The sequence below is a fragment of the Protomyctophum bolini genome (assembly GCF_963924005.1).
Source record: "Protomyctophum bolini genome assembly, chromosome: 12".
In the NCBI taxonomy this organism is placed as follows: Eukaryota; Metazoa; Chordata; class Actinopteri; order Myctophiformes; family Myctophidae; genus Protomyctophum; species Protomyctophum bolini.
Genome location: NC_137873.1, coordinates 611,385 through 683,473, shown reverse-complemented (window position 1 = coordinate 683,473; position 72,089 = coordinate 611,385). Strand labels below are relative to the sequence as shown.

Below are 72,089 nucleotides of genomic sequence, written 5' to 3'. Positions count from 1 at the left end.
CGAGGTGGTCCTGTCGGCGTCCAGGAGGTCCCTCATCATCTCCTCCTCTTCCTCCCGCAGAGCCTCCTCTTCCTCCGTGGGAGGGAAACCCTGGCGGTCCTCGGGGACACCCGCCTGGCGCCCGTCTGCCGGACCCCCGTCCTGGGTCTGGGGGGTGTGTGTGGGGGGGGGCAACAATGATTATTACAGCTGTAACTAGTACGGGTGATCACACTGATCATACAGTAACTAGTCAGATCTGGCCCAGAATAAGCTACCATATAAAATAATGTAGCATTTGTGTCAAACCACGTTGAAATAGAAAAAAAACAAATGAGATCCAAATGAAATACAAACTTAACATAAAAATGCTAAAGCTCTACTAACCATGGGATCTTGGTGGGACTGGGGTCCGTCTTGTTGTTTTTGCGAGGAGGAGGGGGGGGGAGGAGGTCCCGTGCCAGCGGGGGGAGTCTGATGGGGTCCACCTGGGGGGGGGGGAGCGCCCGTGACCGAGGAGGTGGGCCCCCCCGGTGGCGGTGCTGCTGGGCCCCCCCCCTGCTGCTGCAGCCCGGGGCCCCCAGGGAGGAGGGGCTGCTGCTGCTGCTGGCTCTGGGCCTGCAGGGGGGGGTGAGGAGCCTGGTTCTGGTTCTGGTTCTGGGGGGCGGTCGTCTGGGGGACCGAAGACAAGAAGCTGGAGGCCAGGCCCGTCACGGCCGCCGAGAAGGGCTTGGCCATGGAGAAGAAGGAGGTGGCGGAGGGGGCCGCGGCCTGGGGGGGTGGTTGTTGTTGTTGTTGTTGTTGGGGTCCGGGTTTTGGGGGCTGCATCTGAGCGGTGGTCGCTCCGGGGGGGCCCGATGGGGGCTGCTGCCCCCCCACTGTGCCTTGGGGGGGAGGGACCAGAGCCTGGTTGGGGAGGGGCTGCTGCTGGGGGCCACTGGCAGGGGGCTGCTGGTGGAGCGACGTTTGCTTCTCCAGGGGAGGTCTGGAGGAAGAGGAGGAGGACGACGACGAAGGTTACAATTTACAATTTAAGCATTTAGCAGACGCTCTTAATCCAGAGCGATTTACATTAACCCTAACACACGCATTCATTTCTACTTGCAAAAAATAGATTTCAACCTTACTACTACTTTCTACTACTAGGACTGACACTAAAAAATATGTTAAAAAAAATAAAAAAATAAAGTTTGATGACAATTTTATAATAATTATATAATAATGATATAGTAATATAATAAATTAATAATTTACATTTGGGGGATATCTTTCACAATAATGAATAAAACATGTTCTAGACATTCTAATGATCACAAAAAAACATATATTACAATTATTTTACCTACTTTTATTAGGGTAAAGGTCAAAAGTCTTAGGTTAAAAAATGTTCAAAATCGCACAGAGTCCAGACATTTTTTATTTGTGTGAATTTCAGCCTCTGTGGGGGGTGTTTATATGCAAATATCATGACCAATGGCATTGAAATGGCATTGCAATGAACATCACTGATGACGTTTAATTGAAAAAAGAACAGAAAAAAAAAAAAAAAAATAGTAATTAATTAAATTAAATTTGTTGCTAAAAAGCAACTCTGGGTGCTAGAGGGTAAAGCAATAACAAAAAGCATAGCAATACATCACATACATAAAAAGTAGTTATGATTAACATGCGTAAGCTAAGTGGAATATCTATAGATATAATGGAACTGTACTCGTCCGGTCTCTTGCGAGTGAACCCAGTAGATTGGTTGCTCGTCCGGGTCTTTATTTTTTTTATTAGTTGGCATCCCGCCTGGTCTTTGGCTTTTCAAAAGTAGGCCTATACCCATATTAATTATTATAATATAATAATAATGTAATTATTATTAAGTGTCTAGAGAAGGGTGTGACAGCCCTTGGCTGTTTTTGCGAACGCAGTGAGCACTAACTATGAGACCTAGCTAGCAGATCATGTCTGTGTGCCTGTGTGTCTGTGTGTCTGTCTGTCCCGCTGTTACACCACCTGCCCAACACCAGAGGGCGCAGCTGTATCACACAGAAGAAAAAAAAAAAAAACACACACACACACACACACACACAACTTAACTTAAAAAAACTTAACTTAAAAAAAAACTTAACTTAAAAAAAACTTAACTTAAAAAAATAACACACACACACACACACACACCTTAACTTAAAAAAAACTTAACTTAAAATAAAATCTTAAAAAAACCCAAATATGAAGCTGCGTTCACTTCCCGCGTTTGCGCGTCTTACTTGTTGTTATTATGTTTGATTAGTAGTGACTATATATATATATATATATATATATATATTAGTAGGCTTGCTTATAGCCATACAGGATATTGGAGGAGTGCCTATATTATGTTGCCTGGTACTGGTTGTTGCCTCTGTCCCCTGCAGGTTCTGAGCATTGTGTCCCATATGTGTTGCCGTCCTGAGGAGGGCCTGGCTTGGAGCCTGTATGGGGGGGGTTCCATACCGTAATGAGGAGGGGTCCTGCAGCAGCAGGGTGGTGGAGGTATAGGGGTGTAGAGGCCGAGGGGGGCTCATACCTTGAGGAGGGGTCCGTGGAGGGGGGGGTGGGGGTGTAGGGCGGCTCCAGGTCCTCGCTCTGCGTCCCGTCCAGGTTGTACATGTCTTCGTCGTCGTACATCATGTCTTCGTCCTCGTAGAGCACGTCCTCCTCGCCCTCGTACAGCCCTCCGTCTGTGGGGGGGGGGGTTATCGTACAGCCAATACAATGAACAATAAGCAAGCATATCATGGAAACAGTCTATAAGAACAATGATAGAGTGAATCTTGACTTGTGGTATGGCAATCTTAATGTAAAAAGAAGAAGCAAGCTGCAGCGAATACTGAACCTTATATAGCCTCAAAGATCATTGGGAGAATTAAGTTGCATCTACAAGGAAGTACTTTGGGAAAAAAAGCTGTCAATATAGCAAATGATCCACTCTGCAGGGAGTTCCAACGACTTCCCTCTGGTAGACGGTACAAAGTACCAAAAGCTAACCGTAACATCTTAAAAAAAATCCTTCATTCATTAAGGCACTAAATGAAACGATACCATGTCTCGCTAGATTCGTTTTTTTTACATGAAAATGTATGAGAATGACTGACATAGAAACATTGGCCCTTTCGCCAACCCCGCCTCGGGTATGGGCACTGTCTGACGCGGAGGAGAGAACACGCCACCAGCGCCCACAGCGTCCCCGAGTGGGAATCGAACCCAGGACCTTCTAGCTGTGAGGCGACAGCACAACTGACTGTGCTGGGTTAATGAACAGAAACCAAAGTAATAGAGCACCGAAGTCCTGACGTAACTCGCTCATCCCTTCGATTCCCCTGGTTCGCGGAAGTAATTTCTCTATGGAGAATAACATGGGGTGATCTTAATATCGTCTACTATAAGCGTTGTGGTCCAAAAATGAACAAGTTGTCTCAGTGTTATTGTCAGGGCGGTGTCTCTGTATCGTTTGCAACAGTCAGTCACTCATATATGACATAGTCTGCTTCTAGCGAAAATGTAACTAATTCAGCAGCAGTATAACAATAGCGTTTTCTCTCAGTCAGATGATTCTTCATATCCATATGAGTGAAGCGGCCGGGGTGACATGTTTATTTTTCAAACACAGTTCTTATATGAGGCGATCTAAAATCCCCCCTATATGGGGATTACAATGCAAATAAAAAGTACATGAACCTGTGGATTTGCGCCCTCTACCGATATTGAGGTCAGACTTGGGTGCTCTATGTGTGGTGTATTTCCGTAGTTCCCTAGACTTGGGCGCTCTATATGTGGTGTATTTCCGTGGTTCCCTATAGACTTGGGTGCTCTATATGTGGTGTATGTCCGTGGTTCCCTATAGACTTGGGTGCTCTATATGTGGTGTATGTCCGTGGTTCCCTAGACTTGGGCGCTCTACATGTGGTGTATTTCCGTGGTTCCCTATAGACTTGGGTGCTCTATATGTGGTGTATGTCCGTGGTTCCCTATAGACTTGGGTGCTCTATATGTGGTGTATTTCCGTGGTTCCCTATAGACTTGGGTGCTCTATATGTGGTGTATTTCCGTGGTTCCCTATAGACTTGGGTGCTCTATATGTGGTGTATTTCCGAGGTTCCCTATAGACTTGGGTGCTCTATATGTGGTGTATTTCCGTGGTTCCCTATAGACTTGGGTGCTCTATATGTGGTGTATGTCCGTGGTTCCCTATAGACTTGGGTGCTCTATATGTGGTGTATTTCCGTGGTTCCCTATAGACTTGGGTGCTCTATATGTGGTGTATTTCCGTGGTTCCCTATAGACTTGGGTGCTCTATATGTGGTGTATTTCCGAGGTTCCCTATAGACTTGGGTGCTCTATATGTGGTGTATTTCCGAGGTTCCCTATAGACTTGGGTGCTCTATATGTGGTGTATTTCCGTGGTTCCCTATAGACTTGGGTGCTCTATATGTGGTGTATTTCCGTGGTTCCCTATAGACTTGGGTGCTCTATATGTGGTGTATTTCCGTGGTTCCCTATAGACTTGGGTGCTCTATATGTGGTGTATTTCCGTGGTTCCCTATAGACTTGGGTGCTCTATATGTGGTGTATTTCCGTGGTTCCCTAGACTTGGGTGCTCTATATGTGGTGTATGTCCGTGGTTCCCTATAGACTTGGGTGCTCTATATGTGGTGTATGTCCGTGGTTCCCTAGACTTGGGTGCTCTATATGTGGTGTATTTCCGTGGTTCCCTATAGACTTGGGTGCTCTATATGTGGTGTATGTCCGTGGTTCCCTATAGACTTGGGTGCTCTATATGTGGTGTATTTCCGTGGTTCCCTATAGACTTGGGTGCTCTATATGTGGTGTATGTCCGTGGTTCCCTATAGACTTGGGTGCTCTATATGTGGTGTATTTCCGAGGTTCCCTATAGACTTGGGTGCTCTATATGTGGTGTATTTCCGAGGTTCCCTATAGACTTGGGTGCTCTATATGTGGTGTATTTCCGAGGTTCCCTATAGACTTGGGTGCTCTATATGTGGTGTATTTCCGAGGTTCCCTATAGACTTGGGTGCTCTATATGTGGTGTATTTCCGTGGTTCCCTATAGACTTGGGTGCTCTATATGTGGTGTATTTCCGAGGTTCCCTATAGACTTGGGTGCTCTATATGTGGTGTATTTCCGAGGTTCCCTATAGACTTGGGTGCTCTATATGTGGTGTATGTCCGTGGTTCCCTATAGACTTGGGTGCTCTATATGTGGTGTATTTCCGAGGTTCCCTATAGACTTGGGTGCTCTATATGTGGTGTATTTCCGTGGTTCCCTATAGACTTGGGTGCTCTATATGTGGTGTATTTCCGAGGTTCCCTATAGACTTGGGTGCTCTATATGTGGTGTATTTCCGTGGTTCCCTATAGACTTGGGTGCTCTATATGTGGTGTATTTCCGTGGTTCCCTATAGACTTGGGTGCTCTATATGTGGTGTATTTCCGTGGTTCCCTGCAACAACGTACCTTCCTCCTCCTCCTCGTACAGGGCCCCCTCCTCGCCCCCGTCCCGGCTGTAGCCCCCCTCGTCGCTGTAGTCCCGGGACCCCGGCGTGGCCTCGTCCCCGTCCCAGTCCGGCGAGCCCTCCTCCTTCCCGTAGCTGACCGACGAGTGGCACGAGTGGTACGAGTCGTTCTCGTCGTAGGGGTCCCGCTCCAGGCCGTAGCCCCCTCCTCCTCCTCCTCCTACTCCTCCTACTCCTCCTACTCCTCCCCCCTCCAGGCCGTAGCCCCCTCCTCCTCCTCCTCCTACTCCTCCTACTCCTCCTACTCCTCCTACTCCTCCCCCCTCCAGGCCGTAGCCCCCTCCCCCTCCTCCCCCTTCCCCCTCCAGGCCATAGCCCCCCCCTCCCTCTCCCCCCTCCAGCCCGTAGCCCCCCCCATCGCCATAGTCCTCCTCGCTGAGTTGGCTGGAGCAGCGGCTAAGCTCCGCAGAGGAACCGTAGCTCCCTGTCGGACTGCATGGGAGAGAGGAGAGGAGGGGAGGGGAGGGGAGGGGAGGGGAGGGGAGAGGAGAGGAGAGGAGAGGAGAGGAGAGGAGAGGAGAGGAGAGGAGAGGAGAGGAGAGGAGAGGAGAGGAGAGGAGAGGAGAGGAGAGGAGAGGAGAGGAGAGGAGAGGAGAGGAGAGGAGAGGAGAGGAGAGGAGAGGAGAGGAGAGGAGAGGAGAGGAGAGGAGAGGAGAGGAGAGGAGAGGAGAGGAGAGGAGAGCCACTCAGTTAACAGTTGTTGTATATGTTGAAATGTACTGAAATTCTGCAAACTGTTAATAAATAAATGCTGTCAGGGCGAGGCACGTTGTGATCGACGTAAAACCGATGGAGGACCATCGACCGCCAACACCGACGGTCAACCTAATCTGCCTAATAATCTGAGACGTGCTTAGAGACGCACACTGTCAACTGGACAGTCTGACCGAGCGACCGGGCCGCCTTGCACTTTACCAACTGTCGCACGCACACACACACGCACGACATGCGTGAGGGTAGGCCAGAAGAAGCACATACACATTGCTGCATTGCTGAGCTTTCTAATGGATGAGATGGAGCAGTAATGGTGATACGAGATACGAGACAGACAGTAGGAAACGGAAACATGAGAGGCTTCCCGGAAATGCTTTACAAATGAAACGATGCATGGGGGGAAGGGGGAGGGGGAGGACGACGAGACGAGCGTCCACAAAGGCATCAAACGCGAAAGTAGTATTAGTTACTGTTCTAGTCCTGGAGTTCTAGCCCCCAGTCTGGAGTGCACATGCGTGCAGTGGCGTGCACAGATAGACACTAGGGGGTGCTAGAGCACCATGGTGACATTGATCAATTCTTGATGAAGCTTAAAGGAGAATTCCATACTAAAAGGCTTTCTTACCTTTATTTGTAGTCGTTACGTCCCCACCAAAGAGGTCCAGGTGTTATTTTGTGCAAAAGCTCCTCATTGGCTATTTCCCCTACCATAAGCCCTAAATGAATTGCATTGAATGGGAATGGGAATTGAATGGGGCTATGGGGTGTTGCGCTAATTCGCTTATTTCCATCGCTCAAAATTATATATTTTTTGTATATATCGTCTCTTCATAATGTAAATAATATCCCAAGCGGCACACTTTACTACTTATTTCGATCGGAAATAAGCAAATTAGCACAACACCCCATAGCCCCACTCAATTCCCATTAAATTCATTGAGCGCTTATGGTATAGGGAAATAGCCAAAAAGGAGTTTTTGCACAAAAAAACACCTGGACCTCTTTGGTGGGGACGTAAAGACTACAAAGAAAGGTAATAAAGCCTTCTAGCATGGAATTCTCCTTTAAGTTTCTAATATATTATCTATGCCTCAAAATCTATAAATATCTCACTATTAAATCTATAAATCTCTCAGTATTAAGGCAACCGTCTGGTTCCACACGCTGCTCTGTTAACACATTGAGTACGCCAACGTGCATCAAAATAAAGGCCCTTATAGTGCCAGAGTAGTCTGATCGCTTTTACTCTGAAAGCCATGAACCGGAAATACTTTCTTAAAAAAATTGACTTGACAAAGTGAGCTCATAATCCCCGATCATCTTAATATATTTATATAAACTCCAAAAAGCGTTCATATTTTGCGGGAGAGACGGATGAGGAGCAGAAATGCAGCGCCAGCATATCGATCCATTCATCACCACGGAGAGCGCCCTGGATGAGGAGATACGAGTCATTCTTTCCGCCGCGCTAACATGGGAGTCAATGACAAGCTAATATTTGCACAGAGCGTTAGCATACGGCAAGCGAAAAGCGAAATGCCAAAAAAAAAAATAGGAATAATTCTGAATATTATTATCTCGCCCCGCGTCGTTTGGACGTCGCTAGGACGTCCACAGACGTCTAAGGTATTACTCGTTTCTGATCCTTATGACGTTTCCAGACGTGTTTTGTACAGAATGTGTTAAGGCAACTGGCCGGTTCCACACGCTGCTCTATTAAAACTGTTTGGTAGCCATTAACGTCTAATTGCCAATTAACTACCGGATGCCACGGACGACAAGACGTCTTCCCTTGGGAATTATTTTTTATTATTTTTTATTTTATTCTTTATTTAAAAAAAAATCATATTTTGAAAATTCCTCTAATCTGGTGTACAGGTGATGACATGCACATTACATGCATAATAGAATTACAAATTATTTCTTTCTTTATAATGGGATAATTGGCACTCTAAAGCCTAAACTGGCGCTGAAAGAGTTTTAAGGCCAGTTCCACACACACACACCGCACGCACGCACACACACACACACACACCCCTACCTGACTGTCCTCTGGTACTCCTGGTCTCTCTGGGTGGAGCGGGGGTACCCGGTGGAGCGGGGGTACTGGTGCACCGAGGCGTTGGGCTGGGAGGTGGTGTAGAAGGGTGGAGGCATGCTGGCGCTGGTCTCGCTGCGATAGTCGCTGTCCCGGTCGTCCACCGCGCTGTCGGGGTCCTCGTCTGCGAAACAAACGCACACAATGCAGCGTTCACAGCGGTTAAGAAGTATAGCAATGCTGCCCGGTAGAGATATACCTCTGGTTCGTGTGACAACCATGACTGGATTTCAAAATGTACCGAAAGTAGAAAGTACACAAGTTTTTCAAATGCACGGAAATATTTAGGAAATGGCAGAACTATACAAGCTCACAATGTGTCATTGTCACAGCTTGTAGATCGGCTATACTGTATATTTCAAACGGCCGTTTTGTTATAATAATCAAAATCTACAAAGTAAGTTTTCAAATAAATGTAGTGGAGTAAAAAGTATTTTTAATTTGGATCTGAGATGTAGTGGAGTAGATAAGTACAATTATTGGAAATACTCAAGCAAAGTAAAAAAATACCTCAACATTGCACGGTAACTGTAAAGCGATGATTCCCCATATTCATTTGTTTGTTACCATGTTCCATCAAAGTAACCTCAAAATAATACTTAAGTCTCCTTTTGGTATTTTTTTTTAAATCAAAGAACAACTGACATAGAAACATAGCTTTTTCAGAAAACTGTCAGGATGTAGAAGACATTTTTTAGAATCTGATCTCAGGTCAGAATGGGTTAAGACCAGAACTACCACTGCAATGTTTACAACAGTAAATGCACACTGCAGCCATTTCAAAGACTCCTTCCTTCCTTCCTTCCTTCCTTCCTTCCTTCCTTCCTTCCCTATGCTTATACCTAAAAGTACTTGCATGTTTTACTTAAGTAAAAGTATCAATACTGCAACAAAGTTGAAACCATGAAATGGGACATTCTGCATTAATTAGTAATTTATACTTTTGGTAGCCTACTTGAGGTAATACTGGAGCGAGTATATGTTCCACAATAACTTGGACCGTGTGTCATATTGGACAGTAAAATAAGCAATACGTATTAAGCAAGATTAATATCTCTCTCTCGCTCTCTCTCTCTCTCTCTGATGGATTAAAACACTGCAGTGATGTGGGCGAGTCAGAGGGAGCCTTATGTAAGACCATCAGCTAATCAGAGAGAGAGAGAGTAAGAGAGAGAGAGAGATATGAATGAATCATGTGTGTTTGCATGTGTGCTGTTAGTGTTATCCATAGTTCAGTTGTTCTCAGACAATTTAATGTAATTTGTGTTGTTAAAGTCTGTCTGTCTGTCTGTCTGTGATGATACTCACTCTGTTGGTCTCCCCACAAACTCCAGTTACCTGCAGTGAAACAGGAGGATACAAATACATTCATTGATAAATCAGTTGAACTGCAGTGGAGGAGAAAAAAAAGGGAAACAAATCAGGAGGCATTCATTCATTGATAAATCTCATGGTTGTATAACTTCACCAGGTGTTCATTAAAAACAGCAGGGCTGGGATACACATGGAAGAGTTTATGAATGGAGGGAGACACAGACACAGAGCCACTGGCTGCAGTCAGTCAGTCAGTCAGTCAGTCAGTCAGTCAGTCAGTCAGTCAGTCAGTCAGCCAGTCAGCCAGCCAGCCAGCCAGTCAGCCAGCCAGCCAGTCAGCCAGCCAGCCAGCCAGCCAGCCAGCCAGCCAGCCAGCCTTTGAGGGGCTGCATGTGGACAGTGTTTTGTTTAGCTGGCAGCGAGAGGCCTTTCTGTGGTAAAGACGCGCTAGAAAGAAGCGCTCGATCCTCCTGGCCTCATTGGACCGCTGGCCTATATAGATAGATAGCGGTCCAGTGCGTTCTGCGGGTTCGAATCCCGAATCCGATCCCGACGATATTTGCGGTGTGTCATCGGTCCCATCTCTCTCTCTCTCTTTCCCCATTTCCTGTATACATCCATCGCCATTTCAATGCATCTATTGTTATTTATGTTTTTACTATTTTTACGTTTACAGTTAGCGTATCGTCGTTTATGTTTAACAAATTAACTGCTCCCGACGGAAGGTTCCGCCAGCTGAATTCCTCGCCAGGAGGAGGAGTCAGGTGTTTCTATTGGTCAGGAGGAGGAGTCGGGTGTTTCTATTGGTCAGGAGGAGGAGTCGGGTGTTTCTATTGGTCAGGAGGAGCAGTCAGGTGTTTCTATTGGTCAGGAGGAGGAGTCGGGTGTTTCTATTGGTCAGGAGGAGTCGGGTGTTTCTATTGGCCAGGAGGAGTCGGGTGTTTCTATTGGCCAGGAGGAGTCGGGACAAGGTGAAATTCAAAAAGCAGTGATTGGACGATACTTACAGCACTGTGTTCCTGGTACAGGCAGGGGGCGCTCTTGTTCGTCCAGGTTTGAATACTGCACCAATAAGGAAGGAGAAGAGCACGTGTCTTAACAACAACGTCTTAAAGCTCGTCTGCTATTTCTTTTATATATATATGGAACAACATATTTTCCAGATGGGGGTCGGCGTCCAATGCATATAATTCTGGGTGTCCTTGACATTAAAAAGGTTGAGAACCACTGACACAGAAACCTAAATGGGTTAAAATGAAGCCTGGCTAACAGATTACATTTTGGTCTGGAATAAAGCCTGGCTGATGGATTACAGATTACATCTTGGTCTAGAGTTAAAGCCTGGTTAACAGATTGCATCTTGGTCTAGAGTAAAGCCTGGGTAACAGATTTCAGAGTATAGATTACATCTTGATCTCTCATGGCGTTGAGCTGTTCCAGTTTCTTGGCCCAGTAGCGCGCCTCATCCTCTGGGATATCTGCAACACACACACACACACACACACACACACACACACACACACACACACACACAGTCAGGGGGGGACGGTATAACAAAGTATCGTTTACTTGAGTTACTGTAATTAAGTACATATTTGGAGAATCTGTACTGCAGCCTAGTTGAGTATTTATTTATTTGTATTCTCCGATACTTTTTTCAGTCCACGACATTTCAAAGACAGAATATTTTATCACATAAGAGGAAGAAGGGGAGAAAGTGCATGAATTAATGAACCACTCAAGCCTAATATTTCAAACATACGTAGATCTCCCTGCTCTTCTCTTCTGTCCAGACATTTAGATCATGTCAAAGGTCATATCTCCTATCGACACACTATGTGTTAGGACAATGGCATTCGGCCATTTTGGTCGAATGCAAAACAGCCACGAGTCCAGGGTCCGAGTCTAGACTGTGCGTGCGTGCGTGTGTGGTTAGAGTCCGAGTGGAGACCGAGAGGATCACTAGGAGGTTTCTCCCCAGCAACAGTGATAAACGAGCTTGTTTATCTGCTACATTTGATGCTTTTTCTTAAATTAGAACGCTGAAATGTACAACCGTTTTCTGCACATGTGAGGCTTTCACCGGCCGCTATGGTTGATTTGAGGAGGGCAGGCAGCAGGAAATGAACGCTAATCCATAACAAAGTTGTAAAAAATAGTCTAGCTATTCGCTGACACAGGAAGAACGTAACACGACCGCGCACAAATACTGTAGACACGCACGCGCGCACACACACACACACACACACACATGAAATGTATATCCAATCAATCCAGATTTATTTAATGCATATGCCATGCCTGTGTGCGTGTGTGTGTGTGTGTGCACGTTTCCGGTGCACTCGACCTTTGACACCTGATCCAAACGTGAACATATTATAGATCTCAAATGGAAACCAGAGCAGCGTGGAGTGTCTCTCTCCCAGTAGGGGGAGCTGTTCAGCCCATAGACTGTAAACAAATATGGACAAAGTGTTCTCCGGGTCCGATATGGACGTAAGATGAAGCCAGTCAGTCCTTGAATGGTAAATCGTCATCTTTCTAGATCCGTTTGGGCCCAGCTGGCCATTGGCTGGCCCAGACAACGAGGCGGGACTTCCCCCCTTCTTCTTCGTTGGTTTTTATTTTAACTCGAACGGGGGGTGGCTCCCGATCATAGACTGTAACGGTCGTTTTGTTTGTTTGTTTTGGGCCCAATGACAGCGCCACAACAGGCCATTATATGAACTTTCAGGAAGCCCCGATTCCATTAGTGGCTTCACGAAATATCTGTCTCTCCCCCAGTAGGGGGAGCTGTTCAGCCACATACAGAACAGGTATTTCTCACCTGCAGGTGCATCTCATTCTCACCTAGAGGCACTTCAATGATCTAGAGATCTGCTATTTCTCACCCAGGGGGGGGTCTATAGTTCTGGTATTTCTCACCCAGGGGGGTCTATAGATCTGGTGTTTCTCACCTAGAGGCAGCTCAAAGCGGGTGTCCAGCAGCACCAGGTTCAGGGTGGGCTCCTTGGTTCCACACACCTCGTTGTCGGCCATGATGACCTGAGAGTCCAGCGTCAGCCACTCCCCCGGACCCTCCTGGTCGCCACGGAGACCCAGAGGACAACGGAGAGAATTATTCACTCAGAAAAAACACAATAATTATTCATAAAAAACACAATAATTATTCATAGAAATACTCAGAAAACACAATAATTATTCATAAAACACACAATAATTATTCATGGAAATACTATAGAAAACACAATAGTTATTCATTATTAATTTAAATCCACACTAATTATCCATAATAATGAATAAATGATGGATAAGGGGTCAGGACAACGAGGCCTTTACGTGGAGGGGTCATTTGGACTTAAACTGTTATTCGATAGTACTCAATTATTCATGGGTATATTCACAAAACACAATGATTACACAATGAATACTCGTGAAACACAATAAAACATGTGCGTGCGTGCTGTGTGTGCTGTGCGTGTGTGTGTGTGTGCGTGCGTGCGAGCGTGCGTGCTGTGTGTGTGTGTGCGTGCCTCACCTCGTTGGACTGGCGGATACTCCTCAGAGGGATCCAAACGGTTCCCACCATGGTGTCCCAGATTAACCCTTTGTTCCATACCTCCACCGTCAGACCCAGGTCCAAGCGGTTGATCTCACTGAGAGAGAGACATAGAGAGAGAGTGAGAGAGAGAGAGTTTTTAACGTCCGCTCACGCGATTCAGTAACACAGACCAGAACAGGCTTTCCTCAGAGGTGGAAAGCCTGGTGACGCCAGATTAGTTTCGCTCTGTATGTGTTAACTCTCGGCGCTGTATGGGTCAACTCCCACAGCGCCATTAACGCCTTTTTAAAACGCGTATAACGTTGGGCAAAGAAAAAAATAAAAATAAAATAAAAACATGTATAGAAACTGGCGGTCAGGGCCTTGTTTGCGCCCCCTAGTGGCGATGGAAGAGTTTTAATGTCATTGTGTTAGGGACAAGATGACGTACATTTTCCCTTCATTGTTTTTAACATTGAACAAAAAACAAATATTAAACCCTCTTTATTGTCAATGGAGTTTTTAAAACAAACATTGAACTAAAGACACACTTTAAACCTGTATATAGGAGGGGCTAGCACCCCTCAAAAGTGATAAATATAGATATTATTCGTATAAGAAACCCATTGCCCGCTAGCATTTATTGAAAAAATTAGGATCTAATTCACGCCAGCATTTTTTTAATTTGAGCTCTTATTTTGAAAAGCCGCCATTTCCGGTCAGCTAGCAGTAGACCTAAACTGGGAATCTACACAGAGCTGGGCTGGCCTTGTTGACAATGTGAATCCAGACAGGAGCTCTGGGGAGCTCCACATCGTCGGCTCTGTGCCATCAAAGAAACGTTGTTTTGACCAAAAATGTCATCTGGGACAAGGAATAGGAGATACTATAATATAATATTGTCCATGGCCGTGACCGTGCTCTGTGACGAGGCCTGGTCCGCACTGCAGTTGAACAGTCTTCTGTTCAAGCTCTACTGTACACAGCCTTCAACATCATACTGTACAAAGCCTTCTGCTGTCTCTCATTATGGAAAACAACCACATGCATTTACATAATTATGCAGACGACATGCACATTTACATGTGTGTATCACCAGGGGACTATTATCGTCCACATGCAAACACTTAGTGTTTCCATTCTTTGTCTACTCTGTCTCACAGGAGGGCTGTGGACAGTTCAGAAACCTGTCTAACTCACTGTGTCTCAGAGGAGGGCTGTGGACAGTTCAGAAACCTGTCTTACGGCCGATTCATACTCCTATTTTACAGCTGTTTCGGAGCTGTAGTGCCGAAATGATTTCGGCTCGTCAGAACTTTTCCGTAGCACCGACGAGCCGACTTTAGGACGGTACCCCCCCCCCGAACCTCAAATGACGTCAAATTGTAGAGAGCCGAACCGACTTTTATTCGGCTCTAAAATAGGAGTATAAATCGGCCCTAACTCACTCTGTGTCTCAGAGGAGGGCTGTGGACAGTTCAGAAACCTCTCTACTCACTCTGTGTCTCAGAGGAGGGCTGTGGACAGTTCAGAAACCTGTCTAACTCACTCTGTGTCTAAGAGGAGAGCTGGACAGTCCAGAAACCTGTCTACTCACTCTGTGTCTCAGAGGAGGGCTGTGGACAGTTCAGAAACCGGTCTACTCACTCCGTGTCTCAGATGAGGGCTGTGGACAGTTCAGAAACCTGTCTACTCGCTCTGTGTCTCAGAGTTGGGCTGTTGACAGTTCAGAAACCTGTCTAACTCACTGTGTCTCAGAGGAGGGCTGTGGACGGCTCAGAAACCTCTCTACTCACTCTGTGTCTCAGAGGAGGGCTGTGGACAGTTCAGAAACCTGTCTAACTCACTCTGTGTCTAAGAGGAGAGCTGGACAGTTCAGAAACCTGTCTACTCACTCTGTGTCTCAGAGGAGGGCTGTGGACCGTTCAGGAACCTCTCTACTCACTCTGCCTCAGAGGAGGGCTGTGGACAGTTCAGAAACCTCTCTAACTCACTCTGTGTCTCAGAGTAGGGCTGTGGACAGTTCAGAAACCTGTCTACTCGCTCCGTGTCTCAGAGGAGGGCTGTGGACAGTTCAGAAACCTGTCTACTCGCTCTGTGTCTCAGAGGAGGGCTGTGCACAGTTCAGAAACCTGTCTACCAATCCAAATAGCTACGTAATACAACGTGCAGCTGGCTTTCTTCCCCTGGAAAGTTAGCATGCATAGCATAGAAGCCATTGTTTCCGCGTTAAAACAAATGTAAATTAAACATTTAAATCACGTTTTGAGCTTGTAGATCAAAACAGTTGTTATTTTCATTTTTTAGATGGCCAATACATTGTCATCGTTGACCAAAATGTATCCAAATCCCCGTCCCTGAGAGCCTTGCCTCATGGTGTGACGCAGCGCCGCGCAGTGGTTCCCAAACCTTTTTCACGCCAAGGACCCCCAAATTGACTCCAATTAGCCCCGCGGACCCCCATGTGAAAAGATATGCCAACATGGGGAACCCCCATAATAGAAGATTTTTCACGGCTCTAGCAGTGATTCTCAACCCGTTCAATTGCAAGGACCCCCAGTTTAATGGCATTTATTATTCATGGGACCCCAATTTATGTTGTGAAATCAATGTCAATTTAACTTTAAATCCTGAAGACCCATTTCTACAAAGCTGCTTTTAATCCTTTATCGTTGTGATTTATTAGTACTTTCGGATGTATTTTTTCAACTTTTTATGTTTTTATGTTTTTCGATGTGCCATTATTCTGTGTTTTTGCTGTTGCCTTTGGATACATGATATGTTCTATTGTTCAGCACTTTGTGACCTTAGCTTGTGAACAGCTTGTGACCTTAGCTTGAGACCCAATGAACAGAAAAGCCCACTGGCTCTAGTGCTCCTGGGTTTTATTAACGGGATACGAAGACAGTCATTATATTATTCTACTTGCAGTTTGCGTAAGCTCTCCTTCTTGTACTTCACCCACAGTGCCAAGCCCCAAAGTTATTAGTGCAGCCGTGCTAATAAGATAGAGATAGAGATAGAGAGAACAGTGGACTCACAACATGAAGTCCTGCTCCCATAGCTGGGCAGGTTGGTGCGGGGAGAGAGAGAGCGAGAGCGAGAGAGACATAAGAGAACAGTGGACTCACAACATGAAGTCCTGCTCCCAGCTGGGCAGGTTGCCTCGCACGGCGATGGTCGTGCTCTTCACATTCTGCACTTTGAGGGTCACATAGGTGTTGAACTTCTCTGTGAGAGAGAGACATAGAGAGAGAGAGAGAGAGAGAGAGAGAGAGAGAGAGAGAGACAGAGACATAAGAGTTATTTCAAACCATATATTATAATTATTTTAAATGAATTTCAGAATTTACAATTGGTCAAATATAGCTAATAACAGATCCATAAGCTCACAGTCACAACGTGCCTCGATAAATGGTAAATGGTGCATTTATATAGCGCCTTTATCCAAGGCGCTTTACATAGATTGTGCATTACATTCACCCATTCATACACCGATGGCAGCGGAAACCATGCAAGGCACCAACTAGCACATCGGGAGCAATTAGGGGTTCAGTGTCTTGCTCAAGGACACTTCGACAGTAACTCTGGGGGAGCCCGGGTTCGAACTGGCAACCTTGCGGTTCCCATCCAGGCACTCTACCCCTGAGCCACCGCCGCCCCGATGTGACGCATTGTGCAGCATGTACGTAGAACGCTATGTTTTGCTATTTGTATAGAGCAGTGGTAACCAACCTTTTCAAGCCCAAGAGCCCATTTTATTCCCAATTGTAAGCCAAGATCTACCACTAAAACGTGTTAGAAAAAACACTTGTTTTTTTGCTATTTCTGACAGGCTCAATGCATGTGCACAGATCCACACAAAGACTAAAGCTTAAATTAGAATAAATACTTATAGTAAGTTATATTATCAATGTCAAATAATATTAAGACAAATTAGAAATAATTAGTATTAGAAATATTTTGTTTCTCATTTCAATGAATATTCACATTGGCAGATGTTCAAATGACATAGGCATAACTTGACCATATATATTTGCACAGATATGGTGACATACTCTCAGGGTCAGCCCACCTTTAATGAGACTGCTGTGACTGCACTTTATCTGCAAGCGTTTTGAAATCTGGTTCATATTTAGTGATTGCCAGTCTGAGGGTGTCATTAAGATGTGAGTCAGTCATACGAGTTCTAAACTTGGATTTTATTATTTTAATTTGTGAAAAGGCCATTTCAAAATTCCTTCTCTTTAGCTCTGACCTGCAGGTGACAGTCACTTACTAATCCAATAATCTCCATTTAAATATCTGAAGTTAATGCAAACACATCCTGCATTTTATCGGACAGCAGTTCAATGACAGTAGGCTCAGTAAAGAGGAAAGGGTTTGATACAAAAGCAGCTACTTGACTCATGCGTTGTACTTCAACAAGTTTTCATATTTCATATTTATCATATTTTTTGCTCTATGTGTGCATGTGTACAGAATTCAAACTGTAGCATTGATTATTGTCACGGACAGAAGTCATTCGTTCCCTTTGCATATGCCCTGGAGTGCACTCGCCTATTAGTTTGCATTGCAGACTGGTATATTCAGTATATTTTTCTCATTTTTATATTTTTGTTGTTGCTGCGCAGCAGTTGAGGAGAACGCAACTATGCATTCCTTTAAGCAACACAACTTCTGCAGCTGCATCCATATGTTTAGAATTTGCATCAATGATCAAATCCCAATAATAAAAAATATTATAACAACGAACAACGAAAACTGAAGGAGCAGCGGCGCTATCGGCTAGTAGTCCCAACTCAAGTGTCTACTCTGCAGCCTGTCACGAGCCCCGTAATGAACTGATACGCGGGACGCACGTTGTTCCGTATTTTAATGTCGGGTCGGAGAATAAATACAGTATGAATGACGGCGGGATTTATTTGACAACTCTGTCCTGCTTTCTTCACGAGAAGAGAAGAGCGCTCACAGCTGCTAATATGGTAGCAGCCCTGTGGCTGACCTGTCAGTTCTCTTTACGGCATGAGATGTGAACCTGGGTCTGGGAAGCTCAGAGCTGCAGCCATTGGCTCATGATACGAGCACACGACCAATGGGACAGATCATTCAGTGTTGCTAAGATACCACCCCCCCCCACCACACACGCACACACACCCTTGGACGATGGGGTCTATTCTCAAACTCAGAGCCACAGCGCTCTGCTCAAAATTAATTTGCATGTGACGAGCGGCACTGACATTATTCCAATGGACACTTCGCGATCGACTGGAAACGTTCCCGCGAGCTACCAGTAGCTCGCGAACCCCCGGTTGGTTACCCCTGGTATAGAGCTTATAGGCGAGTGGTGGTTTGAATCAGGCTTGTGACCTTTGACCTTTGACACGTACTATTTTCTCTGTACTGTTTTTCAACGCAGTAAAAGTAAATGAATCCACAAAACTATAACGTCATTTGTATTGTTGACCCATTTCTAAAATATTAGCACAACTTTCGTTCAACTTTGAACCCTCCATCACATTTTTTGCCGTAGTGATATGGACACAAAAAGCATAGTTCCATGTGATAGAGGGGTCAAAAAATGAACGGAAGTTGCACTAATATTTTAGAAATAGGTCAACGATACAGATGTTAGTGGTGTGGATTCATTTACTTTTACTGCGTGGTCCCCTGTGCCCCCCACAAAATGACCGGAACTACTTCATATTTCACCAAAACCAGAGCAGAACTCCCACCACGGGACTCGGGCAATCAATTAATACATTTTTCAAAAATAGCAGACCTACAAGCTCGTAGCGCGCCACTCGGTGGCGCGCTATGAGCTTGTAGATCTGCTATTTTTCAATAGCTAAAGTATAACATAATGCTTAGTTAAAACACCAAAAGGGGTTCCCGCAACATGCATTTTGATGGGAAAAATAAAAAGAATGGTGTGAGAATTCTGATCTCAATGCTTGTGTAGGAAAGTTTAGATTCACATTTGAGCAAGAATATAGCGAAGCACTATAAACTAATATAATTATCTGTGTGCATCCATGCAGGCTCCTCAGGGCTCACCTTGAGGTCCGTCCAGCTTGGCTTTCTTCACTGTGGGGAGAGAGAGAGAGAGAGAGAGAGAGAGAGAGGACAAAGTCACACACTGTTTCCACACCTAAGCGCAAAACGGTCGACAGCCGCGGACAGAAAAAGCTGCGCACAGCTTATTTTTCCGGGTTTTTTTAGACAGCTGGTGGATGGAAAAGAAGCTCCACCTCCGCGGACGACTGACGCGGAGGAGAGCGTTTTCCGGGAATCTTGCCGTCGCGCAAGTCGTCCGCGGAAGTGGAGCTTCTTTTCCATCCACCAGCCGCCTAAAAACGCGGAAAAAGAAGCTGTGCGCAGCCGAGAACGTACGCGGCTCTTTAGTAAGTCTGGCAGCACCTACAGAAGCACCATCTGTCTCGTGACATCCCGTCATGCCTTGTCCTGGCATTAGTACAGTACAAACAACCATTGTGTAGTAATTAAACTCATTTTCAGTGTCGTTGAGTAATACAATATCATATATAGAAAAACATCACGATACATCAGAAGACCAGGAGAAGGAAAACAAAAGGTATACTGCATGTGAATTACATCTAGCTTTACAAATAAAAAGCCAAGACAAAATTTCAAAACGATGTAAAAACAGTTATTGTTGGGGGTCTGTGTGCTCACCAGTGTTTTAAAATGACTCAGGGGTACCACTGGTCAGTTTTAATGTAGTTTTCCGGTCATTACATGTATTATTTGGGCCACAGAAGCTAAAAGCAGATCTACCAAGTTCAGAGTTAACTTTTGCTACCTTGAATTTGGGGAAATTACTTGAGTATGAAGGCATCATTACAGTACAGACTACAGTGTTGTAGAGCAGTGGTTCCCAAAGTGTGGTCTGGGGACCCCCAGGGGTCTCTGAGGGAGTTCCAGGAGGTCCCCATGCTAAATGAGAGTTTGTAACCATGTGGACCCTTATGGGTCTGTAACTCTGAGAGTGTACAAATGGAACCAAATGACCCCAACGGTTCCATTTTTCCATGATTTTACAATATAAATTGGGGGACCCAGAGATAGACATTCCATTAAATGGGGGGTCCGTATAGAATTAATGCATGTCACACTGGGGGGGTCCTTGAAATTAAACGGGTTGAGAATCACTGCTAGAGCCATAAAACAATCTTCTCTCATGGGGGTCCCTGGCCTGGCATATATTCTCTAATGGGGGTCCACAGGCTAATTAGTGTTTGAGAACCACTGGGGTAGAGGATGCTCAAATGAAGGAGGCAGAGGGAAAGACAACGGTTTGAGAATCAGCCGCTTCACGCTGGGCCTCCCTGTTTTGAGCACGTACGGTAATTATACACCCCCCCCCCCCCCCAAATATTTAAAAATAGTTGAAACAGCTGATCTACAGTCACCATATCGTGAATATTTGGTGTACAACAAAGTATAGCTGCTTTATGCTTCGAACATTGTTTGACTGTGCGCGAACACACACACACACACACACACACACACACACACACACACACACACACACACACACTACCACTGATCCAACCGTAGAAACACAGCACACAGAAGGTTGTTTTGCAGCTCCGGGATTACTGTTTCCTGTGGCATGCGGTGGGTGCAGCAGGCATGTTGGCACAGTGTGTGTGCCTGTGTGTGTGTGTGTGTGCCTGTGTGTGTGTGTGCCTGTGTGTGTGTGTGCGTGCGTGCGTGTGTGCGTGCGGTAGCATGTTGTGTGTAGTGGCAGCACTCCATGGAATGGAGTGGTGGAAAGTAACCAAGTGCACAACATACTTTCTTTTTTAAATATATTTTTAGTTTTCGCTTCGTTTTTTTAATTCGATCACTGTAGAAAAAACAGGGATGTGGGCGGGGAAACAAACCTACCTTCTATGATGTCACTGAGCATCATGAAGGCACTGAAAGACCCGCCCACCTCTGACATCAGCAACATTATGATGTCACTGAGCATCATGACGGTACTGAAAGACCCGCCCACCTCTGACATCAGCAATATTATGATGTCACTGAGCATCATGAAGGCACTGAAAGACCCGCCCACCTCTGACATCAGCAACATTATGATGTCACTGAGCATAATGAAGGCACTGAAAGACCCGCCCACCTCTGACATCAGCAACATTATGATGTCACTGAGCATAATGAAGGCACTGAAAGACCCGCCCACCTCTGACATCAGCAACATTATGATGTCACGGAGCATCATGAAGGCACTGAAAGACCCGCCCACCTCTGACATCAGCAACATTATGATGTCACTGAGCATCATGACGGTACTGAAAGACCCGCCCACCTCTGACATCAGCAACATTATGATGTCACTGAGCATCATGACGGTACTGAAAGACCCGCTCACCTCTGACATCAGCAACATTATGATGTCACTGAGCATCATGACGGCACTGAAAGACCCGCCCACCTCTGACATCAGCAACATTATGAAAAAGACAAAAAATATATAATTGTCTGGGTGAAAATCACCCGTGTTTAGTGTTAAGCAACTCTCAGGAGTTAAAGGTCTATAAGGGTCCATTTGGTTACCAACTCTCTAGCTGCAGGGACCACCTGGAACCCCCTGAAGGACCACCGGTGGTCCCCTGACCACCGGTTGAGAACCAGTGTCATAGGGAGGTGTAATGCCTCCATGATGAGAACAACTCAGAGAGATATTCTATAGCCTTGCTCTGGAAATAATGGACGAGGCGTTGCAGCTGTTTATACATTGGCTGTTTACAGTATTTACAGAATGGGGCATGGGTGTATAAATAAGGCACATTTGTTCACGTTCTGAACAAAAGTGCGTGCGTGCTGCGGAAGTGTAGTGTAGGATTGTGACTCATATCTGCTCAGCACCGTGCACTCACTCAGCACCACACCTGCAGGTGTGTGTGTGTGTGTGTGTGTGTGTGTGTGAGAGAGAGAGACAGGGGGAGACAAAGAGAGAGAGACAGCGAGCGAAGCGGATGATGAAAGAAATGAACGTCTTTCTTGCTGACTCTGGATGAATCGGGCAACGTTCCCCTCATCTGGCCGTTGCTATGACGACTGGGTCCACCGAGGACATCCTTCTGGGAGCATTATGGGATGCGTGGTGTATACTTCCTCATGTATGCCAAGGAGGCTTATAGAGAAGGAATTGTCATGGTCACGTGACTGGGCTGCGCCATGACACTTCCATGGGAGCCAAACTCACACCGGAAGTTACACAAGGGGTGAAAGTGGGACGGGACAGTCCGGAGCTCCGACCCGACGCCCCGGAGCTATCAAAATACTATATTAAAATTAATAACCTGCCACTGTGCCCAAAAACGCATGCCCAAGAGGAAAACAATCAAAACATTATATACTAACGTCAGAGTCGGGCAGATTAACACACACAAGGGTTATTAGTTGAGTGTTCTTAATGAAGTGCTTCTGAATTGTAACGGTGTGTTTACAGCAGGGCTATTCAACTGGCGGCCCGCGGGCCGTTTTTTTTTAAGAGAGAAAGTTACAGGTATGATGTGCGCGATATATAAAGTGCTAGATTATCATAATGACAGTAATCAGGCATAGTTGTTTCTAGGGGTGGGGGGCGAGGGGGGCAGCCCCACCCCATGGGGCCCACGTGGCCCGCGACCCGCAATTTTATTTGCGCACGCTTGAGACTGGACCATGGTCTTATTCAAAACTTATTTATTATTACTTATTATTTGTGGACCTTCAGCATTTTTAGTTGAGGACCCCTGGCCTACATAGATCTTTGTGTTTGAACACAAAATGCATTTGTAGAATCCAAAAAAATCCGCGCTTCGCGCGCACGCTGTGCGGCCCTCCACACACAATCATTCTACAGCTGTGGCCCCCGACCTAATCTAGTTGAATACCCCTGGTTTACAGTAGGGCTGCAACTAACGATTAATTTCATAATCGGTTCATCGGCCGATTATTTAAACGATGAATCGATTAATCGGATTATGGCACCTTTTTGCAATTACTTACAAAAATTAGCTTCAAGTTATTTTAGGCATGTTGTAACTAACAATAAAGATAATAAAAATGAATACTCCTTCAAAATTAATATGTTACCCCCTTTTTTATCCAATTTGATTTCATTGCCATTCCTACTTATAATGATACTGTAATCTGTAATGTTGACCGTGTATAGCTGACTGTCTTTCTTTCCATTTCTATCTCTGGGACCCCAATTTTTATATTTTAATTTCTATTGTAAAATCAATTTTGAGTCCATTTGGAGGCTCAGCCCCCCCTAAGCACATGGAATAAATAAAATATATGAAAGACAGAATTTACTTACTTTTATATAAATCATTACTATAAAATCATACTTTTTATTTTTGCAATGCTGACTTTTAGTGCCGCTCCGTTCTACCGTTAAGACATGCTCCTGCCCAGCGCACAGTACAGTCAAACAGCCCCCTCCCACCTGAGCCTTGGGAGCGGAGGGGGGAGTCCAGCCCGCAATGCTCACAGTCACATACGGCACGCTCAGTACAAGTCTGTCACTGTGACTTCTGTCCCCACGCTGTGTTCTTAACTTCTTTAACAGGTCGCTCGTATTTCTTTATGTAAGATAAAGAATCCGATGAACACGGAGAGCCAAAGAGGACTTGTTGTTGCTGTTCCTCATGTTAGCGATAGCTGCTAAAGCTATCAACAGTAAACACAACCTTGCTAGGCTAGCAAGCTAACGTTGCAACAGGATCGTTGCGGTGTGTGTGTGTGTGGGGGGGGGGGGAGACTGAAGTTGTGAGAGAGGGTAGAATAGATGCGGAGCACTCTGGTCACGTTCAAGACAATCTTGTGTTGTGTTTATACGACCCGTTGCATATTGTTCGTTCAGCCTAGTGCCGTTACTGAACGGTAAAAAGAAAGCAGCTTTATGTTACATTTTAATGTTGGAAAACACCCGCGATAATAATCGCTAAGATAATTCGTTGGCAACGAATTAAATTATCGATTTTTATCGATTTAATCGATTCGTTGTTGCAGCCTTAGTTTACAGTATGTCAGTCAGCGATCCGATCCGTTGTTATTAATCCACCACAGCAACATACTGTACACGCACGGACTGGAGAGACGAGAAGTGTTTCCCTCCCTTCGGATCGCATGTGAGATGTGTCAATGTGTAGGAAGTTCTATTTCACTTTGCAGATTAAAAATCACACCCGTGTGAACTGAGTTCTCTCTCTCTCTCTCTCTCTCTCTCTCTCTAGAGCGCCCCTACTGGTATTAATAGTCATACTGGTGCTCATTAACGTCACATAGGCGGACTGAACAGGCGGACATTGCTCTTCCTTGGAGTTGCACCACTCAAAGATCTGGTGTAGAGCGGATACGGAAACAGACGTTCATCTCTCTAACATATGCGTGTATATACGACAAATTAAATTCCACCAACGTTGAAAACTGTTTCTGGTTGGCTGACAGACTGTCACAGCAAAATACTTAATTCCGATTGGTTCAGAACGAAAAGAAAAAAAAAACCCACAGGAAACTAACTAAACCGGCAACTTTTGTTGAATGAGAAGCCAAGAATGTGATTAATTTAAATAAATATTTTAAGCAAAATGGCAATGCAACGAAGAATAGCTCAACTGTTTAAGAGAAAAGATAGAGTTAAGCTGATAATGTATAAAGAAAAAGTTAGAAAAACAACGCCATGGGGGATGAAGATACAGAGCAAATTGAGAGTTGCTTGAGACCGAGTGAGACAGATGGGGAGGAGGCAGAGACCTAGCCTGGATAATAAGACTGAGTGAGACAGATGGGGAGGAGGCAGAGACCTAGCCTGGATAATAAGACTGAGTGAGACAGATGGGGAGGAGGCAGAGACCTAGCCTGGATAATAAGACTGAGTGAGACAGATGGGGAGGAGGCAGAGACCTAGCCTGGATAATAAGACTGAGTGAGACAGATGGGGAGGAGGCAGAGACCTAGCCTGGATAATAAGACTGAGTGAGACAGATGGGGAGGAGGCAGAGACCTAGCCTGGATAATAAGCCAGCAGAGACCCTGCAAGAATTAAGAAGAGACATTTGGACTAATGATTTGTAAGACCTGTTGTTTTTGTATCGTCTTATAGGTTATGGTATACTGTGCCAAAATGCAGTTTGCTATGCATTGGGGGGGTTCAAACCCCCCCAGAAAATGTCGCAGACGCTAATTTCTGGGAACTCCTGAAGAACTGAAAGCCACTTTCACCCCTGAAGTTACATGAATACAAAGCAGTGAATGGAGCCGGCTGGACCAGCTCATAACAAACATTATTTATATGAACCATTGAGACCTGTGTCATATAAATCGGTTCAGGAATATAAAAGAAGGCATAATTATCAGTTTGTTTGATAATCACTTGCTGTTCAAGTGTGCACTATGTAACCCCCACCTGTATCCCACTCGTATTACGGTGGACGCTTTGTTCTAGGTCCGTTAAAGCTGTTATGTTCGATGTACAATGACCACAGTGACCTCAGGCCTACACTCACTGTGTAACTCTATATGAATTAAATCCCTTCAAGTATCTCTATCATGTTCTCATGTTCTTTTCTTGTTGTACAACTTTTTGTATCTCAATATCAACTGACTATTGCAGAATGCAAATACTCTATGAACTCAAAATTACATTTTAGTGCAAAATAAAATACAAATATGGCTTTTCTGTCATAATAAAGCACACAAAGGCATGAATTAACTCTCACTGTGTTTAACACATACTGATAATATAAATAGAATAGAGCGTCGCAGTCCCTCCCCCTTTCAGAACGACGAGTGGCCCAGAAAATGAAATGCAATGCATTTCTCCCATAGGATTTTCTTTAAGTATTTATTTAAAGACGGTTACGCCGCGGACAAAGCCAACTCGGATTGTGACAAATCATGACAATGAACACAACATTTCCCATTTGAAAGTGCATCTTATAACTCAAATCCCGTTTTTGTGCAGTTAGTACAATAACAGTAAAATAATATATTTCCCACCACACTAGTGTAGCCTCGGCCGGGAGGCGAACCCGGGTTCCCCATTCCAATGGCACGTACGTTAACCAGTCGACTAAAGAGTCATGACCCTCTTAGCCAAGTAGCAACGCAGCACCATATAGCCATTAGCCTACAGTCCGTCCCCCCGTCCCGTCCCGTCCCCCCCCAACTGGAAGCGCGTCCACGCGCGCCAGCCAGGAGCCAGGCTCGACTGACTGGGGGGACCTCCGCCCCAGGGAGTGAGACTGTTTGGGCTGTCGACTACCCAGGTTAAGGTCTGTGCCGCCTGGGAACATACTTGTAGAGGTTACCCAAACACAACGCTGCCAACAATGTAGCCTCGGCCGGGAGGCGAACCCGGGGTCCCCATTACAATGGCACGTACGTTAACCAGTCGACTAAAGAGTCATGACACGATAGCCAAGTAGCAACGCAGCACCGTATAGCCTACACTAGTAAGTCATGCACAACAACAACATTCCAACAGCCACAGATATCTCACCGAATCACATCCAATGTTCCAGTACTGAGCGACGTCATGAGGACTCAACTCTCACAACAGGGGTTTGCCTGTATAAAACAGGGTTGCTAGCTGTTAGCATCATGTATGAAAGACGTTAGCATTAGCTAGTTAGCAAAACATGTCAATGTGGTGGTTTGTTTATCTCACCGAGTGGGTTAACGTTTGGTTCACACACCAAACGGCTGCAGGATTCTCCCCTGGCAAGGCTAACATACAGCACCGCACTGTAGCTGGTGTATCTGTTCTGTTATTTATATCGTTTTTATGAATGTAATCTGTCTCAGTTGATTCACTGCTGCTTTTATGCATTCGCGCCAACGTGAAAGAGGAAGTGCATTGTAGACGTGGTGACGTTAATTTCAGCTGCGCTGTTGTGATATGCTTTCAAGTGTGTGCTTGTAAAAAGCAGTGCTGCCCTCTAGTGTTGCTTCCAAGTATAGCCATGAACAACTAAACCATTGAGTATTATCAGTTTGAGGTAGGTTATTTTGTACATGTTTTTAAATAAAACAATACCTTACAATTAATTTCAATGCAAATAAAATAATAGCTTGGTTAACCTTGTTAACTCTTTTAGCTTGTAAGCTGGGTTTTCCACCTGGGTTACACATACAATGTACTTGAGTCGATGCATACAATGTACTTGAGTCAATGCATACAATGTACTTGAGTCAATGCATACAATGTACTTGAGTCAATGCATACAATGTACTTGAGTCAATGCATACAATGTACTTGAGTCAATGCATACAATGTACTTGAGTCAATGCATACAATGTACTTGAGTCAATGCATACAATGTACTTGAGTCAATGCATACACAATGTACTTGAGTCGATGCATACAATGTACTTGAGTCAATGCATACAATGTACTTGAGTCAATACATACAATGTACTTGAGTCAATGCATACAATGTACTTGAGTCAATGCATACAATGTACTTGAGTCAATGCATACAATGTACTTGAGTCAATGCATACAATGTACTTGAGTCAATGCATACAATGTACTTGAGTCAATGCATACAATGTACTTGAGTCAATGCATATACAATGTACTTGAGTCGATGCATACAATGTACTTGAGTCAATGCATACAATGTACTTGAGTCAATGCATACAATGTACTTGAGTCAATGCATACAATGTACTTGAGTCAATGCATATACAATGTACTTGAGTCGATGCATACAATGTACTTGAGTCAATGCATACAATGTACTTGAGTCAATGCATACAATGTACTTGAGTCAATGCATACAATGTACTTGAGTCAATGCATACAATGTACTTGAGTCAATGCATACAATGTACTTGAGTCGATGCATACAATGTACTTGAGTCAATGCATACAATGTACTTGAGTCAATGCATACAATGTACTTGAGTCAATGCATACAATGTACTTGAGTCAATGCATACAATGTACTTGAGTCAATGCATACAATGTACTTGAGTCAATGCATACAATGTACTTGAGTCGATGCATACAATGTACTTGAGTCGATGCATACAATGTACTTGAGTCGATGTACTTGAGTCAATGCATACAATGTACTTGAGTCGATGCATACAATGTACTTGAGTCAATGCATACAATGTACTTGAGTCGATGCATACAATGTACTTGAGTCGATGCATACAATGTACTTGAGTCGATGTACTTGAGTCAATGCATGCAATGTACTTGAGTCAATGCATACAATGTACTTGAGTCAATGCATGCAATGTACTTGACTCAACATGTACTTGATTTGCACATGAGGAAACTGACAAGAACTAGAAGGAACCGGGACACAAGGGAACATTTCTTTGTTTCATTCTTTTTTTCTAAAAAAAGTGCCTTGGATAAAGGCGCTATATGAATGCACCATGTACCACTGCCTACTACACGCACACACACACACACACACACACACACAGTCTCTGCACACACACACACAGTCTCTCACACACACACACACACACACACACACACACACTCACACACACACACACACACACACACACACGGGAGTGCCCCGGCTCACACAGACAATCCCAGACAACGGTAACGCTCAGAATACTAAATAAGCCAGGATGAGGAACACCCTCCCAGGGATGGGACTGCTGTATACGGCTCTGAGAGACGTGCCGTGCCATCTCAAGGATGGGACGATATGGTTCTGAGACACACGCCGTCCCAAGGACACCCTGTCTGTCTGTCTGCCTGCCTGCCTTCCTGCCTGCCTGTCTGTCTGTCTGTCTGTCTGTCTGTCTGTCTGTCTGTCCTCTCCAGTGATGACACAGGCGTTACGCTCTCACTCAGCCCACACAAGTTAACCCATTGAAGATCTGAGGATGATTCTACTCAATGTGTTCTAAACCACTAGTTCTGAAGCATCTTTGTGCCAAGGACCCCCAGAATGAGATGTATGTGGCCACGGACATATCAGCCAGCCAGCCAGCCAGCCAGCCAGTATCACACGCAGCCAGTCAGCCAGCCAGTATCACAGTCAGCCAGTATCACAGCCGTAGCCAGCCAGCCAGTCAGCCTGCAGCCAGTATCACACGCAGCCAGTCAGCCAGCCAGCCAGCCAGCCAGAGGCACCTGCCTCCAATCTGGCTAGGAGTATTTAAGCAGGCTGGTCGAGGCCTTTCTCCCTCTCACCCCTATACTCAGGAAACATTGTTTGGTTTTGGTTATTTTGAGTTAGTTTGGACCTTAGTTAATGCACGTGCACATACACTACATTCTCACACATCCATACATGCACTACACTACTGATACAACTGACTACTCACACGCCACTCTAAAAGGAAAGTATAATTTATGTTTAAGGTAGTTTCAAATAAATACATTTTTGGCATTTATTTCTGTGTGTCGTCTCCCAGATGTGTAATGACTTGAGTCAGTTTGAGATGTATAATCTCGTTTTAGAGGGGGTAATTGATCTCAAAGAAACAGACTAGTTGTTCCAATCAGATGGAGCTTTAAACTGAAAAGCGTCTCCCAATTTCATTAGATGTTGTGGGTACAGAAAATTAAAGTTGTTGAGTATGTCTAAGAGGGTATCTAGAGTTATATGTAACTAATACCCGTTTTAAATATGATGTATAATTAAAGTAAATGCACTTAAAAATGAAAAGCAACCAGTGGAATTGCCTCCTCGTTCGAGGAGTTAGTCAATTTAAGGTATCATAGATGACACAGTGGTGTGTCTGGTAGGAGACTAGGGACACCTCAAGACAAATCAACACATACTATTGCACACAACATCACAGCCAGCCAGCCAGTCAGTCAGCCAGTATCACAGCCAGCCAGCCAGTATCACAGCCAGCCAGCAAGCCAGCCAGCCAGCCAGTATCACAGCCAGCCAGTCAGCCAGCCAGTTTCACAACCAGCCAGCCAGCCAGTCAGCCAGTATCAGCCAGCCAGTATCACAGCCAGCCAGTCAGTCTACACATACTATTGTACACATCACAGCCAGCCAGCCAGTCAGTCAGACAGTATCACAGCCAGGCAGCCAGTATCACAGCCAGCCAGTCAGCCAGCCAGTTTCACAACCAGCCAGCCAGCCAGCCAGCCAGCCAGCCAGTATCACAGCCAGCCAGTCAGTCAGCCAGTATCACAGCCAGCCAGTATCACAGCCAGCCAGTCAGCCAGTATCACAGCCAGGCAGTCAGCCAGTATCACAGCCAGCCAGCCAGCCAGCCATATCACAGTCATTCAGTATCAGGATCCAGGGCAGAACGGCTGCATTTATGAATGAATGGATATCCGGCTCACGTCCCAATGACATCAATGGCCGGGGGGGGGGGGGGGGGGGGGCAGACCTTGGGGGAGAGGGGGGGGGGGGTGTAATTGAGGCTCCTTTAAAAGCATTACCAACTGCTGGTCATGATTGGGGGTGGGGGGGGGGGGCTATGATGACGCATCTCGTCGCGTAAATGTCAAACAATCCCCCCGCACGCACTCACACACACACACACACACACACACACACACACACACACACACACAGACAGTGCCCTAGTATTCCCTCACGACTGATGCATGCCGTGGCTGCGGCATGGAGGCTGCTTGGGGGAGGAGGAGGGGGGGGGGGGGGGGGGGCTTCCTCCAGCCGCTGCCTACGCATGAATGAACACGCACGACGATGACACCGTCCGCACAACGAGGCAGCCGCAACAAATCGTGGGCGACCGAGGAAAGCACCCTCTCTCTCTTCTAGGTTACGGTCCATGTCTACGTCTATGTCTACAGTACACACACACACACCATCAAAAACAGCAGATCTACAAGCTCGAGACGTGGCACAAAGCGGCACGTTTGGAGCTTGTAGATCTGCGGTTTTGAAATTTGGATCCTGAAAAGTCTCTCTCTCTCTTTCTTGCTGGGTGTTTGCTTAGGGTCATACAGTCAATACAGCAGGAAAATATGTATAAGTTCAGGATATGATGTCTGTGTGAAAGACTCACTAGAGTTATGCATTCCAAATAAATAGTTACATTCCACCATGAATAGAAGTATTTATAAATATAGTTATGAATAGTGAACCGAAGGACGGTATTTATAGATAGTGAACCGAAGGAAGGTATTTATAAATAGTGAACCGAAGGACGGTATTTATAAATAGTGAACTGGAGGACAGTATATATAAATAGTGAACCGGAAGACAGTATTTATAAATAGTGAACTGGAGGACAGTATTTATAAATAGTGAACCGGAGGACAGTATTTATAAATAGTGAACTGGAGGACAGTAAATAGTGAACTGGAGGACAGTATTTATAAATAGTGAACTGGAGGACAGTATTTATAAATAGTGAACTGGAGGACATTATTTATAAATAGTGAACCGGAGGACAGTATTTATAAATAGTGAACTGGAGGACAGTATTTATAAATAAATAGTGAACTGGAGGACAGTATTTATAAATAGTGAACCGAAGGACAGTATTTATAAATAGTGAACTGGAGGACAGTATATATAAATAGTGAACTGGAGGACAGTATTTATAAATAGTGAACTGGAGGACAGTATTTATAAATAGTGAACTGGAGGACAGTATTTATAAATAGTGAACTGGAGGACAGTATTTATAAATAGTGAACTGGAGGACAGTATTTATAAATAGTGAACCGAAGGACAGTATTTATAAATAGTGAACTGGAGGACAGTATTTATAAATAGTGAACCGAAGGACAGTATTTATAAATAGTGAACTGGAGGACAGTATATATAAATAGTGAACTGGAGGACAGTATTTATAAATAGTGAACTGGAGGACAGTATTTATAAATAGTGAACTGGAGGACAGTGTTTATAAATAGTGAACCGAAAGACAGTATTTATAAATAGTGAACCGAAGGACAGTATTTATAAATAGTGAACCGGAGGACAGTATTTATGAATAGTGAACCGAGGACAGCATAAATAGTGAACCGAAGGACAGTATTTATAAATAGTGAACCGGAGGACAGCGTGTCACAGCAATACAACCACCGTTCGTCACTATTATTATAGTAGCAGACGTATTGGCTATTCAGCATTAAACTGAGGATAGCACACACACACACACACACACACACACACACACACACACACACACACACCCCCCCCCCCCACCCATACACACAGGATAGATAGATAGATAGATAGATAGATAGATAGATAGATAGATAGATAGATAGATAGATAGATAGATAGATAGATAGATAGATAGATAGATAGATAGATAGATAGATAGATAGATAGATAGATAGATAACTGCATTAATTTCAGAGTACAATGCAACGACGTGTACGGGCTACACGCGTCCATTAATCGACAGCATATAGTGATTCCAGCCAGGCTATAGCCTATCTTTCTTTCTTACCTCCCACACATAGCAAGGACATTTCTGCTCTGCTCTGTTAGTGTAGCGTGCAGTGTCCTCTCTCTCTCTCTCTCTCTCTCTCTCTCTCTCTCGGGCTGATCGCTGCCTTCCTCCGTGATTTGTTTGCTGTGGTCCCGCGCGTGTAAATACAAAAAAATGGGAAAAAAGGTAAAGTCCTCGATCCCGAAATATAACCACTATATCAGCCTAGTAGTGGCGAGGAGGAGAACAAGTCCGTATTAACAGCAGCATTGTAACGTTTCTCCGTGTCTTCAGAGCTGTTAGTAGTAGTGTGTGTGTGTGTGTGTGTGTGTGTCTGCATTTCCTCATTCAGTCATCAGTACAGCTGTGCTGCTCCGCTCCTCCTATAGCCGCCTCAGCCATCTTGTTTCAGCACCACATACGAGAGGACAGCTCCGCTCTGACGTCACGGGCTGACGAGAAGCGGGGGGTGGGGGTGTGGCGGGGGGGAGACGCAGGAGCGTGCGTTTGGGCGTGTGTGTGTGTGTGTGTGTGTGTGTGTGTGTGTGTGTGTGTGTGTGTGTGTGTGTGTGTGTGTGTGTGTGTGTGTGTGTGCGCGCGCGCGCGCGAGTGCGCGCATGTGCGTTTGAATCTGATATTTAAAGGCATATAGTCATGACTATGTCACGCTCTTTCAAACATGTTTTGGGGTCACCTTAAATCATCTACTCGGGGTTGTGTGTTTCTGTTTCTTCACCCCAGACAGTTTTTTTAAGTTCCTTGATTGATTCAGAAATGAGATTGAGATATTTCATAATAATTTAATACCCCCCCCTATGATTGGTGTGTGTGTGTGTTGGGGGGGGTTCCACATTTGGGACTGAGTGAGATCAGATCATCTGCTGGTTTCGTGTGAAGCATGTTGTTGAGTTCCCCTTCCCCACCACAGGGGGGTGCTGTGGTAGATCTCCTGACCAAGTAATGGTGGGTAGTACTCTCTTGCTCACCAGCATGTCAGTGTTTTCACTGATTAGAACGAATTATGTCATACCCTAACTCTATGGTCATACCACATCATTCATTAGAACAATGTTTTCAATTATTTCACCATCACAGTTTTCATATTTAACTCCCTGTGATCTTGTGGTGATCCAGGTCAATGTAACAGTGAATATATGTATTTAATATAACATGTACAGCATATTTAATACTGGGTTTATTATAGACAGTAGTGGAATAAAACTAAATTATTAATCAACAAGTTTTATTTGTATAACGTATAGTGGTTTTCAAAGCAATGCAGTTAATATAATATACTGATACTCCATGTTGAGAGTGACAGAGCAGGGAGAGCAGCTGGCATGATGATCCAAAATGTGGAACGCCCTACCAACAGTCATTAAGACATGTGAATCCCTTGACTCCTTCAAAACCGCTGCAATTCGAAACTGGCCTCTGTAAAATCTGAATCCCCCCCCCCCTTTCCCCTCACTGTATATGTATCTTTTCCCTTTTTGCTTCCTATATGATGAATTCCTGTTCTGTTCTTTAGCTACATAGAAGTGTCTATTTGTCTCTAAATGTTTTGATGAATTGAACAATGTGGACCCTGTTGTAAACAAGTGTAATGCTTAATTGGGTCGTCCACTCACAGTTAACAGTCTTTGTATTGAGTTTGTGCTTGAAATGTACTGTGATTCCTTCAAACTGTTAATAAATATTTCAAACAATCAATCAAATGGGGGGTGAAAACTGTCTTAATTATATGCCTCTTATAATCTGGCCTTCTTAACTTCAATTTAGACTCGAAAATAAATGTTATTGTTTCTTACTATTGTAAACAGTAAGTGACCACTGAACGTACTGTGGTGATTCCCATTGTCAAATATCCTATGATTAGCCCCTAGTTTCATACAGACTACATCCCCAGCCTCCAGCAGCAGTGAGGCTCCATTAGATGCGGTCACATCATGGCTAGGTTGACGTCCGTAGGCAGAAACTACAGGCTGGCCGTTTTTAACCAGTTGAGCTCCAGTGGCATGACTTCCTCCATTACCATGGAGGAAGAAACTGAACTGGTAGACGCCTCTAAATGCTGCAGTGAAGAAGCCTGCGTTTTGGATAATACTTTGATTTAGTTTGACTTTTCACTTTCTGTCTTGTATAACCAACATAATAATTATATGTAACCGTTTACAGATGAGATTACATGATATTTTTATGCATTATTTTATTTACAATTCACCATACCTGTGTTTGGATTATATCCGTTACCAACATTAGTGATGACATGTCTGTAAGTCAGGGTAGTCTCAACATTGTAAGGTCCTGTGAATCCACTATCACTATCAGAGGCCAACAGAGAGGCTGAGAAAGCCACTCGTCCGTCTGTAAATTAAACACACAGCATGTAAAAGGATAAATAATCATTCCTGCAGGTTATTATCAGCTCTACAGTATGTATGAACAATGAATTCTACCACAGGTCGTTTTGAGGAAGCAATCTGATTGGTTGAAACAGCCTTCTAGCCGTGGGTTACACCAGCACCGTTCAACACCTAATCAAAACAACGAATTCAGCTGCTCTGTTCTCCCAGAGCGCTAGCAAACTCTGTGGCTAGGCTATCTAGTTTCTTGGGACATTTGTGGTCGTAGTGACTACATCTGTCATTAAATAAATGTATTCTTTCAGCGATTTTCTTATAGTTTTAAGGGTAACTGTGGTAGAATTGCAATATTACACTCGAGGGTGTGGGTTAACGTGATTATTGCCACGACAGTGATGCGGTCAAGCATCACTGAAGTGATCTACCAAATATATTTGTGTTCCTCAGACCTTCATTGTGCTTCTGTAGAACGTGCACCTCATGCTGTGTGGCATTTGATCTGACTTCAATGGTTTCAACAGAAGCTGAGAATGAAATGCAACGTTAAAACATCATCACGTCATGTTGGAAAACACTTCAAACATGAACGTTTTAGTCACACACACACACACACACACACACACACACACACACACACACACACACACACACACAGCGTACTGGTCAGTAGAAATACCTTTAATCAGACGGTCGCTGTCTGTGAGTCTCTCCATCGCTGCTAGAAGCTCCTGCTGTGTTTGGCGTAGCTCCTGCTGGGTTGAACTTTGCTCCTTCTGTGTCTGTTGCAGGTCAACTTGCAGCGCTGTCATCAGGACAGTGATGTTAGAAAACACGTACAGTATGTAAAAAATTATATTTTATGTAATCGATGTGAACATGGGTATATCGATACCTTTGATCAGACTCTCGCTGTCCTGCAGTCTGTCCACGGCAGCTTTCAGCTCCTGCTGGATGTGTCGCAGCTCAACGCGCTGCTCTGTCATGGTGGCGGTCATCTCTCTCAGGACAGCATGGAGGTCATGCTGGGAGGTCTCTTGGCTGATCCTTTCTGCTCCGTTAACAAGCTGCTTATTCAAGCTCAGGTCATGCACGGTGTCTCCCCGTATTTCGCGTATTTTTTCGCGTATTTTGTCGCGTATTTCGCCATATTTGGCGTCTCCCCATATTTCCTCGGCAAACGACAGACAGCACAGTAACAACAAGGCCGCACAGGACAGCATTGTGGCTCCGTATGTGGATGCAGTCGTTCTGAAACTCTTCACTCTGTTGTTTGGAGCTGCTGTCTCTGTTGGCCAGATTAAATAAATCACCACTGTCTCTGTTGACATAATTTAATCTTATCTAAACTTGCGTTCAGTGACCTGTTGCTGCTGTTATTTTTCTGTTCTTATTTCCTCCATAAAACACTGGGGACAAAGACACACTTCAAGTCGGTCACAAAAACAATGCATTTGTGAAGTTGTGTCACTTCAAAGAAGTCAAGTATGAATGTGACATTTGTTGAAAAGTGAAAAAGCTTTTGAATGTTAAGCTTGACATTATAGCCTTGTCCCCAACATAAACGTGATGATGAAAGGAAGGGTAACCGTGAGGCTACATAGATTGTGCATCACATTCACACACTGAGGGCAGAGGAAACCATGCAAGGCACCAACCTGCACATCAGGATCAATCAGGGGTTCAGAGTCTTGCTCAAGGACACTTCGACACTAACTCTGGGGGAGCCCACAGGGATCGAACTGGCAACCTTGTGGTCGCCACCCAGCCGCTCCACCCCTGAGCCACGGCCACCCCAGGGATAAGGTTAGGTTTAGGCATAGTTTTACAGAGGTTACGTTTAGGAATAAGGTTATAGTTTTATTTTAAACACATCCCCACTATATGATCATTCATACACATTAACCCAGTATTATCTTTTTATTTTAGTATTAAATACATCCATGACACATGTTTATTAATAATGCACTTCAACCTGTGTTATCACAACATATTAATCTATCTAAACTGGCGTTCAGTGACCTGTTGCTGCTGTTATTTTTCTGTTCTTATTTCCTCCATAAAACAACGTTCAGCTGGGACAAAGACACACTTCAAGTCAGTCACAAAAACAACACAGCATGGCCAACGTTTCCACTTCAGGAGTTGCCAGCTCTCTTTTCACACCCCCTGCCCTCAGGTAAGAGACTCTGGGGCTGTAGTTTGCACGTATATCATTAGGTTCCCAAGTTGCATCGTTACCAAGTAGGCCGGTGGCCGACTGTGACGGGCACGTACAGGTCTAGTTGAGTTAATGTCAGGGTGGCAACTATAGCCGCAATTTGAACATTGACTGACAGCACATATATATATCAGTAGTCATGACTATGCCACGCTTTCAAACATGTTTTGGGTCACCTTATCTACTCGGGGTTGTGTGTTTCTTCACACCAGACAGTTTTTTTAAGTTCCTTGATTGATTCAGAAATGAGATTGAGTTATTTCATATTAATTTAATCACCCCACCCCACATACATTCTGGGACTGAGATCAGATCATCTGCTGGTTTCGTGTGAAGCATGTTGTTGAGTTCCCCCTCCCCACCACAGGGGGGTGCTTTGGTAGATCTCCTGACCAAGTAATGGTGAAAGTTGTGAAAGTAATGGTGTTGTTTGTTGGGTTTTGGTTTAGTCCTGTATTTATATATAATTTGAATGGAAATTAAAGAGTTTACTTAACACATGCATAGTTGCATACACTTTCCTTAATGAAAAATGGCTGCAGCACTCTCTTGTTCACCAGCATGTCAGTGTTTTCACTGATTAGAACGAATGATGTCATACCACATCATTCATTAGAACACCGTTTCAATTATTTCACCATCATAGTTTTCATATTTAACTCCCTGTGATCTTATGGTGATCCAGGTCAATGTAACAGTAAATATATGTATTTAATATAACATGTACAGCATATTTAATACTGGGTTTATTATAGACAGTTGTGGAATAAAACTAAACAGTTATTAATCAACGTTTATTTGTATAAATTATAGTGGCTTTCAAAGCAATGCAGTTACAAATTGTTTTCCAGATTACATCAAATGAATGTCACTGTAAATCAGTTTTGTAAGTAAATAAACAGATGAACAAACACAACCAATGGGAATAGAAAGAAAGAAAGAAAGAAAAACAATAGAGAAACCATAACGATGTGAAATATTGATGAAATTAAACGATGTTGTAATTTTAAGATAACTATTTCTAATAATAGTGTGCTATATCATTGGTGATGTACAGTAATTAATTTCTGAATATGTCCTTGATCCTTCCTGGCTGTTATTCCATGTTTGACAACATTGAACTTTGGCTCGCACTGATTGGTCAGCTGCTGTATAACCCTCTAGGCCAGGGGTGGGCAACAGGCGGCCCGCGGGCCAAAACTGGCCCCCTCAGAAATAATATCTGGCCGGTGAGATAATTTGGAGAATATATATATATATATATATATTTTTTTTTAAATCAGACAGACAGACTCACATAATGGCTATTAAGTCCAAATAGAGAAACACTCCCCACCTGAAGAAGGTTTATTAAACTATAATATAATATACTGATACTCCATGTTGAGAGTGACAGAGCAGGGAGAGCAACTGGCATGATGGGGGGTGAAAACTGTCTTAATGATATTCCTCTAATTTGGCCTTTTTAACGTCAATTTAGACTAAAAAAAATATGTTATTGTGCAACATGTTTTTCTTCCTCACACTGTAAACAGTAAGTGACCACTGAACGTACTGTGGTGATTTTCATTGTCAAATATCCTATGACCAGGCGCTAGAATCATACAGACTACATCCCCAGCCACCAGCAGCAGTGAGGCTCCATTGGATGGGTTAACAGAACCGCTAGATTGACTTTCCCAGGCATAAACTACAGCCTCGTGGTAGTTTTTAACCAGTTTAGCTGCAATGGGAGCCCATCCTCCATGACCATGGAGGAAGAAACTGAACTGGTAGACGCCTCGAACTGCTGCAGTGAAGATGCCTGCGTTTGGATAATACTTTGATTTAGTTTGACTTTTCACTTTCTGTCTTGTATAACCAAAATAATATATGTAACCGTTTACAGATTAAAATTATCTTTTTATGCATTATTTACAATTCACCATACCTGTGTTTGGATTATATCCATTACCAACATTAGTGAGGACACGTCTGTATTTCAGGGTAGTCTCAATATTGTTAGGTCCTATGTTTCCTGTGTTTCCAAGAGAGGCTGAGAAAGCCACTCGTCTGTCTGTAAATTAAACACACAACATGTAACAGGATAAATAATCATTCCTGCAGGTTATTATCAGCTCTACAGTATGTACAGTATGAACACGGAAGTATATTTGTGTTCCTCAGACCTTCATTGTGCTTCTGTAGAACGTGCACCTCATGCTGTGTGGCATTGGATCTGGCTTCAATGGTTTCAACAGAAGCTTCAATGGTTTCAACAGAAGCTGAGAATGAAATGCAACGTTAAAACATCATCACGTCATGTTGAAAAACACTTCAAATATGAATGTTTTTGTCATACACACACACACACACACACACACACACACACACACACACACACACACACACACACACACACCTTTAATCAGACGTTCGCTGTCTGTGAGTCTCTCCATCGCTGCTAGAAGCTCCTGCTGTGTTTGGCGTAGCTCCTGCTGGGTTGAACTTTGCTCCTTCTGTGTCTGTTGCAGGTCAACTTGCAGCGCTGTCATCAGGACAGTGATGTTAGAAAACACGTACAGTATGTAAAAAAGAATATTTTATGTAATCAATATTAACATGGATATGTCGATACCTTTGACCAGACTCTCGCTGTCCTGCAGTCTGTCCACGGCAGCTTTCAGCTCCTGCTGGGTGTGTTGCAGCTCAACGCGCTGCTCTGTCATCATGGCAGCGGTCATCTCTCTCAGCACAGCATGCATGTCAGGCTGGGAGGTCTCTTGGCTGATCCTTTCTGCTCCGTTAACAAGCTGCTCTTTCAAGCTCAGCTCATCCACGGCGTCTCCCCGTATTTCCTCGGCACACGACAGACAGCACAGTAACAACAAGGCCACACATGACAGCATTGTGGCTCCGTATGTGGATGCAGTCGTTCTGAAGCTCTTCATTCTGCTGTTTGGAGTTGCTGTCTCTGTTGGCCAGTTTAAATACATCACCAACTATATGATCATTAATACACATTAACCCAGTATTATCTGAACTTCTGATTAATCTTATCTAAACTTGCGTTCAGTGACCTGTTGCTGCTGTTATTTTTCTGTTCTTATTTCCTCCATAAAACAAAGATCACTGGGGACAAAGACACACTTCAAGTCGGTCACAAAAACAATGCATTTGTGAAGTCGTGTCACTTCAAAGAAGTCAAGTATGAATGTGACATTTGTTGAAAAGTGAAAAAGCTTTTGAATGTTAAGCTTGACATTATAGCCTTGTCCCCAACATAAACGTCATGATGAAAGGAAGGGTAACCGTGAGGCTACATAGATTGTGCATCACATTCACACACTGAGGGCAGAGGAAACCATGCAAGGCACCAACCTGCACATCAGGATCAATCAGGGGTTCAGAGTCTTGCTCAAGGACACTTCGACACTAACTCTGGGGGAGCCCACAGGGATCGAACTGGCAACCTTGTGGTCGCCACCCAGCCGCTCCACCCCTGAGCCACGGCCACCCCAGGGATAAGGTTAGGTTTAGGCATAGTTTTACAGAGGTTACGTTTAGGAATAAGGTTATAGTTTTATTTTAAACACATCCCCACTATATGATCATTCATACACATTAACCCAGTATTATCTTTTTATTTTAGTATTAAATACAACCATGACACATGTTTATTAATAATGCACTTCAACCTGTGTTATCACAACATATTAATCTATCTAAACTGGCGTTCAGTGACCTGTTGCTGCTGTTATTTTTCTGTTCTTATTTCCTCCATAAAACAAAGTTCAGCTGAGACAAAGACACACTTCAAGTCAGTCACAAAAACAACACAGCATGGACAACGTTTCCACTTCATGAGTTGCCAGCTCTCTTTTCACACCCCCTGGCCTCAGGTAAGAGACTCTGGGGCTGTATTTTGCACGTCTATGACAACGTATATCATTAGGATCCCAAGTTGCATCGTTCCCAAGTAGGCCGGTGGCCGACTGCGACGGGCACGTACAGGTCTAGTTGAGTTAATGTCAGGGTGGCAACTATAGCCGCAATTTGAACATTGACAGCACATATAAACATAGGATTTTCCGAAAACTGTCCTGGATTTAGAAGGCATTCGTCCTCTGGTGTAAATGGATTAATACAATCAGATAGGACGTCCAAAACAGAAGTCCTATCTGATTGTATTAATCCATTTACACCAGAGGACGAATGCCTTCTAAATCCAGGACAGTTTTCGGAAAATCCTATATGTTTCTATGTCAGTCGTTCTCAAACATTTTCACGTCAAGGACCCCCAATAATAGGCCTATATGTAATTGGCTGCCGACCCCCATCTGAAAATATGTTGTTCCAGGGACCCTTCAGAAGCAAAGATTTGAGTTAAAAACGTTTGCTCTGAAAGAATATGATTCAAAGATTTTGCGCCACATGGTCACGATTAAAAAAACAATAGCAGATCTACAAACTCGTAGCACAGCACTCTGTGCCGTACTATGAGCTTGTAGATCTGCTAAAGAAATCCACCCCCCCCCCCCCCCCGGTCCGGCCTGTAACAAGATGTGTACATGCACGCACTACAGTGTGTGTGTGTGGGGGGCACACGACAGGCCAAGCACACTGCCCCTGCTCGATCATGATTGGAGGAAGGCCCCACTCTATCCTGCTTGGATGAAGGCTGGGCCACCTAGCCAAAAACTAAACCTATATGGTTATTTTTGGACTCCAGGGGTTAAATGGGGACAGGGAGGAACACACTGAGGGCAGAGGAAACCATGCAAGGCACCAACCTGCACATCAGGATCAATCAGGGGTTCAGAGTCTTGCTCAAGGACACTTCCACACTAACTCTGGGGGAGCCCACAGCGTTCGAACTGGAGTGGCTGTATTTTGCACGTCTATGACAACGTATTTCATTAGGTTCCCAAGTTGCATCGTTCCCAAGTAGGCCGGTGGCCGACTGCGACGGGCACGTACAGGTCTAGTTGAGTTAATGTCAGGGTGGCAACTATAGCCGCAATTTGAACATTGACAGCACATATAAATCCAAAACAGAAGTCCTATCCGATTGTATTAATCCATTTACACCAGAGGACGAATGCCTTCTAAATCCAGGACAGTTTTCGGAAAATCCTATATGTTTCTATGTCAGTCGTTCTCAAACATTTTCACGTCAAGGACCCCCCAATAATATATGTAATTGGCTGCCGACCCCCATCTGAAAATATGTTGTTCCAGGGACCCTTCAGAAGCAAAGATTTGAGTTAAAAACGTTTGCTCTGAAAGAATGTAATTCAAAGATTTTGCGCCACATGGTCACGATTAAAAAAACAATAGCAGATCTACAAGCTCGTAGCACAGCACTCTGTGCCGTACTATGAGCTTGTAGATCTGCTAAAGAAATCCACCCCCCCCCGGTCCGGCCTGTAACAAGATGTGTACATGCACGCACTACAGTGTGTGTGTGTGGGGGGGCACACGACAGGCCAAGCACACTGCCCCTGCTCGATCATGATTGGAGGAAGGCCCCACTCTATCCTGATTGGATGAAGGCTGGGCCACCTAGCCAAAAACTAAACCTATGGTTATTTTTGGACTCCAGGGGTTAAATGGGGACAGGGAGGAACTTAAGTGAAATCACTGAATAGAGGGTGAATGGGAAATCGAGTGGCAAAGTGCATTTAATGTCGCTTAACATAATTTAATGCAATCGGACAGGACTTTTCCGTTTGGATGAATGGGCTGTCGAGGCCAGAAAGTAGTTCCTTGCCACTCAGTAGGCGTTCCCAGCATAACTTCCGGTTATGACGTCACGTGCATACCCTCTACATACCTTTAAATGACGTAAAACTCACCATCATTGCGGCTGTAGGAAAAGCTTGACGTATCCTCTCTCTCTCTATCTGCAAAGTCTTTGTTTACAGAGCAGATGATTTGCTGACCTGAGATCTGAGGCATGTTCATTCATGTTTACAGAGCAGATGATTTGCTGACCTGAGATCTGAGGCGTGTTCATTCCTCAGCGTTTGGCAGTACAGGTCGTTGTGGCTCCTCTTCGTGTGTTGATGGAGGATGGTGGAGGAACAGGGATATATGGACATATATAAAGTCTCTGACGTAGTTCACCCGGCGGCCATTTTGCCTCAGGGCTACAGTACAGTATGTTCTATGCCAGCTCTAACTAAAACAGTCATAACTCGCTTATTTGCTTAATTTTGTTTTTTATAGGAACCTCATATAAAATCATATCAGTATGCAGACGTTTATAACAAACCAAACCGTTTGAAAATCGGTTGAACATTTAGCATTTAAAAGTACAGGCCCCATAGAATGCACTATAGCAACGTTGCTCTCCAATACGTGGCGGCCATCTTGCTTTCTTACCAGTATATCTATGATATGGACACTCAAACAGGAGACCTGATTTGTATTACTATGAATTTGAATCACAATAAGCAACACGTGAACATAGATCACCATTTAATCAATATTCATTTATTCAAACTACATCAATAATAATAATAATAATAATGTTAATAATGAACACCAGTAGAATATACAACCCCATATTTAACTTAATCATAATGCAAACGTCTCATTTATTCTCTCTCCTGTCGGTCACACAGGTGTGATAAATGATTCTGGGACAGGAGGTTAGTTGGTGTGTTGCGTCTCTTATTATTAGTTAGGAATGACCGCGTGAGCCGCGTGAATGACCGCGTGAGCCTCCCCAAGACCTGGGGAGCACAGAGGTGCCCTGGGCACCGCCATGCTGTGGGCACCTTGCCTGGGCACCACCATGTGGGCACCTTGCCTGGGCACTGCCATGCGGGTGCCTTGCCTGGGCAGCACCATGTGGGCACCTTGCTTGGGCACTGCAATGCTGGTGCCTTGCCTGGGCGCTGCCATGTGGGCACCTTGCCTGGGCACCACCATGTGGGCACCTTGCCTGGGCACCACCATGTGGGCACCTCACCTGGGCACCACCATGTGGGCACCTTGCCTGGGCACCGCCATGCTGTGGGTACCTTGCCTGGGCACCACCATGTGGGCACCTCGCCTGGGCACCACCATGTGGGCACCTTGCCTGGGCACCACCATGTGGGCACCTTGCCTGGGCACTGTCATGCGGGTGCCTTGCCTGGGCGCTGCCATGTGGGCACCTTGCCTGGGCACCACCATGTGGGCACCTTGCCTGGGCACTTCCATGTGGGCACCTTGCCCGGGCACTGCCACGCACTGGGCACCTACGTTTTCATGTCAATGACACCCAAAATGACACTAATTAGCCCCGCGAGGACCCCATTTGAAAAGATATGCCAGGGACCCCTCCACAAGAGGAGATGTTTACGGCTCTAGCAGTGATTCTCAACCCGTTTCATTTCAAGGACCCCATGCATTAGTCTACGGACCCCCAGGTCTCGTCGAAAATTAACTATAGGCGCATTAAATCTGCTTCACGTTTCAAAAGGACCTTCAAAATGTTTCATGTCTCTTAGAAGTGGTCAACATTCATCAAGGACGTCTAGTCTGTGAGCTCTTAACTTTTCCCGTCATTCCCCGGCTGCCAGTTGGACAAGAAAAAAAAACAACAAACAAGCAAAAACAAACAAGAAAAAAACGGATTCCTCTTTTTCGGTTCTGAATTATCTGCAACATCTCATTAATTAAGCCTTTGAATTCTGTGGAGCTGATCTAGAATCAGTGAGGGGGGGGGGGGGTTGTTTTGATTTAACCCATTCAGGATGGGATCCCCTTTTGGTGTTTTGAGCATTATGTTATACTTTAGCTGTTGAAAAATAGCAGGTGTACAAGCTCGAGCTTGCAGATCTGCTATATTTTGAAAAATCGTCAACATGTGGCGCAAATCTTTGAATATAATTATATATTCTTTCAGAGCGAACATTTTTAACTCAAATCTTTGCTTCATATTTTCAGATAGGGGTCCGCGGCCAAATTCAGATAATTCTGGGGCTCCTTGACATGAAAAAGGTTGAGCACCACCGATATAGAAACATACGTTTTTTTTCTCCAGAAAATACTTTTTTATTTCCTTCCAAAATGGGTTAAAAAAAAGGGGCGTTGAGATTTTTAAAAGCAACCTGTACTGTAACATAACAGCTTCTCTGCTCAGCGCTAAAGACAATCCATTTCAAGCTTGTTTTTTTTTTCTTTTCTTCTATTGTCTTTTTGCAACAACAGTCTTCTCTGTCTTGAGAGGCATCTCTCTTGCGGTGAGTCGGACGTCGAGGCCTCTTTTAAACCCCATATGTGACACATTTTGACCGAGGGGCTGCCATTGGATCTTTCATGTCATGTGAAAGCAGGGAATCATAGCTTCAAATTGACATATTGGTTGTTCAAGTTTGACCCACCAGTTCTGGATATATGGCTTATAGAGTAATGTCTTGCAGAGAAACGGCGAGTTGAGAAAACAGACTTGAAAGGTTCACTTCTGTGGTCAACATTATGCCTATAGCTACATGTTTAAGCATTTATTTCATATTTACATGTCTTCTGTGGACAAACATTACACCTAGCTACATGTTCAAGCATTTATTTAATGTTTTCATGTCGATTTCAGATCCTCTAGTATGTGAAGAGTCTGCCTGTGGCTATTAACTCGTTTTGGATAAAAAATATAAATAAATTCAGTTTTTTCTCCTCTGGTGCAAAGCTAAAGGTTGCAGGATGGCAGGCTCTCAGTCAAATCTGGTCACATGATGTATACTTACTCGGCTGGGGTTCCCCAGGGCTCTAGACTAGGTCCACTAGTGTTTCCTCTCTACATCCGTTTAGCCGGGAGAAATAGCCGATCTGCAAGCTCACAAACACACGCGGGGGGGGGGGGGGGGGGGGGGGGGGGGGGGGGCTGCGATGCATCGTTGAGATTGTGAGTTTGTAGGTCGACTAATCTTTGTTCACACATGGCGGTGGTGGCCATTTTGTGGCGCCAACAGATATAGAAAACCCATTCCTTTTTGTTCCCCCATATAGATTTATATGAATTATTTTAAGTCTGGAATCAAGCAATCCATAAAACATTTGGTTCTGTGTAAAAACATTTGTGAAACACAAAAAAGGGTATTTATATTGTGTGTGTGTGTGTGTATACAGCTCCATCTCACTGAATTAGAATATTTTGTAAAAGTTCATTTTCTTCTGTAATATAATTCAAAGAGTGAAACTTATATATACATACATACATATATTCTCAATTAATTGTGCATAAAGTGTATAGTAGTGTAAAGTATTTAAAACCGTTTTTTTATTTTTTTAAATCTTGATGATCATGGCATACAGCTCATGAAAATCAAAAAAACCTATCTCTATGAATTATAATATTTTACAACAAAAAATGATTTTTGGAGAGTCGAGAAATGTCGACCATCTGAAAAGTATATTAATGTATGCAGTTCATACTTGGTCTGGGCTACTTTTGCACACATTATTTCATCAATGGGGCGTGGCATGGAGGTGATCAGCCTGTGGCACTGTTGAGGTGTTATTATGGAAGCCCAGGTTTTCTTTAGTTTGTAAATTAATTTGTATTGTTTAGTCTCACCTTCAATACAACCTAGATTCTCTGTGGGGTTCAGGTCAGGCCAGTTGGCTGGTCAGTTAAGCACAGTATTACCATGGTCAGTACACCAGTTACTAGTAGTTTTAACACAGTAATACCATGGTCAGTACACCAGTTACTAGTAGTTTTAACACAGTAATACCATGGTCAGTACACCAGTTACTAGTAGTTTTAACACAGTAATACCATGGTCAGTACACCAGTTACTGCCAGTTGGCTGGTCAGTTAAGCACAGTATTACCATGGTCAGTACACCAGTTACTAGTAGTTTTAACACAGTAATACCATGGTCAGTACACCAGTTACTAGTAGTTTTAACACAGTAATACCATGGTCAGTACACCAGTTACTAGTAGTTTTAACACAGTAATACCATGGTCAGTACACCAGTTACTAGTAGTTTTAACACAGTAATACCATGGTCAGTACACCAGTTACTAGTAGTTTTAACACAGTAATACCATGGTCAGTACACCAGTTACTAGTAGTTTTAACACAGTAATACCATGGTCAGTACACCAGTTACTAGTATTTGGCTCTATGGACAGGTGCCAAATCGAGCTGGAAAGGACAATTTGCAACGACCTTACTTTGACACTCACTTTATGCATGTGCATATACCCTCTATGGGGGGGGGGGGGGGGGGGGGGAATTAATGGGTTTTCTAATCTGTGGCACAACAAAATGGCCGCCACCACTGGGCCCTACAGCAGTGAGTTAACCCGGGCCAACGACAGTCATGCAGTCACTTGTGTTTTATGGACAGAGCGACAGGGGATGTTCGTTTTGATGAGATTTCTCTCCGCCTCCAAACCGAGGCTTGGTTCCACACAGCCAGACAGACAGACAGACAGACAGACAGACAGACAGACAGACAGACAGACAGAGGGGGACCAGGCTACGTGTAGAGGCTCGGTTCCAACACAGCCAGACAGACAGACAGACAGACAGAGAGGGACCAGGCTACTTGTAGAGGCTCTGTTCCAACACAGCCAGACAGACAAACGGACAGAGAGGGACCAGGCAACTTGTAGAGGCTCGGTTCCAACACAGCCAGCCAGACGGACGGACAGACAGAGGGGGACCAGGCTACGTGTAGAAGATGACCTCGGGGATCTGTCCGTCCTCCACGGACGTTCCGTTGTTGTTTCCCGCGGCGTAGCAGAAGGTGAAGCAGGTCTTGGCGCCGGTCGACGACGACTCGTGGGTCACCTTCCTCATGCCCTTCGTCCCGTAGTGAGAGTCCGGGCCCTGGAGGAGGAGGAAGACGAGGAACGCGATCGATCAGTCAGTCCGTTAACACATTCTGTACAAAACACGTCTGGAAACGTCATAAGGATCAGAAACGAGTAATACCTTAGACGTCTGTGGACGTCCTAGCGACGTCCAAACGACGCGGGGCGAGATAATAATAATCAGAATTATTCCTATTTTTTTTTTTGGCATTTCGCTTTTCGCTTGCCGTATGCTAACGCTCTGTGCAAGTATTAGCTTGTCATTGACTCCCATGTTAGCGCGGCGGAAAGAATGACTCGTATCTCCTCATCCAGGGCGCTCTCCGTGGTGATGAATGGATCGATATGCTGGCGCTGCATTTCTGCTCCTCATCCGTCTCTCCCGCAAAATATGAACGCTTTTTGGAGTTTATATAAATATATTAAGTTGATCGGGGATTATGAGCTCACTTTGTCAAGTCAACTTTTTTAAGAAAGTATTTCCGGTTCTTGGCTTTCAGAGTAAATGCGATCAGACTACTCTGGCACTATAGCGGCCTTTATTTTGATGCACGTTGGCGTACTCAATGTGTTAACCCATTCTGACCTGAGATCAGATTCATACTAGGGGTGCAACGGTTCAGTTACACCTCGGTTCGGTTCGTACTTCGGTATGGGGGCCACGGTTTCGGTTCGGTTTCGGTACAGTAAAAAAAAAAATCACACCTGTGTAAAGTGAGTGCAACTCTGTGTGGGGGTTTCCGGGGGAGGGGGGGGGGGGGGCAGGAACGCGCCCAGGGTGCCGGGCCGGTTCCGAACTGCCGCCCCGTGTCCGAAACGGTTGAGAAATGACAGAGTTACTGTGTGCCGGTCCCTCTACTGTACCCTCTACTGTACCTTACTGGCACACACGAAATCATCATATACAGTTAATATGGGCATGTGTTTGTGTGTGTGTGTTAGGTTGCACACAGGTGGTGAAAAACAACCATGCTGTTTTCATGCTCATACCCAGCCAGCCAGCCAGCCAGCCAGGCAGGCACCCACACACATAAGTCCAAGGGACTGGCTTGCACCACTCAAAAAGTTTATTTTTAGCATTATCTTTTATTCTTTTTTTAGCATATATTATTTTATTAGACATTTCTGCCTTTTCATTATTTAAAGGGGGAAAAAAACCTTATATTGCTATTTTAATGTGCCTCATCATTATGTTCAAGGGAAAAACAATGCACCTATGCGCTCACACGTGGTGCACTGCAGACTCGCAGCACATGCAGCAACATGGCTCACAGCAGAGTGCCGTGTCGTACAGAAACATTTACAAAAGTTTACAATAAAGATCTCTGCATGAGATATTATGCTTATATTATTAGAAGAAGGGTTTCTATCTACAGTCATGGATTGGACATAGAGTATTTTGTTGGGACTTTTCAGACGGAATATTCTTCTCCTGAGACTCCTGCTCCGGGTGGACAGAGCAACAACAACGAGTTGTTTTTGCTCTCTCTCTCCCTTTTTAGCACTCAAACAGCGAGTGCAGATGCAGAAGCAGATCTGAACAAGACGGTGCTTAGAAGCCTGTTGATTCGAGGTTACTCCGCTGTGTGTGTCTCTGTGTATGACGATCAATAATTATTCCACCGAGTGGTCTTTGCGAGGGCTGGATTCTCCTCATCATGCCGTCTCTCTCTCTCTCTCTCTCTCTGTGTGTGTGTGTGTGTGTGTGTGTGTGTAGGGGGTGGGCCGACAGAGTGCTACACTTCTGTGACCGAAAGAGTGCTAGACTTCTTAGTAGGACGGTGTGTGACCGATAGAGTGCTAGACTTCTAAGTAGGACGGTGTGTGACCGAGAAATACATTCTTCGCAGCTGTAAGAAATGAATTAATGCAAACCGAAAAAGCGCGGTTCATTAGAGCGCATTGAACCGTGTATGCTGAACCGAACGGTTCGGTTTTCGGTTGAAAACCGCTGCACCCCTAATTCATACGAGGTTTCCACTGGACACACACTGGTCTGATTAATCGTTTTATTTCGGTCTAAAGCTCATGTACAGAGTTAGTCGCAGAACAAACATTGCAAAAACCTGGACTGAAAAGGCCTAGAGGCCGAAGCCGTAGCTTATAACGCCTACCCTTTTTTTTTTTACCTTAACCCATTCTGACCCGAGATCAGATTCTAAAAAAGTAAAAATGTCTGTTTGAAAATGACAGTTTTCTGAAAAAGCTTTGTTTCTATGTCAGACACAATGTGGAAGTCTCACATACTAGAAAAGATATTTGATGGCTTATGTTTATCTAGTTACTATGTTTAAACATTTGCTTTAATTCATAGGCTCAGAATAGAACTGCAAATTTTGACGTCGTTATCACAACTATTCTATATTTCTAATGCCATTTCTCTAGCAATTCTGGATCATCAGTATAAACCCTCAGCTCAATTGGAACAATTTCTGAATGCAGCTGGGAAGCCATTTCTGCATTGCTTTGAAGGCTAAGAAAACGGTTTCCTGAGCTATACTATATCACGACATTTTAAAGTATTAAAATAGTATTAAAGTATAATAAAGAGTTTATTAGTCTGTTCATAACATTCTGATCATTAATTATTCTTATAGCTCTACAGAAGGAGGCTTGTTCAAGTGGACAGAAATCACTATGCACATCCAGGCATTGGAGTTGTTCTGACCGATAGATACGAGTATCGGAAAAGCTGCAGATATGAAGCCTAAAATACTGGCAGGCGACAGGCGTTGACACCATGAAACACTAAGGGTTGCCCACCTGCCCCTGGCAGGGACATTAAACACTAAGGGTTGCCCACCTGCCCCTGGCAGGGACATTAAACACTAAGGGTTGCCCACATGCCCCTGGCAGCTAAATTAAACACTAAGGGTCGCTTACCTGCCCCTGGCAGGGAAATGAAACACTAAGGGTTGCCCACCTGCCCCTGGCAGCTAAATGAAACACTAAGGGTTGCCCACCTGCCCCTGGCAGGGAAATGAAACACTAAGGGTTGCCCACCTGCCCCTGGCAGGGAAATGAAACACTAAGGGTTGCCCACCTGCCCCTGGCAGCTAAATTAAACACTAAGGGTCGCCCACCTGCCCTTGGAAGGGAAATTAAACACTAAGGGTTGCCCACCTGCCCTTGGAAGGGAAATTAAACACTAAGGGTTGCCCACCTGCAACCTGAAAATTAAACACTAATCAGTGTCATACCAGTCTCAGCCATGTCATTTATCCTACCTTTAGCGTAGCGCAGGCAGTGTAGTTGACGTTGGGCAGGATCTCCACCGGCTCTTTGAACATGACCCTGAAGGTGTTGGCCGACCCGTCGCAGCTGAAGCCGGTGTCGTTCTGGCCCAGAACCGTGTTGCTGTCCGTGTGGATGATCTGATTGGAGGAGGACAGCAGTCTCAACCAGAGAGTTCCCCATCACGTACTTAGTTTTAGCTCACGATTCTGATAGTCCCCCCCCCCCCCCCCCCGATCAGAGAATTATATTTGTCGTTTGTTTTCCGGGTGCTGGAGCAGGTTGGGACGCTCGTGTTGCCTTCTCTCACAGGCACAGACTTTTTACGGGGCCAGGTTTTAGTTCCGACATAGTGGAGGGTCGGTCCCTGTGGGAGAGTGGGAGACGGCAGCACGCCTGGAGAATGGACAGGCATAGCGGCGAGAGTAGCTCTGGTCCATAGCCCTAATGCTAATTCTACCCTAGCATTAGAGCTATGGACCAGAGCTAAGCGGCGAGCGGGCGCTGCTGCAGAACATGAAGCTTTAATATCAATACCGTGTCCCGACCTACTATCCCTTATGATCGTAAAGTCGGGTAGTTTACACTGTTTATTTTGCATCGAGGAGCCAATAGCCATGTGTGTCTGACTCTGTTGACTGTGTACGTCGCCTCGGCTAAAAACAAAAGGGAAGCCTGTCTTATGTTTCGCCGTACAACCGGTTGCATCAGCGTGCAAAACAATAGCTGATCTGCAAGCTCACGACGTGTCACCTCCGCAACACGCTGTGAGCTAGTAGATCGGCTATTTTCAGCACGCGTAAAAATGGAGGATGAGACGTTCAGAAACGTTTGCCTTCACAGTACAAGCATCAGCTGTCACACGTTGAAAAGAGATGTGGCATCATTATTTTCCACATGGCCCATATGACGAGAGAGACAGAATCAAAATGAAAAAGGATTAGGCCTAAAGATTCAGTGGAATTTCACATTGCAAAAGGGTGCTGGAAGAGTGGGCGCACCTAAACATTAAATTGGCTATTTTATTAATTTGGACATATTGTAAACGTTTCCACTCGTTTAATTCCAAAGGGGAGTTATCTTTCTTTGTTTAAAAGGATCCCTGGCCAGACAAATATGCCTTAAAACACTATACTTGCCCTCTATAACTAAAAATAAAAACACCTCAGATAATTTCTTTCATAAAATAAAGTTGGGTAGTGTACACCTTTTATCTTTCACTCAATAGGAACTGCTCCTGTCACAAGTTGAGGATGTCATATGACATATGTCCAGTCCATGTGTGGTCCAGCCCCAGGGAATGTATGGAATGCACATGCTAATAAAAAGTATTTAAATATTGCTTTGATGCTCATATTATTCTTAGCAAGTATTAAGTTGTTTTTATTAGCATATGCATTCCATAGGGCTGGACCACACATGGACATACTGTAGTGTATATCAACCTGCGATGGGAGCAGTCCCTATTGATTGAAATAATCTCCATTTACGAAATAAATACAATATTTGTTTTTATTTATTTTTATTCATAGAGGGCAAGTGTAAGGTTTTAAGGCATATTTGTCTTGTAGCCAGGGATCCTTCTAAGGTTTGGACTTTATTCCAATAGGGAAATTCACATTTGTTTGCATTTAAAAAATAAAATAAAAACATATTGAGAGAATGTATTTCTTTTACTGAAATCAAAACCGAAATAGAGGTTTCAGAAAAGAAAATCTAGTTGTTTTTTTGCAAAATCGTGCAGCCCTATACCGTTCTAAAAGCGTTATGTGTGATCCGGTTCAGGTGCCTGTTACCTGGATGTTGACCTGGTAGTCTGTGGGTCCGTGGATGGACCCGTAGAGGCCGAAACCCACCACGAAGATCCTCCTGTTCACCGTGAAGCTGAGGAGAGGAGGAGACCATGATGATTTCGTCGACTAAAACCAAGACGAAAAATGTTCGTCGACTACCTTTTTATTCACTGAGGAAAACTAAATGGAAACTAAATGAAAACTAAGCCGTGATGACTAAAAACTAAGACCAAATACATTGACAATTTCGTCAACAAATAAAAACTAGAGTAAAATGTCAAAGGGACTAGTGGCACGTCCGTTGCTCTCCCCAGGTTGGCGGAGGGTGTGTAGAGCCCAGGATCACATTAGATAATTGACACTTAAATCATGATTATAATGTTACCAATTTAAGCCCCCTTCCGTTCCTCACCGGATGCGCCACTACGAGCTTGTAGGTCTGTTATTATTATTTTTGAATCGAAGAACGACTGACATAGAAACATAACTTTTTCAGAAAACTGTCAGGATGTAGAAGACATTTGTAGAATCGTTCCCAGGTCTAAATGGGTTCAAAGTAACACCCCAAAAGGGCCCCCCCTTCCGTTCCTCACCGGATGCGGTCGCTGGTCCCGCTGTAGCCCCAGCGGCTCTCCACCTGGCCGAAGCGCGTGATGCTGCACTCCTTCCCGCGGAGGCAGCAGCGCGGCCGGTCGATGAAGTCCACGCGGGGCTTGGGGTTGACGGTGAAGTGGAGGAACAGGCTGACCACCTCCCTGTCCGACAGGATGTTGGACTGGGCCGGGCCTGGAGAACACAGAACCACACAGTTATACACCCCGTTATACCACCTCCCTGTCCCAGAGGATGTTGGACTGGGCCGTTCAGATGAATGTCCAGTTCAAGAGACTTCATGGCCACTGGACTTGTGGAACATGGTCTCTGGACCTTAGTTTAGCACTCTGTGCATTTGGGCCATGTGCAATATGGACAGATCGTGTTTTTCTTCTTCCTTCTCATATCATTATTTATTTAAATGACTACTGCTCAGCCCATATCTACTGTTACTACTGTAATTAATGTATATCCTCCTCCTTACTGACATGTTTGCACTATTGGTGAGACTACCGGTGAGACTATCGCTGTGCTGTGCTGTACTTGTACTGTACATTGACAATAAATTAAATCTCATCTCATCCATTCTGGGCGGGAACCCCTTTTGGTGTTAGCATCACGTTATGCTTTAGCTATTTAAAAATAGCAGATCTACAAGCTCATAGCGCGCCACCAAGTGGCGCGCTACGAGCTTGTAGGTCTGCTATTTTGGAAAAATCGAAGAACGACTGACATTTTTTTTAGAATCTGATCTCAGGTCAGAATGGGTTAATCAAACCAGTGTGTGTCCAGTGGAAACCTCGTATGAATCTGATCTCAGGTCAGAATGGGTTAATCAGACCAGTGTGTGTCCAGTGGAAACCTTGTATGAATCTGATCTCAGGTCAGAATGGGTTAAGAGAGGTTTAAGTTAGAGGTTCAAGAAAAGATGATGACATCATGACTTGCTCCATCGTACCTGCAGCGAACTCCTCGATGGTCATGAGCGGGAAGCGGACCAGCGTCAGTGCCTTGCCCAGGACCCTCCTCTTGTTCTCGGGGGTGGGCTGCAGCTGCTGCCGCTGCGTCTCGGCGTCCGCCCAGCGCACCGCCGCCACGAACAGACGCACCTCGCGCACGCCCAGGGTGTCACGCTCCAACACGGCCACCAGGGTGTCTGGGAGAGGAGAGACGGTTTGATTGATTGATTTGAAATATGTATTGACAGTTTTGCAGAATTACAGTACATTTCAAGTACAACTCGATACAAAGACTGTCAATTGTGAGTGGACGACCCAATAAAGCGTTACACTTGTTTACACGAGGGTCCACCTTGTTCAATTCATCAAAGTTGGATACAGTGGAATCACATGTGATGATGACCTGCTCTGATAGTTTGTAAATATATATTTTTCTTTTCAAAGTTTTTATCCCACGATTCTTTTGGGGGGGTCCCAGATATAAATGGCATTAAATTGGGGTCAGTAGCCTCTGCATGTCAAACTGGGGGTCCTTTTCAAATGGGGTCTTGCCCTGAACATTAATTTGCGGGCAAGAACTCGACCTCGCGCGTGCCGACTCGGCCCCCAGCCTGGTACCGTAGTCAAAATATGGCCCTTGAGGAAAATTAATTGGGGAACCCTTCTAATGTAATCCTGGGCGCTACACTTCCTCTGCCAACCTGGGGAGAGCAGCGGACTGACCTCATACTTCCTTCAATGCATGAGGAGTCCAAGCTGCTTCTTTTCACCTGACAGGGGGGTGGGGGGGCGTTTCCCCCAGCCGGACGTAGCGCGTGGAAGAAACACGTTATTCCATGTGAGGGTAGCTACCCTAGGGGACACAGGGAGAACAACTCCACACAGAAAGGCCCTTTCGCCAACCCCGCCTCAGGTATGGGCACTGATGGCGCGGAGGAGAGAACACGCCCCCAGCACACACAGCTTCCCCAGCAGGAATCGAACCCAGGACCGTCTAGCTGCGATTACTTTTTATCCAAAATGAGTTAATAGCCAAAAGCAGACTCTTCACATACTATAAGAGCATGTCTGAAATAAGTGTCAGAGCTGAAATCAACATGTAAATATGAAATAAATGCACATGTAGCTAGGTGTAATGTTAAGAGACCACAGAAGACATGTAAATATGAAATAAATGCTTAAACATGTAGCTACTGCTAGGTGTAATGTTAGAGACCACAGAAGTGAACCTTTCAAGCCCGTTTTCTCAACTCGCTGTTTCTCTGCAAGACATTACTCTATAAGCCACATCTCCAACACCGGTGGGTCAAACTGAACAACCAATGTCAATTTGAAGCTATGAATCCCTGCTTTCACATCATGAACTGAAAAGACATAAAAAGAAAATCCAATGGCATATCGTGATATCCCACTATCAGAACAGGGTCGACTTGGTGACTGGTTGCTGGGTTTCCGCGTTACACATTTGTTTTATTTACCCCCCCCAGTTGGCGGTAAAGCTCGACCGGCTGCTTCAAGTTAATACATAACTGACGATGAGGTTCTTCCTTTACATAATTATGATCCTAGACTACTGAGGCACTACACTAATAAATAATAATATTAATAATATTACCCAGGTCTATGTCAGTGAAGCCCTCGGCAGCCAGGGCGTCTCCAGTGTTCTTGTCGATGTTCTCCAGACACAGGCTGGCCAGCTGGGGCTCGTCAAACAGCCGAGCCTAAAGACACAGAAGATACAATAATTTAGCGCTGTAGTTCTAAAGACACAGAAGAGACAACATTTAGCACTGTAGTTCTAAAGACACAGAAGAGACAACATTTAGCACTGTAGTCTCAGGGGTTAAAGCCAAAAGAAATCCCAAGACTGAAAATTTTCAGACCAATTTTCAAATGATGTGGCGAACCCCCCAAATTTTCACCGATCTACCCCTGTCCTAGACAGCGATAAAATAAATAGATAAATATTAATCATAAATTAAAACAATGGCGCGCGCAGCGCACACCAAATTTTGGGGTTGTAAAATTATGTTTTCCCAAAGTTGCCTTGTTGACGTGTGTCAATCTATGCTTCATTTTATAGAAGCAGCTTTTGAAGTTATGTTGTATTATATTGCTAGTCCGGCCAATCAATAAATCAATAAATACTCTGAAATTACTGTAGGGCTTGCCTTTACAGCCACATGGTGCATAGCAACAGTGTGTTAAAAGTAAAAAACCCCAGAGGACGACACTTATAGGCATGTAGCCTTCAGTAGTCCATTATGCACCTGCATTAGAAGGTTGCAAGTGAGAACAAAAGTAAATTACAAGAGAACCCATTGGTTTAGGCAACTACACAATGGGACAGTGGGATAGGTGGGCAGTGGGCACAGCTCACAGCCCACTTACAGCTCCATCTCACTGAATTAGAATATTTTGTAAAAGTACATTTTCTTCTGTAATAACATTGTGCATTAAGTGTACTTCAAGTACTTCAAACATTTCTTGTTTTAATCTTGATGATTCAGGTCAGGCCAGTTGGCTGGTCAGTTAAGCACAGTAATACCATGGTCAGTACACCAGTTACTAGTAGTTTTGGCTCTGTGGGCAGGTGCCAAATCTAGCTGGAAAGGAAAATTAGCATCTCCATGAAGCTTGTCAACATACTGAAGCAAAAAAGGTGTTGAAACTAGGGATGCACCGAAATTCTTGGCCGAAACCGAATACCGAATATGGGAAACAGTTGGCCGAAAACCGAATACCCGAATACATCTTTGTTGTAAAGCTACCTGATTATGGCAAAAGACATGATTATGGCAAAACCTAACTTAAATAATAAACACTTATGGGTCCATTGAAAAACATCTAAATAATTGGAGGCTTTGTGATTAATTAATCTCAATTAGTCACATTTGAATCGCATATCAATAGGCCTATTTGACCTGAGCCGTGAGCTTTTTTTTCAACATAAGCATAGGCAATAAAAACAAGTAGTAATAATAATAGTGATAATATTATTTATATAAAGTTGAGTACTTAAAGACACTTTTCAAGGAGAACATGAGAAAACAAATAAAAACAACTTTATTAGAGAAAAACTAAGACTATGGAATAAAATTAATTAAAGTGGAATGAGATAGCAATATTCCAGAGGTGGGTTTGAATTTATAGGTGGTGGCATGTCTTTTTTTGGTGGCATGTCTTTTTCATTGTTAAAGCTCCAAATGATATTCCCATTCGTCTTTGTGTCTGCCCGTGTAAACGCAGCAGCGAGTGTGAGGGGTTGGGGAACGGATGTAAAGTACATAGTGTTAAAACTAACGTTAGCTCCCATGCTAGCTACTAGCTTCCCTTGTCAACAGAACACCACCACAGATCGGGTGGAAGCTGCTAATATCACGTTGCTTGTGCCCGTGGATGGGAAATAAGATTTAGAAGGCTATGGAATCGTGGATGAAAGCACAGATATGTGCAATACAGTTGTGTCGGATCTGCTGATCTGCTACTGCCCGTGACTGCTGCTCGTGTGTTGTGTTGCGACTGTCGCTGACGGCTGAATGATGCATAGTTAAAGAGCGTCATAAGCATGCGCCCTTCCTGCGCTGAAAGTAGCAGATCTACATTCCATCTACCCGTCGCAATGCATAGCGCGTTGGGCTTGTACATCTGTGTTTTCCTCGCAGTTTAGTTCGATTCACAACTTTAGGACCACTACTACTATTCGGTGATATTTTTCGGCTTATTTGAGCCGAAACCGAATAGGCCGAAAATACATTTTTAGCCATTTTCGGCCGAATATTTTCGGTGGCCGAATTTTCGGTGCATCCCTAGTTGAAACCATTGTTAAGTTTTCACTGTCAGTGGACAAACACTGAATTGAATTATATTACAGAAGGAAATCAACTTTTACAAAATATTCTAATTCAGTGAGATGGAGCTGTAGTTCCCAGCAACATCTGGGTACTTTGGCTATTTTGTCCAAAGTGTAATTATATTTGAAAACTAATGTGCATGATACATTTATGTCTACATTCATTAGTCTCTGTGTAGTTTATCACTGTCTTCCCTGTAAGTTCCATTCAATATTATAAAATCAGTATTCATTGTAGGTCTGCTATTTAGGTAGGTCTGCTATTTTTGAAAAAAATCATAAAAATGTGGCGCACATCTTTGAATATATATTCTTTCAAAGTGAATGTTTTTAACTCGGGTCTAAATGGGTTCATAATAATTATCGATCTATTGGTTTCCGTTGTCATGGTAACAGCCCTACCTGCGTCAGCAACATGAAAGCGTTGTCCGCGCGGAGGTTCTTCTTCAGGAACTCCACGCAGTGAGCCTCCAGCGCCGGCACCGCGTACTTCTTGGCCGTGTACAGCGTGGTCATCACCGTCTCTGGGCCGATCTGGACCTCGTCTGAGTACAGGAACCTGTAGGGAGAGCCGGTTTGCAATGTAATGAGTCCCGGGATGGTCTTTTAGAGATGAGTCCCAGGGACATTTTATCCCACTTCAACCACGTTGAGTCATATTTTGACAAATTGCAGCATTTAACTCCCATTTCATTTTATATGGTTATATTCATGTAGAAAACGGAGGAAGAAATTATTATTATAACTAAAGCTAGCAAAATAAACTATAATAAAAATAAAAAACAGTACAGTAGTACAGTAGTGCATCCCGTGGATGCAGAGGTCGTTGTTTTATTGCGTCCCTTAACTATAAACTTCGTTTTGGGATGCAAAATGCACCCTATTTTAATCTCTGGGCCAGAGCATCAACGTAGAGAGTGAGACGTTGTGAAAACACCACAGCTAACCTAAAGGGCCTTGCAAACGTGAAGCGAGGAACGCAGGCGTTGTTGCCTGGATCAACACAGGCCTCCTCCAGGTCTGTTGAAGAGGGGCACGACAACTCAAGCGTAAAAAAAAAGAAGCTAAACGGAATGAGTCGCGTGCGTGTGCACGTAATGAGCAAGCGCGCGACAAATACACCTAAATACGCTTGCGTTGTCGCACCGCGACTTCTCCGAGCAAAAACTCAGGTCTGATTGAAAATGAACTATAGGCGGCGCGCGTTTCATCGCTCACCGTTTGCAAAGGCCCTTGCTGCATCTATATCGGTGGATTTCAACCCTTTTCATTTTCTTATTCTGCATGCTATGCAGAATATAGGGATATTTTCAACAGTTGCTTCAATGATTAGCAAACTCATATTCCAAAGAATAGTGTCTTCCCTGATTTCCATATTCCACAGTGAAGTCTGACAGTCACACTTTTAGCATAAAACACAAACATATTAAACAACGCCCATTCTAAAACCTCTGCAAAGTGTGTTTTAGCGATATACAACATGAGCAAGAAATGTCATTGATGAGTGTAAATAATTGCTGTGCTGTGTTTTGGCAATAGGACACAGATGACTACAGTCCCAGGCTTTGAAAAGTTCCCTTGAGAAGAGTTTCAAAAGGATATGTACTAGCCTATGTTATATATTGTGTATTTTGCCCCGCTACTAAAAAGTAGGACTTTGGTGATTTGTTGTATTCATTCATAGGTACTTTGAGGTGTATAATGGATGTTGTATTTGCTGGTCCAAAATGTAACATTGATGATGAGGTATTGAAGTGTAATTTTATTTCTGCCTCTTGGCCTTCAGTTCCCACTTGTAAAAGAGACTCAGGGCTGTATTTTGCGTGTCTTAAGTACCAGGTCTTATTCCCTAACTTGAGTAAACTAAAGACCTGGAGGCGTGATCAATGCTCTTTGGCCACTCAGAATAGCCAAATGGCATTGATCACACCTCCAGGTCTTTAGTTTACTCAAGTTAGGGAATAAGACCTGGTACTTAAGACACGCAAAATACAGCCCTCAGTGTCAATGTGTTCTTACTGGTTAAATAAAAAGGTTAACGTTAACGTTCTTCACTTTATTTTAAACGTTAGTTCTCTCACTTCAGCAGCGCCAGGAAGGCCGCCGGTTCCACGTCGGGGAGTTCGATCTCCGTGGAGGTGGTCGCCATCCCGCCGTTGAACATGGCGTCGAACACCGCACTGCCCACCGCCAGAACAAACCTGGCAACACAGAAAACACATACAGGTTGAGACACCGCACTGCCCACCGCCAGAACAAACCTGCCAACACAGAAAACGCATACAGGTTGAGACACCGCACTGCCCACCGCCAGAACAAACCTGGCAACACAGAAAACGCATACAGGTTGAGACACCGCACTGCCCACCGCCAGAACAAACCTGGCAACACAGAAAACACATACAGGTTGAGACACCGCACTGCCCACCGCCAGAACAAACCTGGCAACACAGAAAACACATACAGGTTGAGACACCGCACTGCCCACCGCCAGAACAAACCTGGCAACACAGAAAACACATACAGGTTGAGACACCGCACTGCCCACCGCCAGAACAAACCTGGCAACACAGAAAACACATACAGGTTGAGACAACGCACTGCCCACCGCCAGAACAAACCTGGCAACACAGAAAACGCATACAGGTTGAGACACCGCACTGCCCACCGCCAGAACAAACCTGGCAACACAGAAAACACATACAGGTTGAGACACCGCACTGCCCACCGCCAGAACAAACCTGGCAACACAGAAAACGCATACAGGTTGAGACACCGCACTGCCCACCGCCAGAACAAACCTGGCAACACAGAAAACGCATACAGGTGGAGACACCGCACTGCCCACCGCCAGAACAAACCTGGCAACACAGAAAACACATACAGGTTGAGACACCGCACTGCCCACCGCCAGAACAAACCTGGCAACACAGAAAACACATACAGGTTGAGACACCGCACGGCCCACCGCCAGAACAAACCTGGCAACACAGAAAACACACAGGTTGAAACACCACACTGCCTTTGCCCACCAGACACCTACCTGTGCGCGGGTATCCTCTGCACGCCCATGCCCTTGCCCACCAGGAAGTGCACGTCGCTGAGCACCTCGTTGTTGAAGAGGAAGGCGAACCTCTCCTTCACCGTGCTCTTGGTGGCCTGCCAGTTGTACACAGGCTCCCTGTACAGCATGGAGGCCGCTGAGCCCGCGCTGCCCGCCGACAGGGACGAGTGCGTCACACCCTGGAAATTAGTAATAATAATTAGGGATGTCCCGAGCTATATAGCTGGCGTTGTGTTTATAGCTATATATATATCGTGTTGTGTTTATAGCTATCTAGCTATATAACTGGTGTTGTGTTTATATATATATATATATATATATATATATATATATATATCGTATTGTGTTTATAGCAGACTCCTCACCCAAATGTGCACTTGCAGTTTGGGCAACTCCAAAGCAAACTCCACATGCCCCAACGTTTTATTTACCTGCCATAGTGTCAACCCCTTACCCCTGTGTTGGATCACTGGTTAGACTGGCATAGTGTCAACCCCTTACCCCTGTGTGGGATCGCTGGTTAGACTGGCATAGTGTCAACCCCTTACCCCTGTGTGGGATCTGGTTAGACTGGCATAGTGTCAACCACTTACCCCTGTGTGGGATCGCTGGTTAGACTGGCATAGTGCAACCCCTTACGCCTGTGGGATCGCTGGTTAGACTGGCATAGTGTCAACCACTTACCCCTGTGTGGGATCTGGTTAGACTGGCATAGTGTCAACCACTTACCCCTGTGTGGGATCTGGTTAGACTGGCATAGTGTCAACCCCTTACCCCTGTGTGGGATCACTGGTTAGAATGGCATAGTGTCAACCCCTTACCCCTGTGTGGGATCGCTGGTTAGACTGGCATAGTGTCGACCCCTAACCACTGTCTGGGATCTGGTTAGACTGGCATAGTGTCAACTGTCAACCCCTTACCCCTGTGTCGGATTATTTTGTGGAAAGACAGGAGCCAATTCATTCTTAACAATAATAATGAATGGCATTTTTTATAGATTTTGTCCTTGCAGAACAGAACGAACCAGTATAATTTACTAGAGCCTTCAACTACAGTACTTTTCTAACAGACGGAAGGAAATTTAACTTTTTTGCTTTTGTAAATGAATATAAAAGAAACATTTAACTGAACCCATTTTTGGGGTTTTTGCCTTTCAAGAGAGGAACCCCGTTTTGGGTCGTTGTTGTTGTGCTATGTCAGAGATTAAAATGCACGCAGTTTATAGTTAAGGGAAAGGGACGCAATAAAACAACGACCTCTGCATCCACGGGATGTACTACTGTACTGTTTTTATTCTAGTTTATTTTGCTAGCTTTAGTTATAGTAATCATTTCTTCTTCTGTTTTCTACATGAATATAACCACATTATAACCAAATAAAATGAAATGGGAGTTAAATGCTGCGTATTTGTCAAAATGGCAAAATATGACTCCTAATGTCTTTGAAGTGGGACTCATAAAATGTCCCTGGGACTCATTACATTGAACACCTATTTGCATCACTGCATACATTGTATAGCAATATTATAGCAACATGTTTCTCAGAAAACTTAGGTTGGGATTTAGAAAACTGCCTCAGGTCAAAATGGGTTAAAAACAACAGAGGTAACCACACAACTATATTAGACCCTACTATGACATGACTGCATGTTTTGTGTACAATGTCTGAAGCAATTGTTGAAGTGCCCTTGGACAAGGCATTGAACCTCTACCATGAAATGCTCCATGTGGGCCTGGCTGTAAACAAGTATCTGATGCTTAGTCCAGTTACCCTTGGTAAACTTGATTTACCAGAACGCATTTCTTCTTCTTCTTCAATTCTAACTATCAGAATATAGAGCTATTTAACACTGTTACTGAACAATATTATAGCAATGATTACTGTCACAATATAGAGCTATTTAACACTGTTACTGAGCACACACTATAGCAATTACTGTCACAATGGAGAGCTATAAATAGTTAGTTATTTATAACAGTATAAATGTTTAACACCGTTATTGATAAATCACTCTATGGCTATAGCAATGATTACCATCAACAATATAGAGCCATTTAGCATTACATTTAACAAAACAAACCCATGTCATGTCATGGTGGTGGACGGTGGAACGGACAAGGATCAGTCAGCGGACAGTCCCATACCTGCACGCCGGAATGAGACGCGTTGGACGCGGGCGTAGCGGTCATGTTGCTCGCGGTGCCGCTGGAGAGAGGCGCCGCTCCGCCGGCCGCGCCGCTCTGCTCCTGCCGGGCGGAGGAAGAGGCGTTGTGCGCTCCGCCGGGCGAGGAGGAGACGTCCTCCCCGCCGGGAGGCCCCGTCATGGGCTGCGGGTTGTTGGAGCGCCGCGACGCCGAGGAGGAGGCCGAGGAGGCTCCGCCGCCGTTGGAGGCCAGCATGGAGAAGGCTTGGTTGCTCGGCTGGCTGTTGCCCAGCGGGCCCGCCGCAGGGGCCGCTGGGGCCGCCGGGGAGCCTCCCGCTCCGCCGCCGGAGAAGTTTAGACACGGAGGCCTGCCGTTGTTGTCTCCGGCAGCCATGTTGAACCGACCGGACTGACTGGAGGAGGAGGAGGACGGGGCCGTGTTGCCACGTTCAGACCCAAGGTAAAGCAACCAGGGCTATGAAAACAAGCCCCCCCCTTGAACTTGTAGCAGATCCACAAGTTCACAGGGCGTAGCGATGATGCGAGTTGTGAGCGTATAGGTCTGATATTAAAAAAAAAAAAAAAAAAAAAAAAAATCATGAACATGTGGAATAATTTGAAGATTTTTATTTTATTGTAGCCTATATGATTTATATGTATTATTGTTTGTTTGTTTTTCCGTCCCTGGCACTTTTTAGGTGGGGGTTGTTTAGAGACAAATATATATATATAATATATGTATATATCACAAGGATTTAAAACCCAAGAAAGCCTATGGCTTGTTTCCATTGGGGTCCATCTGTTCATACTCAATTCACCTAAGAGTTTTATTGTACCCTAGGGTACAGTCACTGCTCCCTGTCACAAAACGTTTTTTCCCCTCCAGATGGGGGTTGTTTAGTGACAAATACATATTAAGTTAGGTTTGGGGTTGTATGACATGAAAATATTTGGGAAACACCGGTTTGAAATAACTACACATTAAAAAAGAAAAAGCCGCAAAGACCAAGCCCAAAGTCGCGTATAATAAACGGACATGGCAACACCGAGGAGGATGGTGATGACGCTAATGATGACGTAGCCGACGTAAACAAAACACCACGGTCTTCTTTTGTTTATATGTTTTGGGGGGGGAAGGTTAGCAGGCAACGTCTGGTGCATTACCGCCACCTCGTGGACTGGAATGTTTGTGCATTCTGGATAAGCGATGATAGATAGATGGATGGATGGATGGATGGATGGATGGATGGATGGATGGATGGATGGATGGATGGATGGATGGATGGATGGATGGATGGATGGATGGATGGTATTATGTAGCAGGCCTACTCTATAGGGAGTGTCTGAAATAAAGTTTGAATTGAATTTGAATTGGAATATTTGATATTCAGCAAAGTAGGCAAAGCAAATGGAGAATCGAAGTAAAAGAGTGGGTGGAATTATGTTTGGTACAAGCTGCCAACGTTTGCAGTTTCAAAAACTGCACAATGAGTTTTGATTGATTGATTGATTGAAATATTTATTAACAGTTTGCAGAACTACAGTACATTTCAAGCACAAACTCAACACAAAGACTGTTAACTGTGAGTGGACGACCCAATTAAGCATTACACTTGTTTACAAGAGGGTCCACCATGTTCAATTCATCAAAACATTTAGAGACGTACAAGTAGACACTTCTATATAGACAAAGAACAGAAACAGGAATTAATCATAAAAGGAAAGGAAAAGGGAAAGAAACATATACAGTGGGGGGGGGGTGGGGGGGGGGGAGTAGATTAACTTTTGGTACTTTAAGTACATTTTGATTTGATACCAATAGCGTTGTACTGTTATTCAAATACATTTAGAATTCTGGACTTTTACCTGTAGGCTAACAGAGTATTTATATATTGCAGTATTGCTACTTTTACTTAAGTATAACATAATAATACTAATAATAATGCACACCCTCTTTTAAACAAGTGTAATGCTTAATTGGGTCGTCCACTGACAGTTAACAGTCTTTGTATTGAGTTTGTGCTTGAAATGTAGGCCTACTGTAATTCTGCAAACTGTTCAATCAATCAATCAATCAAAACACAACATGCTTGCACTGACGTGTCACACGGGGCGTATTTAAACGTGACACACGGGACGTATTTAACCAGATCAACAGAGGAGAGAGAGAGAGAAGAGACTTAGAAGGAAGTTCATCCAGATACAGAGACGACACCATGCTGGGGTTGCTGTTGCTGCTGCTGGGCTGCCTGTCTGCCCTGTGCAGAGATTACGATATATCCCCGATCTTCCCTCCAGAGGTAGCTTGACATTAACGACTCATTAACTGTCATGCAAATGCGGCTGGCACTGGCTCCGACCCCATCTGCTGGCCAACCGGCAGAATGGCATTTAAACTGTTTTAATGGTTTGTGTTTTTGCACTCGTTACTGGAAAATATTTGACAGTACAGTTTACCGTTTTAGACTTTGTAAACAGAAATGACCTAAGGGGCAAATAAATATGACAAATAAGGGAAACAAGGAAATTAAGAACCTTATATTTTGAATACAAAGCAATAGGCTACTGCGCCTCATCAAAGTTGGTGGTATAATCAATTGGGGGTAGAGATAGTGGGGTTAGTTGCTTTAGCAGACAGTTTAAGGGTCCAATGGAGTTAAGGGGTTTTGTCCAAAGCGTTCTTTACTACTTTCCATTGGTGCAATATTTTCGAAACCACACACAGACGTAGCCACAATTTGCAACTCTAGATTATTTTTATAATGGGGTGAATCTAGAGTTGCAATACCCTCCATTGACTCCCACTCATCCAATTTGGTTTGCGATCTGCTTGTCTTAAATTATGTTAAACTCACAAACATTGCAGCTGTAGTCCAAGCTTGAATTATCCTCTTTCAATCTGCAGAGCTTGTTTTTCATAAAATTCCACCATAGAGATGTTCTGACTCTACTTTCTGTCAAGACATCCTCTGCAGGTGATTATTTTTCTAAGTGTTGCAGTTTGGAAGCACTCGTTTTTGTTATCGGGTCGCGCTGCTGCCTCCTGCATTATGTGCAAATTCGAAACGGGTGGTACGCATGGAGTTCAGTGACATACGATGAGTGCTTCCAATTTGTCTACGGTGGATTTTTATGAAAAACAATCTCGGCAGGTTGAAGGAGGATAATTCAAGCTTGGACTACAGCTGCAATGTTGGGGAGTTTAACGTTGTTTAGGACAAGCAGATCACAAACCAAATTGGATGAGTGGGGAGTCAATGGAGGGTATTGCAACTCTAGATTCATCCCATTATTAAAAAAATCTAGAGTTGCAAATTGCGGCTAACACAGACGTCCATTGTTCGATCACATGACTGTGATCAGACGATGAACTGTGCCCACAGTAGTCCGAGCAGCAGCCTCCACTGGCGCTTGTTCTTGCTTAATGTAAATCGCTCTGGATTAAGAGCGTCTGCTAAATGCCTGAATTGTCAATTGTCGCCAGGATGACATCCACACTATGCTGAGTGACCTGCGCGTTGAGCTGCGAAAGATCCAGGAGGACCTGAAAGCTGCCGTGGACAGACTCCAGCTCAGCGAGCATGAGGTGCACGTTCTACAGAAGCACAATGAAGGTCTGAGGAACACAAATCTACTTGTGTGTTCATACATGCTGTAGAGCTGATAATATTAACCTATACAGGAATGATTATTTATCCTGTTACATGTTGTGGGTTTAATTTACAGACAGACGAGTGGCTTTCTCAGCCTCTCTGTTGGCCTCTGGAGATGGATTCACAGGACCTTACAATGATGAGACTAACCTGACCTACACACATGTCATCACCAATGTTGGTAATGGATATGATCAAAACACAGGTACGATGAATTGTAAATGATGCATAAAAAGATCATGTAAAGTGTAAACGGGGTTACATAATATTATGTTGGTTGTAATAGCCTGCAAGACAGAAAGTGAGAAGTTAAACTAAATCGAAGAATTCTCCAAACACAGGCCTCTTCACTGCAGCAGTTCGAGGCGTCTACCAGTTCAGTTTCTTCCTCCATGGTCATGGAGGAAGTGCTCCCATTGCAGCTAGACTGCTTAGAAACGGCCAGCCTGTTGTTAATGCCTGGGCAAGTCAACCTAAAGGTTCTGTTAACCCATCCAATGGAGCCTCACTGCTGCTGGAGGCTGGGGATGTAGTCTGTGTGAAACTACTGCCTAATAAAAGAATATATGACGATCGAGGGAACTACAATACATTCAGTGGTCACCTGCTGTTTACCATGTGAGGAATAATTGTTTACATGCAGAGGTGGGAAAAGTACGTAAATGTTTTACTTAAGTAAAAGCATAAATACTGCAATTTATAACTACGTTTATCTATTAACATAATAAAGTATTGATCAGATGTTCTATATTATTGTCTTCTCACTCAAATAATTATATTGGTTGATGAATAAATTATATTGATAACCCAACATGTTTCTGTGCAAAATCTACAGGCTATTGTAGGGCTGCTGTATCCCATGGCATAGGTTGAACAACAAGGCCTTTATTTTAACACTGTTCTTTGTTTTACGACGTTTAATAACTGGAAAAAACAGTTCCCGCAGAAACTGCGGAAAACCCACAATGTGTATGATGTATTAAAGATGAGAAATAAAATTAAAAAAATGCAACAAAAGTGAACTGTGGTGGAAATGGTGATGTCATCACTGCTGCCCAGGAAGTGGCAGGTTTGAATGTGTTGCCCAAGAGGAAAATAAGCAAGAGAGGTTGCTTTACTTACTAAATACTGGACCCGATTATCACAAGGCACACAATATTTACAAGATATTCATAGTAAAAGGGGCTTCTTTTAGCGAGACAAATCAGGAGAAAATCTACTTTGTTAAAGAACCACTTCACCACTTCTTCATATAAGTAGGCTACTCACTAATCATGAAAAATTGGAGCAATTTCTTTTTTCTACTCTGTCTGTGTCTCATAGGAGTGCTGTGGGCAGTTGAGAAACCGTCTTCCAGTGACATCGATGGGGAATACAAGCTAATAGAAATGACAAGCTTTCTAGTTCTGAAAAGTTGCAATTAGTGCAACCTTCGTTCTTTTTTTACCCCTCTATCACACAGAACTATGTTTTTTGTGTCCATATCACTACGCCCAAAAAATAGTTCCATGTGATGGAGGGGTCAAAGTTGAACCAAAGTCGCGCTAATATTTTAGAAATAGGTCAACAATACAAATTACGTTCGTTTGGTGGATTAAGTTACTTTTACTGCGTGGCCCCATGCAGCGCCCCCCACAAAATGACCGGAACTACTTAATATTCACCAAAACCAGAGCAGAACTCCCACCACGGGACTCGGACAATCAATTAATACAGTTGCAACCACTATTAATGGCAAGTATTTCATACAGCTTAGTCTGATAGGCTTACCTTTAGGCCAGACAGCCTACAAAAAGGATGCTTTCTCATTTGTGTTCATAAAGATAGCCTGATGAAGGCCGCATAGGCTGAAACGTTGCTATTTCCCTGTAAATAAAACTGCATTTGAAGACAGTGTGCGGTTTTTTTTCCTTCATACAGCTTAGTTAAAAAATAATCTGATTCTGAACTATCCCTTTAAAGTATAATGCCATTTATTTTCTCTCATTGTCGTCTCAGTTCAATAAAGCTAGTTGTTGAACAAAATGATCTCGCAGCATTTGTCTTTGTACTGCATATCCTTAGTCTAAAGGCTGCTGCATTCCATGACAGGAGGCCTTTATTTTAACAATGTATCTCTTTATTATAATAATGTCAGGATATTGATCATAATTGATGGCCTGTCACATTTCCACCAGCCAGCCATGTGTAATCCTCTTACACTTCTGATCACATGACTCTGGATCATCCTGTGAGCCCTAGAACACTAAACTTTAATTTTGTCACACTAAACCCGGGTGTATTTTACCCAATATAATACATTCCATAAAACATATTTCTCATCAAAATATATGAAATTACAACAATACACTGGAAACCTGCCTTGAACTGTGATTGTTGTCCTGCTGAGCATTGTTTTATGGATGAAATAATGACAAGTACTGCAGTTCTCTGAAAGCAAGTTTAGATAAGATTAATACTAGTGACAATGGCCTGCTGTGTTAAAGTGTGCCAATAATAAATATTAATAATAATAATATCTCAAACTTATATAGCGCTTTTCTGAGTACCCAAAGGGCGCTTTACATGGGGGGGCTTTACAGAGGTAACAACAAATAAAAACCACTTTATTAGAAATAAAGGGGAAAAAAAGACAAAAAGCTAAAGAACATTAAAAGACAGTGAAAAGGATATTCAGCGAAGTAGGCGTATGAAGCAAATGGAGAATCGATGTAAAAGAGTGGGTGGAATTATGTTGAGTGGGTGGGAGTATATTTACTTTTGGTACATTTTGATTTGATACCAATACCTTTGTACTCATTATTTAGAATTCTGGACTTTTACCTGTAACAGAGTATTTCTATATTGCAATAATTGCAGTATTGCTACTTTTACTTAAGTATAACATAATAATAATAATAATAATAATAATAATAATAATAATAATAATAATAATAATAATAACTTTAGCATTCAATTGAATTGAATTGAATCTAAACAAGTGTAATGCTTAATTGGGTCGTCCACTCACAGTTAACAGTATTAGTATTGAGTTTGTGCTGTACTGTAATTCTGCAAACTGTTAATAAATATTTCAATCAATCAATCAAAACACAACATGCTTGCACTGACGTGACACACGGGGCGTATTCAAACGTGACACACGGGACGTATTTAACCAGATCAACAGAGAAGTGTAGCTCAGAACACAAAGAGAACGAGAGAGAGAGAAGAGATTTAGAAGGAAGTTCATCCAGATACAGAGACGACACCATGCTGGGGTTGCTGTTGCTGCTGCTGCTGGGCTGCCTGTCTGCCCTGTGCAGAGAACCAGTCGCGTCTGTCGCTCCAGACTTGCAGGTAGGATTGGTACCAGCATGACATTAACGACTCATAATGAAAGCCTGTGTATCGAGGCTAACGACTCATTAACTGTCATGCAAATGCGGCTGGCACTGGCTCCGACCCCATCTGGTGGCTAACCGGCAGAATGGCACTTAAACTGTTTTAATGGTTTGTGTTTTTGCATTCGTTACTGGAAAATATTTGACAGTACAGTTTACCTTTTAGACTTTGTAAACAGAAATGACCTAGGGGGCAGATATATGACTAATAAGTTAAATATCTCTGCTAACCTGCACCTAACTCCAAAATGTTCAGGAAATGAAGAAAACCTTATATTTATGAATACAAAGCAATACTGCCTCATCAAAGTTGGTGGTGTGACTTATATATTATCAATTGGGGGGAGAGATGGGGTTAGTTGCTTTAGCAGACAGTTTAATGGTCCAATGGAGTTAAGGGGTTTTGTCCAAAGAGTATTATTTACTACTTTCCATTGGTGCAATATTTTCAAAACCACACACAGACGTTCATCGTGTGATCAGACGATGGGCTGTGCCAGGCATACCCACAGGCATGTAAATCGCTCTGGATTAAGAGCGTCTGCTAAATGCCTGAATTGTAAATTGTCGCCAGGATGACATCCACGCGAGTGACCTGCGCGTTGAGCTGCGAAACATCCAGCAGGAACTGAAAGCTGCCATGGACAGACTCCTGCTCAGCGAGAGTCTCGTCAAAGGTATCGATATTGATTACATTGAAATATATATATTTTTACATACTGTACGTGTTTTTAAACGCTACTGTCCTGATGACAGCGCTGCAAGTTGAGCAAAATGCAACCCAGCAGGAGCTTCGATCAGCGATGGAGAGACTCACGGACAGCGACCGCCTGATCAAAGGTGTGTGTGTGTGTGTGTGTGTGTGTGTGTGTGTGTGTGTGTGACTAAAACGTTCATATTTGAAGTGTTTTCCAACATGACTGTTTTAACGTTGCATTTCATTCTCAGCTTCTGTTGAAACCATTGAAGCTTCTGTTGAAACCATTGGAGCCAGATCAAATGCCACACAGCATGAGGTGCACGTTCTACAGAAAACCATTGAAGCTTCTGTTGAAACCATTGAAGCTTCTGTTGAAACCATTGCAGCCAGATCAAATGCCACACAGCATGAGGTGCACGTTCTACAGAAAACCATTGAAGCTTCTGTTGAAACCATTGAAGCTTCTGTTGAAACCATTGCAGCCAGATCAAATGCCACACAGCATGAGGTGCACGTTCTACAGAAGCACAATGAAGGTCTGAGGAACACAAATCTACTTGTGTGTTCATACATAGGCCTACTGTTAGAGCTGATAATAACCTGCAGGAATGATTATTTATCCTGCTACATGTTGTGTTTTATTTACAGACGGACGAGTGGCTTTCTCAGCCTCTCTGTTGGCCTCTGGAAGTGGATACACAGGACCTTACAATGTTGAGACTAAC

General features: G+C 44.1%; 2 protein-coding genes and 1 long non-coding RNA gene across 3 annotated transcripts in view; all 3 read right to left on the bottom strand.

The window, feature by feature from the left end:
• Positions 1-32,679, bottom strand: part of LOC308325384 (protein unc-13 homolog A-like) — a gene marked incomplete at its 3' end in the record, with an annotated part of 74,073 nt that extends 41,394 nt beyond the window's left edge. Inside the window, exons 1-14 of the mRNA XM_080777869.1 lie at positions 32,623-32,679; positions 19,264-19,293; positions 16,338-16,437; positions 13,204-13,321; positions 12,623-12,746; positions 11,073-11,143; positions 10,673-10,727; positions 9,660-9,689; positions 8,295-8,475; positions 5,901-5,971; positions 5,481-5,687; positions 2,534-2,687; positions 367-964; positions 1-147 (exon numbers count right to left, since the gene is read on the bottom strand). The exon at positions 1-147 is cut by the window's left edge and continues 113 nt beyond it. Of these exons, the coding sequence (XP_080633995.1) occupies positions 1-147; positions 367-964; positions 2,534-2,687; positions 5,481-5,687; positions 5,901-5,971; positions 8,295-8,475; positions 9,660-9,689; positions 10,673-10,727; positions 11,073-11,143; positions 12,623-12,746; positions 13,204-13,321; positions 16,338-16,437; positions 19,264-19,293; positions 32,623-32,644 (1,908 nt within the window). The 5' untranslated portion in view covers positions 32,645-32,679. The remainder of the gene's footprint in view (positions 148-366; positions 965-2,533; positions 2,688-5,480; positions 5,688-5,900; positions 5,972-8,294; positions 8,476-9,659; positions 9,690-10,672; positions 10,728-11,072; positions 11,144-12,622; positions 12,747-13,203; positions 13,322-16,337; positions 16,438-19,263; positions 19,294-32,622) is intronic.
• Positions 32,680-43,637: 10,958 nt separating this feature from the next.
• LOC308325893 lies at positions 43,638-46,966 on the bottom strand. The gene is made up of 2 exons (XR_013965073.1): positions 44,101-46,966; positions 43,638-43,952 (listed from the first exon to the last, which is right to left on the bottom strand). It is a non-coding gene; the product is annotated as an uncharacterized lncRNA (long non-coding RNA).
• Positions 46,967-47,161: 195 nt separating this feature from the next.
• On the bottom strand, positions 47,162-64,044 carry LOC308325892 (BTB/POZ domain-containing protein 2-like). Its single transcript, XM_080778645.1, has 10 exons — positions 63,630-64,044; positions 61,465-61,664; positions 60,503-60,622; positions 58,824-58,980; positions 56,184-56,289; positions 54,568-54,765; positions 53,609-53,801; positions 53,019-53,106; positions 51,216-51,362; positions 47,162-48,004 (listed from the first exon to the last, which is right to left on the bottom strand). The coding sequence occupies exons 1-10, from the start codon at positions 64,020-64,022 to the stop codon at positions 47,843-47,845; spliced, it is 1,764 nt and encodes a 587-aa protein (XP_080634771.1). The 5' UTR covers positions 64,023-64,044; the 3' UTR covers positions 47,162-47,842.
• Positions 64,045-72,089: the final 8,045 nt, after the last annotated feature.

Bases quoted from the DNA above. Each gene is read 5' to 3' on its own strand.
- LOC308325892 (XM_080778645.1), bottom strand. From the start codon at position 64,022: ATGGCTGCCGGAGACAACAACGGCAGGCCTCCGTGTCTAAACTTCTCC. The intron at 53,107-53,608 runs GTGAGGAACGGA...TCCTCTCCTCAG, and splicing joins GGGACCAGCGACCGCATCCG to CTTCACGGTGAACAGGAGGA. The intron at 51,363-53,018 runs GTAACAGGCACC...TCCTCCAATCAG, and splicing joins ACTACCAGGTCAACATCCAG to ATCATCCACACGGACAGCAA.